The sequence below is a fragment of the Populus nigra genome, chromosome 5 (assembly GCF_951802175.1).
Source record: "Populus nigra chromosome 5, ddPopNigr1.1, whole genome shotgun sequence".
In the NCBI taxonomy this organism is placed as follows: Eukaryota; Viridiplantae; Streptophyta; class Magnoliopsida; order Malpighiales; family Salicaceae; genus Populus; species Populus nigra.
In genome coordinates this window covers 18176352-18248440 of record NC_084856.1, presented here as the reverse complement: position 1 = coordinate 18248440, position 72089 = coordinate 18176352, and the positions used below count along the sequence as shown (strand labels likewise).

General features: G+C 33.7%; 4 protein-coding genes and 1 long non-coding RNA gene across 10 annotated transcripts; 2 read left to right on the top strand and 3 right to left on the bottom strand.

The window, feature by feature from the left end:
• Nucleotides 1-17197: 17197 nt before the first annotated feature.
• On the top strand, nt 17198-23932 carry LOC133695257 (glutathione hydrolase 1). 2 transcript variants are annotated; one of them, XM_062117166.1, is made up of 7 exons: nt 17198-17431; nt 19802-20151; nt 21017-21532; nt 21627-21862; nt 22308-22566; nt 22902-23039; nt 23520-23932. In XM_062117166.1, the coding sequence occupies exons 1-7, from the start codon at nt 17425-17427 to the stop codon at nt 23757-23759; spliced, it is 1746 nt and encodes a 581-aa protein (XP_061973150.1). In that variant the 5' UTR covers nt 17198-17424; the 3' UTR covers nt 23760-23932. The 2 variants fall into 2 exon arrangements, with proteins under 2 accessions (XP_061973150.1, XP_061973151.1); XM_062117167.1 differs by lacking the exon at nt 19802-20151 and having other exon boundaries at nt 17209-17431.
• LOC133695258 (uncharacterized) lies at nt 17607-18530 on the bottom strand. Its single transcript, XR_009842405.1, has 2 exons — nt 18031-18530; nt 17607-17809 (listed from the first exon to the last, which is right to left on the bottom strand). It is a non-coding gene; the product is annotated as an uncharacterized LOC133695258 (long non-coding RNA).
• Nucleotides 23933-26126: 2194 nt separating the features above from the next.
• On the top strand, nt 26127-36799 carry LOC133693514 (lysine-specific demethylase JMJ25-like). 5 transcript variants are annotated; one of them, XM_062114736.1, is made up of 14 exons: nt 26132-28717; nt 28801-28916; nt 29518-29617; nt 29715-29856; nt 30414-30477; nt 30566-31310; nt 32109-32366; nt 33162-33324; nt 33422-33630; nt 34097-34169; nt 34263-34348; nt 34880-34999; nt 35789-35850; nt 36466-36799. In XM_062114736.1, exons 1-14 carry the CDS (start codon nt 26909-26911, stop codon nt 36488-36490), a joined length of 3972 nt encoding a protein of 1323 aa, XP_061970720.1. In that variant the 5' UTR covers nt 26132-26908; the 3' UTR covers nt 36491-36799. The 5 variants fall into 5 exon arrangements, 4 of the variants coding, with proteins under 4 accessions (XP_061970721.1, XP_061970720.1, XP_061970719.1 ...); XM_062114735.1 differs by lacking the exon at nt 36466-36799 and adding an exon at nt 36261-36456 and having other exon boundaries at nt 32037-32366; XM_062114734.1 differs by having other exon boundaries at nt 26133-28717; nt 32037-32366.
• A 4860-nt stretch (nt 36800-41659) lies between these two features.
• On the bottom strand, nt 41660-47801 carry LOC133694491 (probable inactive receptor kinase At5g10020). The gene is made up of 3 exons (XM_062116022.1): nt 46643-47801; nt 44262-45917; nt 41660-42430 (listed from the first exon to the last, which is right to left on the bottom strand). The coding sequence occupies exons 1-3, from the start codon at nt 47568-47570 to the stop codon at nt 41853-41855; spliced, it is 3162 nt and encodes a 1053-aa protein (XP_061972006.1). The 5' UTR covers nt 47571-47801; the 3' UTR covers nt 41660-41852.
• Nucleotides 47802-56791: 8990 nt separating this feature from the next.
• LOC133694610 (2-isopropylmalate synthase 2, chloroplastic-like) lies at nt 56792-62906 on the bottom strand. Its single transcript, XM_062116190.1, has 12 exons — nt 62078-62906; nt 61320-61533; nt 61153-61233; nt 60456-60548; nt 60277-60363; nt 59672-59772; nt 59257-59290; nt 59091-59165; nt 58286-58369; nt 58057-58191; nt 57446-57591; nt 56792-57343 (listed from the first exon to the last, which is right to left on the bottom strand). Exons 1-12 carry the CDS (start codon nt 62767-62769, stop codon nt 57208-57210), a joined length of 1878 nt encoding a protein of 625 aa, XP_061972174.1. The 5' UTR covers nt 62770-62906; the 3' UTR covers nt 56792-57207.
• Nucleotides 62907-72089: the final 9183 nt, after the last annotated feature.

The following is a 72089-nucleotide window of genomic DNA, read 5'->3' as shown; positions in this document are numbered from 1 at the left end:
TCATGTTTGCACGCTTAAACTGATAGTGCTTAGCCTGATATGTCGACTTGAATTTGTTGTCCACAATTTCAGGAAGTCATAAACTGAATCTCCGATAAAGCTGCCAGAGAAGAGAATAAATTGTCCGTTCGAGATCATACATATACGTATACACTCATACCCTACTACTACTACTACTCTCTCCTTTCTTTATAAGTACAAATACTATACCTCAGCTCCGCTTCTCTTGTCCGGCACCGTGTGCTCACTTCAGTTGATCAGTTGCTAGCTTTAACGGACTCTAACTGACTCCTTTCAGGAAAAAAAAAAAAAAGGAATTCTGTTAATTTAGTTAACAAAGATTTTGAAATACCTTTGGACGAAGCACCACCGCCACAGCAACAAAAAAAACCCTAAAAATACATCATAAAAACATTAAATCAATGGAATTTAATTCTAAAAATCATTAAATCAATGGAATTCTGATATAGAAGACAATAACAATACGTAACAGAAGAAAAGGCTAAGGGTTTCTTTGAGATAATTATAATAGTTATTTTTTAAAATATTTTTTGTTGTTAATTTCCTTTAACAATCATGAAATGTTTTTTTTCTTATTTATCTAGGACGACTATGATCTAAATATTACAAACTCACATTTAAATACGTATAATTTCTTGTTATCGCAAGCCTGATAATATCAATAAAACATTTTTATTATTTTTTTGTTTCTTTTCTTTAAAAATCATGATATGTTTTTCTTTTTAAGAGAAGCAATTATTCCAGTAAAAAATCAGTCAGATAATGCCTACGTTTTGAACTTGATGTAAAAAAGGTCAACCCATTTGAAATACAAAATTAATCATGTTTGCACGCTTAAATTGATAGTGCTTAGCCTGATATGTAGGCTTCAATTTGTTTTCCACAATTTAAAGGAAGTCATAAACTGAACCTCCGATAAAGCTGCCAGAGAATAAACTGTCTGTTCGAGATCATACATATACATACTCATATCCTACTACTAATACTATACTATACTCTCATTTTTCTTTATACAAATACTATACCTCAGCTCCGCTTCTCTTATCCGGCACCGTGTGCTCAATTCAGTTGATCAGTAGGTAGCTTTAACGGACTCTAACCGACTCCTCTCAGGAAAAAAAAAGGAATTCTGTTAATTTAGTTAACAAAGATTTTGAAATACCTTTGGACGAAGCCCCACCGCCACAGCAACAAAAAACCCTAAAAATGCATCATAAAAGAGACTGGGGAGATAACATCACCTCACTTATCTCTCAGGGCGGGGTTTCTGAGTCAGCAAGTAACTCTCTCTCTCTGTCTCTTGTCTTCGAGTTTGATCTTCAAGCTGGTTTCTTGTTCATCCGTTCTTTAGTTTCTTCTGTATTCTATAAATAAATCACATAAGAATGGATTTCTCTCTACCACAAACCCTACTCCCTGGTTACCGCTTCTCTCCCACTGATCAAGAACTGGTCCAATTCTATCTCTACCCGAAGCTCACCAACCCTCTCTTCACAACCTCCGGTCCGGTTAGAGATTGTGACATCTACGCCTATCAACCTCTCCAAATCTGGAACGCCTTCCACAGGATCCAAGGAGAAGATATCTTCTTCTTCACTAACCTCAAAAAGAAAAGCCCCACTTCCCATGTCACCCGCAAAATTGCCGGTGGCCCTGCAACATGGCATAGAGAAGACACTGACCGAGCCATCGGTGTCGCTATTGACGAGCATTGCTCTGTCACGGGCATCAGGAAATGCTTCAGTTATCAAAGCACTCAGCCTGGCCAACATGGCTGCGGCTGGACAATGTACGAGTATAGCTTGCCATCCCTTTCTCAAGTCATTGTTTTGTGTCAGTTGAGAAGGAAAGACGACAACAAGAGCCACACACAAACGACGAAAAAGAGGAGAAGGCAAGCTGACGGTGTTGATGATGCAACAAACACCATATCTCAGAAGGCCAGGGTTGGTGAAGGCTACCACCAGCAACAGATCGCGGGTTTCGAGGCGGCGGCCGAAACTGAATCTGAGATCGTGTATATTAATGGGGTGAGATTTGACAATTTGGAGTCGTTTTCTCATCAACTTTTTCAGGACTTTGACAATGATGAGATGGCTCTCAGTTCCGTTGCATCTACTATCAACGTTGCAGCACCAACTGTATCCACTTCAAGCTGTGCAGAGAACTTGCAACCAAATAAGGTTGTGTGCATCAACAATGATCATGAGGAGCCATCTGCAACAGAGGAGGATGATGGTTACCAAAGAGAGCTTCTTCGACTGCTGGATTTAGATGATGGCTCTGACTTGGCAGGTGGGGTTCCGTCCATTCAATCACCACCTGAGGCTGATGAGGTTCATTCTACACCAAAAGGATCGACTCCGGTTGAATCCCTTGCAACTGATACTGATGGTTACCAAAGAGAGCTTCTTCGACTGCTGGATTTAGATGATGGCTCTGACTTGGCAGGTGGGGTTCCGTCCATTCAATCACCACTTGAGGCTGATGAGGTTCATTCTACACCAAAAGGATCGACTCCGGTTGAATCCCTTGCAACTGATGCTGATGGTTACCAACGAGAGCTTCTTCGACTGCTGGATTTAGATGGTGGCTCTGACTTGGCAGGTGGGGTTCCGTCCATTCAAACACCACCTGAGGCTGATGAGGTTCATTCTACACCAAAAGGATCGACTCCCGTTCAATCCCTTGCAACTGATGCTGATCATGGTTATCGTCTTGACGCCCAAGTTTCTGGTTCCAGCCTTAGCAGCGGTCGGAGAGGGTCGCTTTCGCAACAGCTGCCGCAAGCAAATCCAACATGCCTGGTTCAAGAAAATGAAGTTGAGATGATCTACAATCCTTTTCGTATGAAGAGCCCGTAAGAGGCTTCTTTATTGTAGTGGTCTTTTTTCTGTTTATGATTTAGAATCTGTTAAACGTGTAAATAAGTTTTCATACAAGCTACAATGTGTAAAGAACACTTTGCCAATTTATCAATAAAATCATGTTTGTGGCTATCAAATTCCTACCTTTATTCTCAACTGTTGGCGCTGTTCGTTTTATATGATGTCGTCTTGTATTGACTGTGGGTTTATCGTTTATATATGTTTGCTACTCTATTTATATTATTAATTCTGATATATAGTTATCAATTTCTTATATCCAATATTTAGTTGTATAATTTATTAGAGATTAGAGACAAAGTGAAACAGAATAAACTACATGATAGATAGTCAGAGTAATTTTTCTTTCATTAATTCTACTAATAAAATAATTTTTTTTGTTGTTAATTAAATAAAAAAATTGTCTTTTTTTTTAAAAAATGATCGGGTTTTTTTTTTAATGAATTCAAAAAATCATTTCGTCATGGAGTTTTGATATAGAAGACAATGACAATATTTACCCGAAGATAGGACCATCAAAGATAAAATTTTATACAACAAGAAGTAGCAAAAAAGGGTGTTTGGCACAAATTATATTTTGAAATATTTTTTATTTAAAAATATATTAAAATATTTTTTTTATTTTTTAAAATTTATTTTTGATATTAAAACAATCCAAAAACATAAAAAAAATTAATTTAATTAAAAAAATTGTAAATATTTTAAAAACTCCAGTTAAAATACCATCCCAGACAAACATTAAGACTGCTAAAACTTTAGTTGTGTGTCCATGCTAAGATATCATCAAATCCTCTTAGTAAATCATGTCCGAAGTACATAAAATTTCTATCCATTGACTTCAACGAAAAAGATAACATGTGAGGTCTAAGATCAAACAATATATTCCAATTGATCACCTTATCCTAAAAAATAATTTTGTTTCTTCGAGTCCAAATACCTCACAAGATTCCATAGGATAGTAGAGTAAAAGCTCTCTTTTGAAAGCTATGCCATTAACCATTGCACTCTAATGCAAAACTACCTGTTCTACAATTTTAGGCACACACCAGCTGAACCCGATCCATTTCATGAAACACTGCCAAATTTCCAGGAGCTAGGACAGTGAAGAAATAAGTGTGGTGCATGCTCAGTCTCAACATCACAGAATGGACATAAAACTTGGCTTGAATTGATTAATTGCCTTCATAAAAGAAAACCCGCTAGCTGTACAGAGTACTCTATCTTGCATCAGTAACCATAAAAACATTTCGATTTTAGGAAGAGCAAGACTTTTCCATAACAATAGAGTGAAAGAGAAAGTACCAGCTGGGAATTCAATGTCGTCAATAACAGTGCTTTAACCGCACAGTGTTCTTGTCTCTTAGGTTCCCATTGTTTTAAATCAGTATTGCTTGAACTGTTTCTGACCCCATTAATTATCAATGTAAGAAGTTGTAGTTGGGCCTGTTCTGAGGAGCTTAAGGTTTATTTCCAAGTGAAATTCCACTTCCGATACCCCTGTCTGTACTCTATTACATCCAAAGACATTAATTAATTTGTTAAAAGTGCATAAAGCTATTGAAAGAACTCTCTTAATTAGAATTCAACCTTTGGATCACCTATCTGTCCAAAAGTGAGTTTTTTCCCCATTTCTAACTTCGAAGTAGCAACAATTCTTTAAGAAAGAAGATATATATTGTTGAATCATTGTTGATAGTGGAATAGATAGGATTCCATACTGCTGACAGAGTGATTAAACAATGGAAGGCCATTGATATAAGGAGGCCTATATCTATTGTTAATGAGTTCTTGCCACCCTCCTGGAGTAGAATCTTCTAATCTCAAAAGCCACCTGGAAAGCATTGCCTTGTTTTTCCATTGTAAAGACCCCGAACCCAATCCACCTCAATTTTTCTCTTACTACCACATGCCAAGCAACCTTGCAAATCTTATTTTAAACAGATACGCCAGCCCACAAAAAACTTCGCTAAATTAAGGAGATAACTTGAGCTATACCGTTAGGCATTAAAAGGATAGACATATAGTTTAACAGAAGCGAAGAAAGAACAGTTTTAAGAAGACAAACTCTTCCAGACATATAGTTTAACTCTCAGCCTCTCCATTATCCCCTGCTGTGAAATCAAAATCTTCTCTCCATCTGGTACTCTTTTTTTATATATATATATATAATAATCAGAGGAATTTTATTGCGCTGGCCATTTAGAATATGGCCACGAAGAAAAACTTACAAGTTCATGAATGAAAGAAAATTACAAAGAGGGAAAGGCAAAATGAACATCAGAAGAGCATAAAACTACGCTAATACACTAGAAGATATAAAAGCCATGCATCAAGTCCATTCATCATTGGACATGATGTCTCCTCTGCTTGTTTGTCCAACAACGAATGCCTTCAACACTGAGAATCAAATCATTATCTGTATATGTAAATAATCTGTCATTACTTTTAATCCAAGTTGATATATAAACGCATAAGAATAAGAAAGTTGAGAATAATTAGAGACTTCACCTATTGGTTAGCCAACCTTTTATTATACACACACACACACAATAGTAATGGTGGAGGTTATAACACAAGAGTTTGACTATAATATTTTCTATATAGATACATTAATATGCCTTCTCAAGCTGAGGTTGGAGGATCAACCCAAAGCTTGAAACGAAATGTAATAGGAAGTGACTTAGTAAAGACATCTGCAAGTTGATCTTAAGAGGAAATAAACCGAATCTGAATATCCTTCTTCATAACTCTATATCGAACAAAATGACAATCAACCTTAACATGTTTTGTGCGAGTATGAAAAACAGGATTTGCAGACAAATAAGTGGCACCAAGGTTATCACACTAAATGATAGAAGCAAAAACAAATGAAATTTGAAGATCTGAAGCCAAATAACCTCAGCAGTGTCATCAACTAAGTCTTTGTGCTCAGCTTCAGTAGAAGAGTGAGCAACTGTACGTTGCTTACCTGATTTTCATGAAATCAGCGTCCACTACTAGAAAATCGATAAATACAAACGGAAATACCGAAGGAATATTTTTGTTGGTAAATTTTTGAGGGATTTTACTGATGGAAATATTCCGTCGGTATATACCGAGGAAATTACAGTGGGAAAAAATTAATGATTTACCAACGGAATTAAATTCTGTCGGTAAATTCATTGGTAAAACTATGAACACTGTTCATCATGTCAATTACAAAAGGAATCACTGACGAAATTTTCCATCGGTATTTTTCAGAGAGCTCCAGAACTGTTCACTTTCCAATTGCACTGTTAATTGTTGTTCTTTACGGACAAAATCACCAAAGGATTGAAAAGTCGTCAGTGTTATTTGGCAGTTTTCTGAAATAAAATTTTCATTTAAATATTACAGACAGAATCACCGACAGATTGAAAAATTATCGGTAATTGTTGGCGGTTTTTGAAAACTTTTTACAAAATTGAAAATTTAAATTAAATATTACCGATGGAATTACCGACGGAATAATTAAAAAAAATATTAACATTTAATTATCCATCTGTAAATCCGTCGCTAACGCACCCCAATAAAAAGTCGGAATCCCCTTATTTCATAAGAGATAAACTCATTTCTTATTATTCTTCTTCTTCTACTTCTTCTTCTTCTTCTTCACTATATGTAAAAAACATCAATATCTATTTCTTTCTCTTCCTTTCTCTCCTCATCTCCTTCTCTTTCCCTCCATGCTCGGGGTATGTATTCTTCTTCTTTCTTATTTTATCTTCTTAGTTTTTTTTAATTAATATGATTTACGATTTTTTTTCTCTCTTCTTAGCTTCACTTGCAACTACATTAAGGTAAGATTTTTCTTTTTTCTTCTTTTTTCATGATTTTTTTCACTATATTTGTTTTTTATTTTTTTTGTTCTTAATAATTGTATAAATGTTGTTGTGAGAATTTTTTTCATATGAGATCAATTTTTAGTTGATTTATTTATAGGGATTTTTAAATTTTTAGCAATTGCAACTTCAATTTTTTCATATGAATTTTTTTAGTTGAATTTATTTTTTCATTTTATTTATTTGTTGCAAATTTGTTTGAGTTGATTTTCTTATTCTTTTTTCCAAGCATTTTGAGTATATATTATAGAGTGTTGATTTATGTTAATTTAATTATTTTATAATTTTATAAAATATTTTAAAAAAAAATGTTTTTATATAATTACCGATGGAATTACCTACGGAATTTCCATTGAAATTTCGTCGGTATATCCCCCGGTAATTCCGTTGGTAATAAAAAATATTATTACCGACGCGTCTGTTTCGTCAGTAAATCCGTCGGTAATAATATACCAACAGATTTACCGACAGAAAAAACATTACCAACGAACGATTCATTGACGGATTATTTCCGTCTGTGATTTTATTAGTAATATAATTACCGATGGAATATGTGTCTTACACCAACGGAAAAATTCCATCGGTAAAACTATTAAATCTTGTAGTGGTCTGACCAAAGAATATAAGATAACCACCCGTAGATTTTCTATTATCAACACTACCTGCCCAATCTGCATTTGTAAAGCCATATAAGGCAAAGGAAGAACTGCAAGTAATATGGAGGCTATGTGTTGTCCTTAAGATAACGTAAGATGCGTTTAACGGTAACCCAATGAGAATCTGTGATGAGACATAGCAAGATGAGTAGAGGTGGTTGCAACAACAGAGGTGGCTGCGGTAGTAGAGATGAAGGCAGTAGAGAGGCAGTGGTGTCCATGGACTGAAGAGAGTTCTTGCGCAGAAATTCATGGGTGAGAAGATGGCTGTGTAGATCAACATACGACAATGATTTTGTCTTGGTTATAAGACTCGTTACCAAGTCTTTGAACTCGCCATGAAACACAGAGATTGAAGTCTTCAAAGGACATGGGGTGATTGACAACAACCAATTCGTCAAATAATGATTTAGCTTGCTACATGTAGATACTTACCGATGAGTCACCTTGCCGAAAAGGTTGGAAGGAACCATAGAGTTGCATGGTGCGAGAATTAGACGGAGACACAAGGGCTTTCTCAAGAGTACGCCAAACACAATGCGAAGTATGACAATCTACCACGAAATACAACACATCCACACAGAGAGAGGAGAGTAATGCATTCAAAATAAGTTGATCTTGCTGCTTCCAATGAAGAAAAGAAGGGTTGATTATAAAGGAAGGACCATCAAAACTGTCAGAAACATGAGATGAAGGACATGTCATTGAGTCGTCAATGAAGTGAAAAACACCTTGACCAAATAGATAAGGCTTCATCTACATTCATCAATAGAGATAATTTATGCTCGTAAGTTTCAACGAAACAACTTGGAAGTTGTTTGATAAAGCAACGATAGCTGGAGTTTGTGTTCCTATAATGTGCAAAGGAACGACAAAAACTTACGAGGAGGAGTTAGAGACATGCTCTGCAAATGGAGGCTGCTGTTGTGGAGGAAAGACACCACCAGTGATAAGGGAGAAGTTGGCGGCAGCAGTAGAATCCATTTAAGAAAAAGCCAAGAGAAGGCCGGTTGCAGGGGGGAGGGAGAAAAGAGTCATGACGATAGAAGGCCCTGATACCAAGTTGAGAATAATTAGAAGTCTTGACTTATTGGTTAGACAACTTTCTCTATAAATATGTGTAGGGACAATATACAATAATAATGGTGGAGGTTACAACACAAGAGTATACCTACAATATTTCCTATATAATATGCCTACAATATTTCCTATATAGATACATTAATTAAAAAAAAACAAAAGACACTCTAATTTGGTGATGTATTGTTGAAAACTTAATTATTTCTGGCCAACCAATTCTCCATCTGGTATTTCATCTAACATTTCTTCATAAATGAAGCAAATCATTCTCTCCATCCCAGCACGGAGTTCAATACACAAAATGAGAGCCAAATAGACATAAATTTACACGGGAAAATGCTAAAATAAATGCCAATAGATAGACCACTCAATTTTCAGCCAAATCCAAACCATTCAATTGTAATCCAATTGGAAACGGAAACTGAGACCCAATTAAGAATTTCAGAAAAAACTCGTACATATATAGACTATTATACTAACAACTAAAAAAAATAAAAAATAAATCAGGTTTACTGTTTATATTCATATAAACAGTAAAAAAATCAATATATTTTTTTAATTATTTAATTACAAATATATATCATCTCATAGCTCAAGTGTTTAAAGCACACAGGACAATTCAAAGGCCATGAGTTTATATCGTTGGGGGCGCACATCACTTTTTTTAAACAAACACAGAGGACCTGTACTTAAAAAAAACCAAAGCCTAGCCCTTTGCTTTGCCTTGCTTGTTTTCTCTGTTTTTTTTTTACCCCTCTCAAAAAAAAATTTACTTAATTTAGACATGGTCTTTAAATATTATTTTAGTTTTTTTATTTGAATTTTAATAAAACCTTTTGAATCATTATGCATCTGACATGAACATCATAATACTAATAATAAATGGTTCATAAAAATTTAATTCAAATAATATTTTTATTTCAAAAAATTTTAAATACATTTTTAGCATGGCTTTATCATATTGATGCTTTTTTTTTTTAACTTTCATATAAAATATAATGATATTTTTTGTTAATTTGTTTTAACAATCATGATTTTTTTTTCATATGTAGTTTTAATTATATAGAAACGACATCTGAAAACTCTTGTAAATATTTGAGCGTGATCCAACGATCAGATCAAAAGTTATGATTTTTTTGAATCATTATATCTAATTTGACACGACCATAATAATACTAATAATAAATGATTCCTCTTAAGTCTAAACTTGTTGTGTTGATCCATAAATGCTTCTACTAGACCATTCATTTAATTTATCTAGAATAAATCATAATCTAAATATAGCAGACTCACACCTAACCGTTTAAAATCTCTCGATATCACAACCCCAATAATATCAATAAAACATTTTGATTTTTTTTGTTAATTTTCTTTAAAAATCAAGAAATGTTTTTTATTTTTAAGAGAAGCCATTATTCGAGTAAAAAACATTCAGAAATTGTCTCCGTTATGAACTTGATGTAAAAAAGGTCAACCCATTTGAAATACGAAATTAATCATGTTTGCACGCTTAAACTGATAGTGCTTAGCCTGATATGTAGGCTTCAATTTGTTTTCCACAATTTAAAGGAAGTCATAAACTGAACCTCCGATAAAGCTGCCAGAGAATAAACTGTCTGTTCGAGATCATACATATACATACTCATATCCTACTACTAATACTATACTATACTCTCATTTTTCTTTATACAAATACTATACCTCAGCTCCGCTTCTCTTATCCGGCACCGTGTGCTCAATTCAGTTGATCAGTAGGTAGCTTTAACGGACTCTAACCGACTCCTCTCAGGAAAAAAAAAGGAATTCTGTTAATTTAGTTAACAAAGATTTTGAAATACCTTTGGACGAAGCCCCACCGCCACAGCAACAAAAAACCCTAAAAATGCATCATAAAAGAGACTGGGGAGATAACATCACCTCACTTATCTCTCAGGGCGGGGTTTCTGAGTCAGCAAGTAACTCTCTCTCTCTGTCTCTTGTCTTCGAGTTTGATCTTCAAGCTGGTTTCTTGTTCATCCGTTCTTTAGTTTCTTCTGTATTCTATAAATAAATCACATAAGAATGGATTTCTCTCTACCACAAACCCTACTCCCTGGTTACCGCTTCTCTCCCACTGATCAAGAACTGGTCCAATTCTATCTCTACCCGAAGCTCACCAACCCTCTCTTCACAACCTCCGGTCCGGTTAGAGATTGTGACATCTACGCCTATCAACCTCTCCAAATCTGGAACGCCTTCCACAGGATCCAAGGAGAAGATATCTTCTTCTTCACTAACCTCAAAAAGAAAAGCCCCACTTCCCATGTCACCCGCAAAATTGCCGGTGGCCCTGCAACATGGCATAGAGAAGACACTGACCGAGCCATCGGTGTCGCTATTGACGAGCATTGCTCTGTCACGGGCATCAGGAAATGCTTCAGTTATCAAAGCACTCAGCCTGGCCAACCTGGCTGCGGCTGGACAATGTACGAGTATAGCTTGCCATCCCTTTCTCAAGTCATTGTTTTGTGTCAGTTGAGAAGGAAAGACGACAACAAGAGCCACACACAAACGACGAAAAAGAGGAGAAGGCAAGCTGACGGTGTTGATGATGCAACAAACACCATATCTCAGAAGGCCAGGGTTGGTGAAGGCTACCACCAGCAACAGATCGCGGGTTTCGAGGCGGCGGCCGAAACTGAATCTGAGATCGTGTATAATGGGGTGAGATTTGACAATTTGGAGTCGTTTTCTCATCAACTTTTTCAGGATTTTGACAATGATGAGATGGCTCTCAGTTCCGTTTCATCTACTATCAACGTCGCAGCACCAACTGTATCCACTTCAAGCTGTGCAGAGAACTTGCAACCAAATAAGGTTGTGTGCATCGACAATCATCATGAGGAGCCATCTGCAACAGAGGAGGATGATGATTACCATCGAGAGCTTCTTCGACTGCTAGATTTAGATGATGGCTCTGACTTGGCAGGTGGGGTTCCGTCCATTCAATCACCACCTGAGGCTGATGAGGTTCATTCTACACCAAAAGGATCGACTCCGGTTGAATCCCTTGCAACTGATGCTGATGGTTACCAAAGAGAGCTTCTTCGACTGCTGGATTTAGATGATGGCTCTGACTTGGCAGGTGGGGTTCCGTCCATTCAATCACCACTTGAGGCTGATGAGGTTCATTCTACACCAAAAGGATCGACTCTGGTTGAATCCCTTGCAACTGATGCTGATGGTTACCAACGAGAGCTTCTTCGAATGCTGGATTTAGATGGTGGCTCTGACTTGGCAGGTGGGGTTCCGTCCATTCAAACACCACCTGAGGCTGATGAGGTTCATTCTACACCAAAAGGATCGACTCCCGTTCAATCCCTTGCAACTGATGCTGATCATGGTTATCGTCTTGACGCCCAAGTTTCTGGTTCCAGCCTTAGCAGCGGTCGGAGAGGGTCGCTTTCGCAACAGCTGCCGCAAGCAAATCCAACATGCCTGGTTCAAGAAAATGAAGTTGAGATGATCTACAATCCTTTTCGTATGAAGAGCCCGTAAGAGGCTTCTTTATTGTAGTGGTCTTTTTTCTGTTTATGATTTAGAATCTGTTAAACGTGTAAATAAGTTTTCATACAAGCTACAATGTGTAAAGAACACTTTGCCAATTTATCAATAAAATCATGTTTGTGGCTATCAAATTCCTACCTTTATTCTCAACTGTTGGCGCTGTTCGTTTTATATGATGTCGTCTTGTATTGACTGTGGGTTTATCGTTTATATATGTTTGCTACTCTATTTATATTATTAATTCTGATAGTTATGTGCTATTGAAACCACGATTACCAAAGCTATATATGGCCATTTCTATATATATATATATATTCCTCTAATGCGTTTGAGTAGAAGATATTAGATTGTCGTTTTTTCCATGGTTGAGGTCAATATACAGCACCACGGCACGAGGACTTTAATTAGGAATCGTAAAAAGAAAACGCAGTTGAGAAATTCTCAGGTGCAATATATTTTAGATACTTAAACGAAACTGAATATCTCGACGGTTGGCTCAAAGTTTCGCCTGAATAATTTTTCTCAAGGCTTGAAGTCGCTGATGAGCAGCACCAACATCCAATCATGCAGCAAAGTTCTTCACCCAGTTGGTGAATTTGGTTTCTTCTCCACTGGATTAGATGCCCACACGCTTCACTGCGAGTGCCCTGTCCCAATCATTCATCGATTCTAATCCCATAAGCGGTTAAGAATCCATTTGAGAACACAGTACAGCCCGCTTTCTTGCATCAAAAACTTTTTTTTTTTAAAATATGGATTGTATCTCGTTCCTAAACAATCTTTAAGTATGTTAACTTTAACAGAACAAGATTTATAAGCAAAAAAAAAAAACATAACCCTCCTTCATTTAAAAAGCAAATCATCAGCAGTGTAGATAAAATAAAATGAATGCTGCAGACAGACCATTGCATTCCAAAAAGGTTGAGTCCATGCAACAACACATATACAATGTCTGGTGCAATTATTAAGGACGGTTAAATCTAGCTAAAATGGCTAGAGTAGACTTTCTCGAGCCCATCTTCCAATGGCGCCATAGATGACTATAGCTAGAGGTCAACAATTCTTACCCCTCTATATCGCTAGTTACGTCATGGATGCAAGGCTAGCTCAAAATAAGTTGAGTTTTTTTTTTTAGTTTTACAAGTATAATTATTTTAAATATTTTAATTTATCTAATTTCATTTATATGATAACAATATATTAAAATATTTATTAATAATTTGCATGTAAAAACATATAGCTATAGTCATAAGAGAATATGCATACTGGTCGTCCAAAGATTTAAGACGCCTAGATGCTAGATGTGGATCCAGGGGTACCATTCATTTAATTCTGGTTTTGCTTATTGTAATTATAAAATCTCATCAATAATAGGGGTCAGTTTGAAAACAATGTTCAATTCATGTTTTAAAAAAATAAAAAAATTATTTAAAATTAATATTTTTTAATATTTTTAGATTGTTTTGATGCGCTGATATTAAAAATAATTTTTAAAAAATAAAAAATATATCATTTTAATGTATTTCTAAGTGAAAAACACTTTAAACTGTAACTACTATTACAATTCTAAAAAATTCTTAAATCTAATTGCTTTGATTTTATTAATGTGATAGTAGGAAAGTAGACAATGGATGGAAAAAAGGGATGTTGTATCATGGTTACGTGGAATGAATATACCAATAGAAGAAGACATGCAATGACATTTTTTTTTCCATGAAATCCTATGCAAATTTTAATGTTTGTGTTTGGTGATTGTAATGAATTTTTATTTATGTTGTATTTTTTTAGTAAAAATATATGGTATTAATAAAATATTATGATTGCGTGTTTATGAGTAAGAAATTTTATTTTACATTATGTTTTGTATTTGTTTTTAATGAGCCTTTTGCACTAAGTTTTTTAAGGCTGAAATCAACATTACTCTTTTCATAGACTTTTAAAAATCTTTTGCAACCATTTCTCATATATCTTGAGAACGTAGCTAAGTTTTTATATAAATATATTGAATTTCATAAGTGTTCTTTGTCAAACAAGGATATTAAAATGAAAATTTATATCGGTCATGTTAAACAATCAAAACAAGTTTTGATACCATTTGTTTGACAACAATACTACAAACAAAACTAAAAAATAAGAAGAATATTTGAGAGGAAGGAATGTTTCATTAAATAGTTTTTTTCAATATACATTTTCTCTTTATTACACTTATGTTTTATGTTTATGATTACAAGTTTATTTATAAGTCTAAAATCCTAGATAATTAATAAATTAAACTAATAAAAAAAATCTATATTGAACAAGTAAGGTAATTTTTTCAATTTAATCAATCAATCAATTCTCAACCGATAAACTATTCATTTAATTCAACCAGTCAACCGTTCATTTATTTTTCAGACAAACAAGAAATCATGTTTAGTTTTCAACAGTTTCTGCCGTAAGCAACTGTCAAGCTTTATTCAAAACCTTCCCCCTCTTGTCAAGCCTCAACAATGTATACCCATTCTTCCTTTTCTCTTGATAATCCTAGATTACTGTTGAATTAATTGTTCCATTGCATAAATCACAGTGTTTATGCAACACTTGTACCCTTCCCGTTTGTTCGATTCCCATGGGTTCATGAAAGACATGTTTTGTATAAAATGGTTTGCTACAATCCATCCCCTTTGTCGAATTCAAACGAGTAAGAACATGGGTTTTGTAAGGTTTAAGTGCCTTTAATTTCACTTCCTAGCTTCTTCTTCTCCCTAAGGTTGCAGCAAGTATTCATGGCTTGATTTCCAAATTCAGCCCCTTCTCCTTTGCTTAGATCTATGCCATGCATGTCCATCCATCCTTTTTCTTTCTTTTGTATATAATCCTAAGATAGGTTTTCAAGATGTGCCGCCATGCTGTTTCTCTTTAACAGCAATAAACCTTGCACCAATGCATTTGTTTCTCTTTAACGGTAATAAATCTTACACCAATGCATCTGTTTCTCTTTAGACACTAATAAACCTTGTTCACTTTTTGGACCAATGCATTTGTTTAGCTCCCGGGATGAATATATATAGATAGAACTGATTGTTTGCAAAGTCTAGTTCTCAAGCTGATTAATGTAAATGGTTTGGAGACCACGACTCATGACTTGGGTTTCATTGCTCTCAAATCACTATCCCAGCATGGACCAAGCTTTTTAAACCATGATGCAGCTCGGTTTCGTTTTGAAATCAAGTGATCATGATTTTACATGAGAACATGGTTCTTTTTTTTTTTTCTTTTCTTTTCAAATTGAAGAGAAAGAATATATAACGGTAATATTAGGTTTAAATGATTTTGTTTACATCGGAGTCTAAAAATACAAGAATATGCTTGATATAAGGTATATTGGCATGTGTGCTATCCATTAACCCTAATCTATAAACACGTATGCATGGATTGATACGACGAAAAAAAATTTAGCCATTTAGGGATGTTTGTTTCGTATAAAACATTTAAAATATATATTTTATGTGTTTTACTGTGTTTGTTTCTCCCTCAAACAACAAGTAATCAAAGGAAAATATTTTCAGTCAACTGAAATACTGTAATATTGAAAGAAGAAGGAAAGTAAAATATTTTACACTCCTAAACACTGGGAAAACATTTTCCTCTCAATGTAAACAAAAAAAAAGTCTCGTTCTCGCTATAAACTCTCCTCTTTATCTCTGAATCCAGCTACCATTCCTTTATTTCTGTTTTTGCTAATTGTAATTATGAAATCTCATCAATTCTAGATCTAGGGGTGATCATTTTTTATTCGATTCGGTTTTTATTAAAAAAAATAACTAAACTAAAATTTTAAAAAAAATAGAAACCGGCTCAAACCGATCGATTACGGTTTGATTTGGTTTGGTTTTTTAGGATAAAAACTGGTTCAAACCGGTTTGATTCGGTTTTTTTATTTGGTTTGATTTAGCTCAGTTTTTTTTTTGGATTTTTTTTTGTTTGGGTTCAACTTGGTTATTTATGTTGTATTTTTTAAGTAATGATACATGTTATAATTGAAATATTATGATTGCTTGTTTTATGAGTAATTAAGAGACTTTATTTTACTAGTATTTGTTTTTAATGAGAATAATATTAAATAACGTGGGATTTAAAACCGAAGAGGGCTTTTTTGAAAATCTTCCAAATTTAAGGGCCTAACATCAATTCTTTTTAGTAAAAAGCCTTTTCAGATATGAATTTTTTTCTAATTATCAAGTTTATGAGTCTTATATATATATATATATATATATATATATATATATATATATATATATATATATATATATATATATATATATATATATTTAGAGAAGGGCACAACATTTGAGAGAATTTTTAAATAAATAAGTCTCTTATTTTTTAGGATTGATATTGAATTAAAATATAAATATGGATTGTAAATATCATAGAGATTGTAAATAAATTTACAAACATTTATAAAACAATTAAGGAAAAATTTATGAGAAGATATGTAAATGACAAATGTAACCTTTTGTTTGAATGGAGCTGCTAAATGTGACATCAATTTTTTTTTATTTTTAAAGCATAAATAAATCTCTTATCTGAAATTTCTGAGATCGGTACGTACAACCATAGAATTTTTAGTATTCTTTAATATTAGATGGAGACTTTAATTCTCTCCTCTCTTTTTTTTTTTTTTGTGAGATTGTTGTTATTTTAGGTGCAACAACCAGCGAAAATCGGCGATTTTCAATTATTATGCCTTGGGTTATCTTCTTTAGATTTTATTGGGTTATTTTACACTTTGATTATGCTTAATTGTATGGAAACTTCTCCAATATTGCTACCGACCACGTCTTATTCAAGAAAATGCCAAGACCTTGCAAATGGCACCTAGAAAGATAAGAAAACTATATACATTAAAGAAGTCAAAGACGACGACTATTACAGCTGCAGCTTGCAATCAATAACCATTTGATTCTTTTTCTTTTTTTAAATTTAATGTGTGAATGTCTAAGCCAGTTTACATGTATCTTAATTAATTCTATAAACTTTAAAATTAATAACCATATCAACCTATATAAACAACTATGAAGCTAACACATGAGACAAAAAGAAAAAACAATAACAATTTGATTCTCTTTTATACGGCTAAGAACTGGTTCTTTTGTTTTTATTTGTATCATTTCGTGTGGAGATGAAGCCCATGGATAATTATTTTCTGTAGAATTTCATTGCTCGAGCACAGTACCACAGACTAAAGTTTTTTGACCGACAGGTTAGGTGGGGCATCTTCTTTGCAAATTCCTAGTACTCTCTGTTTGACAGGGTATATAAATATGTCAACGATGCGCTGGATCCTCACCTGCAAATACGAAGAAGAAAGACAGGAGGAGGAAGAGAAGAAGGATGTCATGTAAGTAACTTAAGCATTCAACTTCTTTCTTAATTCCCCTTCTTATCTAACTAAGTTGGGTCTGTGCAAGAATTAAAACTGTTCTTTTCCTCCTTAATTACCTCTCTCATATTTCGATTCGTTTCAAGTTTAATTAATCATGTGCTTAGCATCAATGTATGTTTTGTGTGCCTGCACGTATGCTCTCATTTCCCAACTTATATTTTATGCATTTAATTTGTATCTCCTCTCTCTGCTTCTTCTTTTTTATTATTATTATTATTAAAGATTTTCTGCAAATCCACCTCTTACCTTGCATCGTTCCATTCAAATCACTAATATTCCTTCCTTTCTTTCTTTCTTTCTTTCTTGAAGAGTGAGCCTCTCTCCCTTTGATTTCTGTAAGGTATTGCAAAGAAAAAAAACAGTTCTCATCAATTTAATCAAAAGTTAGATTCTTATTAAATTATAATTTAAGCTTTTTAATTGTTTGGTGGAATATTAATTATTAATTATGATTAAGAAAGCATACATAGAGTTGATTAAAAAAAATTCTTGATTGGTCTGATAGATATCAAAAGGAGAACGAGGAAAATATATAGAAGAGATCAGAAACATACACAAATTTTAGTTTTTTCAGTAATCAATACAGCACACAAGAGAGTAACTCTCAAAATCCAGGAACCCAAATTAACACAAAAATCACCTCACGGAAACTATCTTGAAAAATAATAAGAGAAATCAATCAATCAATCTCTCTCTCTCTCTCTCTCTCTCTCTCTTGAGGTTGTATATTTCACAGTTCTAGGCACTCGTATTGATAGTTCTAGGCACTTTCTACGCAAATTGGTGAACGTATGCACGCAATTTGCTAGCCTCTAAAGTGGACTTTTCTTTCCATTTACTCTGTATCTTTCTTACCATCACTGTTAAGTTGACTAGAAAAGTATATCATCGGCCAAAAGTATATTCAGTCCCATGCATTTGCCGCCATTTTTCACTCTAACTGGACTTTGATCCGTTCAAGGTCAATAATACAACAACGCTTATTAAGGGTTTGAAAGGAAAATACGAGAGACAATAAATGGAGAATACGAGGGAAGTGGGCTATCAGAGTCAACAGGGACTCTTCGCAAACTATAAATTTGATATTAGAAATTTTAAAAAACAGGAGTTACAATGGAGCATTGCTATATCCTCAAGGGTTAAATATAGTAACCAAGGTGGTAGTAAATGATAAAAATTTAGGATTAAAAAATTTACTCATTTTATAATTTTAGATTTGAATCTTGTGGTTGCTTATATGATAGTTATTAAAAAATTTGTTAATTTCAGAGCCCGTAAAATTAGTTGAGGTACATAAAAACTAACCCGGACATCCACGGTAAATAAAAAAATAAAAAAAACTATATTTTGGCCTCAAAAATTCATCTTATCTCACAAAAACGACTGCACATCTTTAAAAACACACCACAAGAAATGAACCAATCATTAGACTTTGGACTAAAATTATAGACCACATCTCCACATCCCTTCCATGTGGCAAACACCTCCCTTGACAAGGAAAATAATGGATCATAAGATAGGATAAGACAAATACATCACCATCAGCTTTGTATTTTTATAATTGATTATTTTTTAAAATATTTTTTATTTAAGAACATATTAAAATAATATTTTATTATTATATTTTAAAATTTATTTTTTATATTAATACATTAAAATAATCTGAAAATACAAAAACAATTATTTTAAAACAAATAAAAAATAAAATATTTTTATTTTAAAAAAACACTTTTAAAATATAAAAACAAACTAGATTTATCAATATTAAAACAATATATGAAAACGCGATTGAAATCATGTTTCTCAAAAATTTAAAATTTATTTGTTTTCTACTTAAAATTATGTTTTTATATTTTCATATGTCAAAACTAATTTTTTAAAACAATATATTTTAATAAATTTTTAAATAAAATACACTTTAAAATATAATTATTACTGAATTAACAAACACACAATAAACCACAGCCCTTTCTCACTATCTGCCAAAGAAACGCAGGCCCGAAGGATATCAATCGAAGCTTCAAAATCACCACCATTAATTTCACTCACGTGTTATTTTGCTATTATCAAAGACAATGAGAAATGATCATTTCTTACTTGATTTTTCATTATCAATGAATTTTGGAGGAAGTTTCGCTTTTTATTTAGACAGAAAAACAAAATGAGACTTAAATGTTGAAGCCATTTGACAAATTAAAATTGAGTCTACTGATTTTGGAACTTATTTCTCATGTTGTTAAAATTACTTCTTTTTTAATCTTATAAATTTGAGGCACGGATGCGTTCCATTTCAAGAATCAAAATCAACGCTTTTATTGATTGCAGCTTTGCCGTCGTTATGGGCAATCCTTCTGTTTTTCTTGTTTCTACTGTGCCCTGCTACTTCAAGTCTTCACGGTCGTCAGAGTGGTTCAACCAAATTTAGACACCAAGAAGTAGTGGCACGCCATGGTGCTGTTGCTACTGATGATGGTAGATGTTCCAGAATTGGGATTGATGTTCTTCGTGAAGGAGGACATGCTGTTGATGCAACTGTAGCTGCTTCTCTTTGTTTGGGAGTTGTGAGCCCAGCATCAAGTGGCATCGGTGGAGGAGCCTTTATGCTTATCAGACTTGCCAGCGGGGAGGTACATGCCTATGACATGAGAGAAACTGCGCCAATGCAAGCTTCTGAGGTACTGAGGATTCTGCCAAGTCTTTCCTACAATATATATGATGACCATCTTGAGTACAAAATATCGACACAAATAAAGGGAAAACATGTTACAATTTGGCACATCAACAAATGAATAGTAACAGGTTTTTCCTTCATTTTTTTCATTGCTTTGGCAGTATTTTGGAGTATGGCGACTCCTTCCTCTCTCCATCGTGTTCTTCCCAATAGACCAGTAGTGTCTTCAGAACATTCGGAGTCAATATATATATATATATATATAGTAATTTAGATTACCTCACTTGCATTAGCTGCTGTCCAAGTAATATTGCTGATTGGTAATTGCCACTGTTTTAAGTCTTGTTTTGTTGATAGATGCACATCCACTTTATAGAGAGCTTCCACTGGAGGCAAACGGAATTTTTCATTTGAAAGATCCAGCAAGGGCTGAATGTCGCCATCTGCCATGCTTTTCAGTCCTTTTATTGAAAATTCAACCATTTATTGTCTGGCATTTCTCGATTTATCCCCCAAGAATACAATTTCTCCATACGGTTCAAATCTTCTGCACATGCTTTCACATTCAGGCTATGCATCTTGATATGGTGTGCATCGATTTATCACCAAGGAAATTGGGGGCACGACGCAGCCTATTGTCCATATATTTTTGAATTGCTTCTAATATTGATTCTGCAAATGCAATGTGCCTTGTGCTAGAACCAAGACACTTCTAGAAACTATATCTTATAACTTTTTTGTTGCAAATATACTTTTCTGCTTTCATGTTTTCATTTTGTTTTATTTGTTGGGAAAACTGATAGTTTCTAGATTGATAGGTTTCTGTACTGTGCTATGTTCTAAATAATTTGTTCACCCATTTTTTGCAGAATATGTATGGTGGAAATGATACTCTAAAAGCAAGAGGTGCCCTATCCATAGCTGTCCCAGGGGAACTTGCTGGCCTTTACAAAGCGTGGAAACAGCATGGAAGGCTCCCATGGGAAAGGCTTGTAAGGCCAGCTGAGAAGCTAGCTCGCAGAGGATTCAAGATTTCACGATACCTCCGCATGCAGATGGACAGGACACAATCAGGTATCTTGGCAGATGAAGGGCTTCGCAACGTATTTACATCAAATGGTGATCTCTTGCAACAAGGTGATATCTGTTACAACAAGAAACTAGCAGACACGTTAAGAACAATTTCAAAAGGAGTGGAGGCCTTTTATAATGGACCAATAGGTTTCAATTTGGTAAGAGATATTCAGAAACTTGGGGGGATACTGACAATAGAAGACTTGCGGAGGTATAAAGTCAGAGTTAGAGAACCCATCATCACTAACATCCTAGGCTACAAAATAATTGGAATGCCTCCCCCTTCTTCAGGGGGTGCTTCAATGATGCTTGTAAGTGCACCTCTGTGCCTGTTTATCTTCTGACTTTAGAGAGCAAAAATAAAAAAACACCAATAATCTAGGATCACTGTTCCCTTTGCCACAGATTCTGAACATTCTTGCCCAATACGGAGTGCCGGAAGGCATTTCTGGTCCTCTTGGATTCCATCGACTAGTTGAATCTTTAAAGCATGCGTTCGCTGTGAGGATGAAGCTTGGCGATCCTGACTTTGCTGATGTTGCTCAAGTCGTATCAGATATGATCTCTCCAAAATTTGCAGAAGAGTTGAAGAAAACCATTTATGACAACATGACTTTTGATCCTGGTCATTATGGTGGCAGGTAAACAGAGTAGCAACTGTAGCATAAAATTTGTTTTTGCACACAAATAACTGAATATTTTCTAATATACAGTTCCTTCTATGTTCATGTTCAATTGCAAGAACCTGTAAAATTTTATGTTGATTAGGAGTGGATGATCCTGAAAACCATTGTTAGATGATAGGTAGTTCATTGGTTGATTATGTTATTGAATTTTTCTTCAAAACTTACACGGTGCATTTTCTAATTCTTCACATGATCCATTCGCTGGGTGGTTTGGAAAAAAGAACATGATGGGCAATTCATTGCTTTATAATGTTACTGAGAGAGGCAAAGTAGTTCCTCCAGATTGTCCAAACTCCCAACATTTTCAGTATTGTGGCATGTGCTGAAAGATGCAGTATAAATTATGCTGACAATCTATATTCTGTACCTATCATCTTTACCAAATTCTGCATTCTGACAGGTGGAACCAGATTAATGATCATGGCACGAGTCATATATCCATTGTAGATAGTGAGCGGAATGCTGTCTCCATGACCAGTACTGTGAATTCATACTTTGGGGCACAGATACTATCTCCAAGTACAGGAATAGTTCTGAATAATGAAATGGATGATTTCTCCACGCCTAATACTGGGCATGTTCCGCCACCTGCACCTCTTAATCTCATCAGGCCTGGGAAGAGACCATTATCATCCATGACGCCTACTATTGTGCTGAAGGTCTGCTGCTTTGTGATTTCTTTTGCTCAAGTTATAATTGATCCCATATTTACTCTATTCGGAGGCTCCAGATGGCCAATTATGATTTCCAACATTTTAAAGGCTTAGGGGGCAGGGGTTTCCGGTCTCAAATGAACCATAGCGCCGGCCCACAGTCATGCTCAAACAGATACAGACTGTGATACTCGATTCTAAATTGTATATGAACTACTGTTATGTTTATATATAATTCCATTTAAATTTTGACCCTGATACCATCCTTGTTTATCATTATTTTAAGACCTTATGCACATTTTAACACTGCAATTTTTTTTGTCTTGTGCATCCCTCCACAGGACGAGCAACTGAAAGGTGTGGTAGGCGCAAGTGGGGGATCCATGATCATTGCTGGGACTACGGAGGTTCTCTTAAATCATTTTGCGAAGGGAATGGATCCACTCTCTTCTGTCTTGGCTCCAAGAGTCTATCATCAGGTTTTATGTAATCCCAAGCTGCTAAATTCTCTCTTTTACTGCTTTTGCAAGCACACTAAGTTTAGTAGCTTTGCATTTTTAGCCGTTGTGTGATCTCCTGAGATTGGAGGAACTCCAGAAAGACATTTTCTTGAAAAATTTATGGATGGGATGGGATGGGATCTAGGTTTACATGCAATTCATCCCCTCTGGGAATGGCATGATAGCATTTGGAAATGGCATGCCGATTCCTGGTAAAGCTGATCTAGTCTTAGCTTTTGTAGAATAAGTTATTGTAAAAGTTGCATCAAGACGTTCCACTCTGCCTTCATAAAGAGATGTATCTTTGTTTGTGAAAAAAGATCCCACGATCGAGTATTAGCTGATTTCCAGCCTTGCCTCGAATCTGATAGCTTTTTTTTTTTCTTGATTGTGATTAACTTAGTGGGCTTCGTTTCTAACCTTACCAGAAACCTGATAGAATGTTGCACGTGTATGCAGCTAACTCCCAACGAAGTACAGTTTGAGAATTGGACAACAGTGTATGGCGACCACTTCGAACTCTCTGCGGATGTCAGGGCATTCCTCCGGAAAAGAGGCCATGTCCTGAAAGGCTTTGCTGGTGGAACCATTTGCCAATTTATTGTTCAGGATTTAGAGACTACAGAAGGAAATAAACTCATGGGAAAGCTAGTAGCAGTTAGCGATCCAAGGAAAGGAGGGTTGCCTGCTGGTTATTAAAGTCGTGAGCTGATTTTAGATTAATTAGTTCAGTAATCCACGGCGTTCTCCCTATTTTGCCCCTCTCAACACAAAAATAAAGCCTTGGAATGGGCTATTTTTGTCTTCTTATATGATCACAAATGTCTTTTGAAAAAATCATTCGGGGAATAAATTTTTTTTGTTTTTTTTAATAGTGGAAGTTCTAAAATAACCTTCTAGACCAAAAAAAAAATTATTCACAGACTTGGTCTTTATTTTATTTTAAATGAACATTAAAAGTGGTATCGGGATCAAATTACTTTTTTTTTTGTTATTTTAGCTGAGATGACATTTTTATTTTCTATAATATAAAATATTTTTAAAAAATAAAAATTATTGACGTGTGATGAGCACGCTTCAACAAATGGATATTGTTTGTGTCTTTTGGATGACGTATGCAATAGCATATAACAATCAAATATTATCTTTTGTTGTTTCTTTGGAGATGATATTGGGTTCATTTTATCGTGTGTTGACAAATAATAGGTAGATTGTCACTGATAGTGGTTTTTCTTTCTTTCTTTCTTTTCTTTTCTTCTTCAAAAAGTACATATTGATTCTTTTTTTTTATTTCAGTTTTAGTTTTTATTCTTTTGGTTTTTTTTTTCTTTTCTGTTTTATAAAGCTTTATTGTCTTCAATTTTATTTTTCAATCAAAATTTATGGTATATTATTTTTTTCAATTTAATCTTTATTTTTTTGATTTTTTTTTGTCAAAGTTTTTTTTATTTAACTTTCTAATCGAAGAATTTATGTTGCCCCTCATTTATTTTTTATTTTAATTTTTACCCTTGTTTTTTTAATTACATTTTTTTATTTGATATCATTTTGTGCTTTCGGTCTAATAAGTCAGGTTATGGGTTTGAAATGTTGATGCAGGTCATCATCATTTATTTTCTTATTTTCATTCCGATATCATTGTTTGACATTATTTTTATATATATATAAAAGATTGATTTTATGTTTTTTCTTAATTTTTTTATTAGGTTATCTCGATTTCAAGACCTGGACCACGGGTTTTGCTGGTTAATATGCCCCTTATTACCAAGGTTGCATGTCTATCATGTTAACTCGGGTTTATTTGGGTCAATTTATTTTTTTATCCAATTTTATACTTCCAATGTTTTTTTTTCCAGGTTACTATGCTATTTATTTTTATAAGAATTATATATGTGTTAATATCGTTGCATATTTTTTTAATTATCTAATTAGAATATAATCAACTTATTAAACTCGTTTAAACTTGTAACCAAAAGTTATTTGTTTTTTTTGTATTTTTTATTTCCTTTAAACGTGGTTGTGTCACCTAGAATATTACTAGCATTTTATTTTGTTTATTTAGCATTTTCTGAATTGAAAGTTTTTTAAAATGATTAATATGTATTTAATTTTTGAAGATGTTATTTTGATGCGTATATAATTGTTTTTATGTTTTATATAGATTAATTTTATTTTTTAAAATAATTGTTTTTTACTATGTGCATGCTTGCTTGATATTTTATTCAGTTAGTTTCATGTTTATGTTTATTTTCATTATTATTTGGTTGAATAAAAAAATTATTTTAATAAAGAAATTTAGTAAACATAATCGGGTAAATATTCTATGTTGCAATATCAAATATCTTGATCTATATATCTCTTTTTATTATTTTACTTTTTTTCATCTACTTACACATATATTTAATTTGATTTTGATAAGTTTTTTTTATTTGCACTTAAAAAACAATTATGTATAAAAACACATAAACCAAGCATGTATATCCTTTTTTTAAAATAAAAAATTCAACCAACAGTGCAGCACAAGTTAAAAAGCCAATACAAAACTCTAAACAAATATTATTCATGATCTCACATTTCATTGTGGATTTGTTGTTCAAAATTTTTCTTTCCAAAATTTGGGCATTCAAACTTATATTTTACTATTGTATTCTTTTTGGACCAAATTAAAGGATAATTAAATCAAATTTGCTGACTGAAAAAAATTAAAAGGCGAATAATCAAAGTAGAAAAGACACTACAAATAGATGATGGTTTCAAAGTTCTCATAAAAAATGTAATTGAGGCTTGATAAATTAATAGCATGCTTGTTTTTGTATTTTAAAGATATTTTTGAAAAAAAATGAATTTTTTTTATTTTAAATTAATTTTGTTAGTATTTTCATTTCATTTTGATACCTTGATATCCAAAATAAATTTTTAAAAATAAAAAATTATTTTAATTTATTTTTAAATAAAAAATATTTAAAAAAATAATCATTATCACAATATTAAACAAGCTTTAACTCAATAACTTCTCGCCTTATCAATTTAGAGCACTACAAAACAAGTTAACTCAATAATTGATTGATAAAAGATTTAACTCGCGCCAAGCCGAAGAAAAATCTGATTTTTTTTTTATAAAAATAGTATAGTAGACTAATTTTTGTAAAATCAAGCTGGGTTAGTCATCCCACATCAATCCCATAAAATCTACAAGGATCAACACCCGGATAGGCCTAATTTATACAGTGGAAAACCAACCTTAAGATTAATTAAAAAACAGGCGGGATAACCTTCCGTCCCAAAAATTCGCCCACAGTAATCCTTCCAAGTTCCAAGAGTTACTTTGGCGCCAAAAATTCAAAAAACACTAAATTAATAATTAATTCCTAAACAATTAATTAGCCCATCAATCAAATCAATCGGAAGTCATAATAACCCATGCCCTATTCTCTATCCTTGCCCTACTTTATTCCACGTAAATAAATTAATAAACCCTATTTTTTCCAGCACTTTTTAAAAAGATAGAGTGTTTGAAAAACAAAAAATACACTCTGCCTCTCAGTGTTTAGTATTGGGATGATAATTAATTTTTAAAGTGTTTTTTTTTAATATATTAAGATAATATTTTGTTTTTATTTTTAACATTAATATATTAAAATAATTTAGAAATATAAAAAAATTACTTAAGAAAAAAATTAAAATTCTTGACATTCCCGCGGCAGCCGCTTTGACAAACGGTTTTCTTATAAAAACAACTCCGCGTGCCACTCTCCAGTAAAGCTTCACCCTTTCTAAAACAAGAAACTTAAGTCTCTCCTTTTGTTTCTCTGTTTTTTTTTTCCTGCTAAAAGCTTGAATATTTTTTGATGACAAGAGTCGGGAAGTGGCAGAGGCCGGCGAAATCGACGTCGGGGGTGAAGGAGGAAGCTGCGGAGAATGGTGGGTCTGAGGAGGAAGTGAAGGAAAGTGGGGGTTTAGTTGAAAGTAGTGAAGTTGAAGGGAAAGTGGAGGAAACTTGTCATTTCGATAAGGCAAAGGGTGTCTCAAATAAGGGAAATAGGGAGTGGAAGGTAAAGGAGAGTGAGAGTAGAGTTAGTGAAGAAGAAAGGGAAGGTGATGGTGTGGAGGAAGGGCGAGAATGTGATCTGAAGGAGAATGCGAATAAGGGTAAAAAGAAAAAGAAGGGAAAGAAGAAAGAAAATGATAATGAGAAGGAGAAGGAGAAGGTGAAAGAAGGGAATGATGAAAAGGGGGTCTCATCTGTTGTGAAAGAGAAGAAAAGGGTGAAATTTGCTGAGAAAGAGGTGGCGAGTGTGGAAGAAGGCGAATTTGGTGATAAAAGTGAAGTGGGGTTTGTGAAGCAGGAAGAGAGAGGGTTTGCTTGGAAGGAAAAACAGGAGGCCGGTACTGAGGAAGAAGAAGAGATAGCCGTAGATAATGGAAAAGAAGGTAAATTAGATGGGAAAAGGGAAGAGAAAGGGAGAAGGAAGAGGGAGAAGAAGGGAGGTAAATTCAGGAATCAGGAGGTGGATGATGAGGAAGGGAAAGAGATTGGAGAGCTGGGAGTTGAAGGGAAGGAAAAAGTGAAATTTGTTGAGAATGAAGGGGAGAACAGTGAAAAGGGTGAGAAGAAGGGAGCTGAATTAGGTAATGAGGAGGAGACTGTTGTCGGCGTGGAAGAGAATGGAGGTCCATTAAAGAAGAGGCCGAGGAAAAATGAGAAAAAAGTGAATTATGCTGAGATTGATAGTGCATTAGATGAGGTAGTGTTTGGGGAGAAACATAGGAAGAGCCAGAAGGAGGATGGAGTCTCGGAGAGTAGAAAGAAGAAAGCACTTTTGGAGAATGATGGACTGGAACGTGAGAAAAAGAGTGAAAATGGTGATGTAAACAACGAGGAGAAGGGAACTGCATTGGGTAATGAGGAGGTGGAGAGTGAGGAGGGGAAGGAGACTGTTGTTGGTGTGGAAGAGAATGGAGGTCCCTTAAAGAAGAGGCTGAGGAAAACTGAGAAAAAGGTGAATTATGCTGAGATTGATAGTGCATTAGACGAGGTACTGTTTGGGGAGAAACATAGGAAGAGCCAGAAGGAGGATGGAGTCTCGGAGAGTAGAAAGAAGAAAGCACTCTTGGAGAATGATGGACTGGAACGTGAGAAAAAGAGTGAAAATGGTGATGTAAACAACGAGGAGAAGGGAACTGCATTGGGTAATGAGGAGGTGGAGAGTGAGGAGGGGAAGGAGACTGTTGTTGATGTGGAAGAGAATGGAGGTCCCTTAAAGAAGAGGCTGAGGAAAACTGAGAAAAAGGTGAATTATGCTGACATTGATAATGCATTAGACGAGGTAGTGTTTGGGGAGAAGCATAGGAAGAGCAGGAAGAAGGTGGGAGTCTCGGAGAGCAGACAGAAGAAAGGGGTCTCGGAGAGTGATGGATTGGAAAGTGAGAAAAAGAGGGAAAACGGTGATGTGAATAGTGGGAAAAAGAGAGCGAGTCAAAAAGGGAAGAAGAAGCAGGAGGCGCAGGAGAAAATTAAAGGAGAAGAAGAAATGGAAGAAAGTGGTGAAGGCAAAGGTGAAGGAGATCCTTTGGTGATTTGCACTGGGACAGGTCATGGGCCCAGGAGTCAGAAAGAGCAAGCTGGGCAGAACAGCAAATCCTGGCGCACTAGTCAGGTAACTAATCTATTTGGTTTATTGTTGATATTGTCTGTTTGATTAATTAATGGCTGTTTACGTCCCGGAATTTGGATTTGCAGTTCACTGAGGAAGCGTGTTTAATGTGCCACCAATGCCAGAGAAGCGATAAAGGCCGTGTCATTCGATGCCTGAAATGTAAAAGGAAGCGCTATTGTATCCCCTGCTTAACAAAATGGTATAGTTTACGATTATTTGCATTATCTCTTGTAATCTTTTGTTCTCTCATTGTGCGTGTATACAAATATATTTGTTAAGGGTGGTGTTTTTTAATCTAAATTAACTCTCAATTATCCATTTAATGTAAGATATGATTTGTAGTTCATGCTATTGTTTGCTGTGAATTTCATGAATTTGTATGTTATTAGTTAGCTTGTGCTATCCTTTTCTCATGCATGCTTATGCTTGTGAAATGTTATAATGGGGCAAACTTATCGTGCTTTGGTTCTTTTCTTCTATCCGAGATTTATTTTGTTTTTCAATGAAAATTTATGGAGGAAATAGTTAACTGTTAGAACACGTGATATCGTGCATGATCTGTGTGTACTGAAAGATCTAATCCAATTTTAATCCAACTCATTCGTAACATTACATTCTGGATACAAGTAATTAGCATATGATGTACTGTTTTGAAATTTTAGCACCTGCTTGGACAATCAACAAGAAAATGACATAGCTTAGACATGTTTTAGTGAGGTTCAATCATCTTGAAAATGTCTATGGTTCAATCCCTCTAACATTGATTTTGTTGCTTAAGGAACTCTTGGTTTATGTTGTAGGTATCCTAAGATGACAGAGGATGATATTGCAAGTGCTTGTCCAGTTTGTCTTGGAAATTGCAACTGTAAATCTTGTTTGCGTCTAGATGCGCCAGTAAAAGTATGTTCTCTAATTTTGCAGATCAATCTTCTTTATGTATTTGTTAATGGTTTTAATTGTAAGTGTGAGATGTAACAACTTTACCTCTTGTCTGCAGGACCTGAAAAATTTAAACCTGGAAGTAAGCGAAGAAGAAGAAGTGCAGCACTCTAAGTTTTTACTTTGTTCACTTCTTCCATTTCTGAAGCGCTTAGATGCAGAGCAAATGACGGAGAGAGAAATTGAGGCTGGGATAAGGGGTATTCTTTTGTTTCAAATATTTGGAATTAATTTCGTAAGCAATAAATATCTTTCAATGATTCTGTTTAAATTTCAAAATGGTCTTCGTTAAGTATGCCTGAAATTGATAAAAATGAAATTTTGTATAAAAAAGTGTTGCTCTTATGGGATGAAATGATTGTCTGTTGTTTTGATGGTCAAATTCCCAAGTCTTGTGATTATTTTTTCTTTATTTGTCATGATTTATGTTTTAAGAATAAATCTTTTCATTATATATTATGTTCTGTGTTTTTCTTCTTGATTGGATGTAGAAGACCTTTCTTTAGTTGTACTTGCAGTTACTCCAAACTAAAAGTTGCATTAACAAAAGATTGGTTATTGATTTTTAAGAAATTAATCATGAGCATGCACTCTATGCATGTGCTTGTGCTGCTTGTTGGTGCAGAGATGTCTGTTTATCTATGTTTTATGACGAGCATGCTTTATGAATGAGTGGGTAGCTGAAGGGTGCTTGTGCTTCTATGTGTAGAGAGTTGGCCTTCTTGCTTGTCAAATCACTAATAGTTTATTTCTGCAGATGTACCGCCTGCAGACTTACAGATAGAAAATGCTAGCTGCCCTGCAGATGAACGCATGTTCTGGTAAGTTCTTTTTTAGATATCAGCGTTTCACCATTTCTTTTTCTAGGTAAGATTTGATACTAACCCACCTTTTGTGTTTTTTTTTCAGTGATAATTGCCGAACTTCTATTTTTGATTATCACAGAAGTTGCTCAAATTGCTCTTCTGATCTTTGTCTTCTCTGTTGCCGTGAGATCCGTGCTGGATGCTTGCAAGGTGGTGGGCCAGATGTGGTTATGGAGTATATTGATAGGGGATTTAAGTATATGCATGGTGAACATGAGGAAATAAAAGATGAATTGCTGGCTGGTTCGCCTAAAAAGACTGTCTCAGAGGATTTTATAGGGCCAAAGTCTGGATGCAAAGCAAATGAAGATGGAAGCATTCATTGTGCTTGTGGTAGTGGCAATTTACAACTGAAATGTTTGTTCCCAAACACAGAAGTTAATTTTTCAGTTTCAGTTTCAGAGTTGGTAAAGAAAGTTGAAGATGTGTTAAAAAACTGTGAAATTGACTCTGCTAATGCTCCCGTTGAACTATGCATGTGTTTTAATTCGAATGGCAATCGTGATATCTGTAATGGTAACGAGTTGTTAAAAGCAGCATGTCGAGAAGATTCTGATGATAACTATTTGTTCAATCCAAAAGCCAAAGATATCATGGAGGATGACTTGAAACATTTTCAGTTCCATTGGAAGAGAGCTGAGCCTGTGATTGTTAGCAATGTGCTTGAGTCTGCTTCTGGGTTAAGTTGGGAGCCGATGGTAATGTGGCGTGCCTTCCGCCAGATCAAACATGAAAAACATGGTACACTTTTGGATGTTAAGGCAATTGAGTGCCTGAGTTGCTGTGAGGTCAGTGTATTTACCTTTTCTTTTTTGTGTTTCAGCGGTGCATTGAAGACAAAATTTTGCCACCTTTTATTGCTTGATTTTTATGTTATTTTCTGATAATCATGGGAGGGTCTAAATCCACGATCATATAATTCAAATCCACAACAAAAGACTTTCTTTTTACCGAAACTGATTACATAATACAAAGAGCTCGCATAACATTGTATTATAGCATTTCATCCCCATGGTGTCTCTCACCAAGCTCGAACCACAGTAGACCTTCCTCATCCTTTCTTCTCCATAACAGTCGCTTTGTGAAGCCTAAAACCCCTTGCTAGTTGCTACATTACCTTTCAACCAAGAACCCATTTCTCATAAAACCTAGCTTTGCCATGGCCGTGCCACTACCATCTGAGCCATCACCAAACAATCGCTGCTCCTAATGCATCTGAGCTATTTCAACCAGCAACAACCCAAAATATTATCACCGCCATAATAACAACTCAGCTGCAACATTGCTAATTGAAATTGGACTAGTTTTTCTAATAGTTCTGGCAAATTTTTGGTAGACTTCATTATCTCAATTGATCTCTTTCCTGTTGAGCACAAATATTTTGATGCTATTTTCTGATAACTATGGCTGTGAATCATTCTCCATTTATCTTGATCACTATGCGTGCAATCTGTATTGAAATGTCATCACTTGTTATGATCTTTAGTATGAAGCTCAATTCTTGATGAACGCAGGTAGAAATTAATGTCCATAAATTCTTTACTGGTTACACGGAGGGAAGGTTTGATGGTAAAAATTGGCCTCAGATACTGAAGCTGAAAGACTGGCCCCCATATAAAACATTTGGTGAAAGTTTGCCACGACATGATGTTGAATTCACCTGTTGTTTGCCCTTCAAGGAGTATACTGACCGCCGCAGTGGACCTTTAAACCTTGCTATCAGGTTGCCTCAGAATTCTTTGAAGCCAGACATGGGGCCGAAGACATATATCGCTTATGGATTTCCTATAGAGCTTGGGCGTGGAGATTCTGTTACCAAGCTTCACTGTGACATGTCTGATGCGGTATGTTTGTTTCCTTTATTCTTGTTCAGATAAAAGAAGATATAGTAGTGACAGAAAGAGAATGAAAGGTTAGAAATCAATAAGAATGACACATCCTTCTGAAAAAGGCTGAAAGGTGAATTCCATAACAAAAGTTATGACAACTTAAAATTTCCTTTCTTAGTGTGCCATGTTCAGTTTTTCTTGGAGGCAACATTTAAATTGTTGACTTACAAAGCCATGCTTTGATTGCTTTTATTCTGTAGATATCACAGGCTTATATTTGGGAGCTTTGAAAACTATAGTCAGGGATCAGCATCGTGTCTTGTTCCAAATATTGCATAAAAAATCAAGAAAGTGACTTTAAGCAGCATTGGGTATTTTCAGTAGTGATACTCAACTAACTGTTGTATGATACTCTTTGTATGAGTTGTGTTTGAATTTTTTTTCCAACCTGTTTAGAGAAAAGGTAATATTTTTTGGTCTGCAAACATGAGGTTGCAAACTTGATGCTTGACAGCAAGCCCTCAGTGAGAAAACGGTCAAGAACTGTCAGATTTCTCTCACTAGGATTCTGCTGGGATGGGGCAATGACTAATGGTCTTTTTGTTAATGACAGATTTTCATATGTTCTGACAGAAAAACTTAAGACTTGAAATGTGGAATTTTTCCTTTTTCCCGCCAGCAGTGAATCTTGATATTATAGTATCTACATGTGCTGGGGCTGTCAAGACTGGGATCTGAAATAATTATTTAACCTCATGATTGGTCTTTTATTCATGATTATTTTGTGCACAATAAATTTGGCTGCTTTAGGTGAATGTTTTAACGCACACTGCTGAGGTATCCTATAGCGATGGACAACTTGCTGAGATTCAAAATTTGAAGCTTCTTCACTTCAAACAAGACCAGAGAGAACTTTTTGGATATGATCAGAATGTGGATAAATTTGATGTTAACAAGAATGGTGATGTTTCTGGTAGGTCACTTAATGATTATGTGTTTATTATCTGGCGAAGTTGATGACCTGACTTAAAATTTTCTGTTTAATGGTTCTGCCTTTTCAAATAAATTAGGGAAATCTACTGAGAAGGAAGAAGTGGTTCAAGGCAAAATCTATGAGAGTGGACCTTTAAATTGCGCAAATGAGTTGGAATGGCCTGACGCTTTAGATGGAGGTGCTGTTTGGGATATTTTCCGGAGAGAAGATGTTCCTAAATTGCAGGAATATCTTGATAAGCACTTCAAAGAATTTAGGCATATCCATTGTTGCCCTTTACAAAAGGTAATCGTGTATTGGCTGTCTTGTTTACCTTTGGCCCATGGTCGTGTTATAACTTTCAGATTTGCTTAATTCAAGGGTTTGGTAGAAACAGTATATATTCCATGCTAAAAAACACTCTGTTGTGTATCCTAATTCGTGGTCAAGAAAATGAATTTTGTGGTAAAACTTTAGGTAACAAGAACACCAGTTATGCACTAATGCTTTAGAAAAAAAATCTTGAATTTGTTAAATGGTACATGTTAAAGAAATATTCTAGGGTGGGCGTGGAAAGGCACCATGAATGTTATGAATTGGTTGGGGAAAGTTGGGATGAGCATGGTAGCTGATTGAAAAGAGAGACTGTTTCGTCAAAACTGAATTAAATGGGCCAGCTAAATTGGATTACTGCTGGTTGTCTGAATTTGTAGCAGAAATTGCTTGCATCCTTGAAGTAACTACATGAACTACTGTTCTTTTGGTGTTGTAGGTTGTTCACTCCATACATGACCAGACATTTTATTTGACTCTAGAGCACAAGAGGAAACTAAAAGAGGAATATGGTTAGTCCCGTAATGTATATGATAGGTTCAGTCAGTTTCTTTTTTCCTCTTGATTTTGAGGTTTATAATTATGTTACTGACACTGATGTGCAGGCATTGAACCGTGGACATTTGTCCAGAAACTTGGAGATGCTGTCTTTATTCCTGCAGGCTGTCCTCATCAAGTTAGAAACTTGAAGGTAAAATTTGTTCTGTTTTATATTTACCTGGAAATTTTGTGTGGCAATTCCTGCTGGTCATTTTTTGAGCAATGAAATTGATGGCAATGCTTTGATCTTGATCATGGAATGAGGCAACGTAGGAGGTTCAGAAATTAACAATGTCATATTCATGGTCTCCACAACTTTGTTGCTATTTTTCTTTTGGTGTGCGCTTCATGGTCTAATGGTGTTCCTGGTGTGCTATGGTCCAGTTCCTAAAATTTTAGGATGAGGTGGTTCCACTGAATTATTCAGCAGTGTAGATTTCCTTACATCTGATGTGGATGTAGTCCTTTGATGACTTGGTGGAAGTATAATTCTCAAGGTTTCTACTGTAATGTTTTTATGTTTTTTAGGTCTTGTTTTAAAAAATTGAACATTAAATCTGGGAGTTTAATTGCCATTAAGTAGTGAGCTTCCTTGTTCATGTGTTGGTTTATACCAGTGGCACATGCACGCAATCAGAAATGCAGACTGATTTTCCATGAAAACTAATTTATACATTTACAGTCTTGCATTAAGGTAGCACTGGACTTTGTCTCGCCCGAAAATGTTGGTGAGTGCATACGTTTGACAGAGGAATTCCGTCTGCTCCCCCCAAATCATCAGGCCAAGGAAGACAAGCTGGAGGTATTTGTAATCTTCCTTTTATGTCTATATAATAATGACAAGTGCTGAAACCCATTTTTCAATCTGAAGGGAATGAGTCTTTGGTCATTGAGATGCTTTCCTTGAAAGTGTTGTGAGTTAGAGAATGGAGTCTTTCATGTACAAGTTGGCCAATTGTATCTTTCAATTTCTTCATTTAATCATTCTATAACACATTTAATGTAGGACCTCTGAAATTTATAATTTAGAGTTATGCTATGATGATATTCTGGTTAATGCTGAAAAGTTATAGGATCATGTAGTAAGACAAATTGCATTGGAGTGAAAAGAGTTGATCTGGGGATGAAGTGGGGGCACTATGGGTTTTTTGAGTAGTCCTGTCGTATGTATGCCATGGAGAGTTTCATTTCTCCCTGGTCACCACATGTTTCACAATAGAATAATCTATGGGGTGCTAGTAAAATCTTGCGATATGATAAACACAAGAAGAAAGAAGACCAAGGACTTTCATTGCAAAATAATGAAATACTATTGAATAGCCAAGCCTGTCTGTCCAAATCATCATTCGAACTGTAAGTGCTGCATCATTGCACTCAGTATTGCCGTCTCTGGTCACAACTGTGATATTCAACTGCTCTTGATTATTTTTATCATAACTGACACGATCTTTACCTTACGGCACCATAAAAACCCACAACCAATGCCCATACATTCTTTTTTTTTTTTTTGGTTGCACTGCATTTTACTCTTGGTCACTTGTTGATCATGCACTGACTAAATCTAACTAACCTGGCCGGGTTTTTGATGCAGATAAAGAAAATGTTACTTCATGCTGCGAGACGCGCTGTAGATTTTCTGATGAAGGATGGGAAGTGAGTCACTAACCATTCATGCTTGATTTTTAAATTAGTACTCGGCATATTTGCATTTCAGTTCTTTCTTTCCCTTTTTTATTAAATCATTGCCAAAAGGTTTTTTTAAAAATATGCTCACGTCATTAGTTTGGAATGACGCAGCCATGTATTTATGTAGCATTTTGATCTGTCTATGACAGGGCATGGTGTTTAATAAGTGAAAAAATGTATTCATTCTGTCCATAAAAGAATTGGTCATTATATGCAAGTGATTCCACTGAAGGAAAACAGTGAAATGAAATGTTTGAGTATACTAATTGCTCAGTGGAACACTCGATGAAATTAAATTGAGGAGCAAAAAGGAAAAAGATTAAAATTTTTGTTGTTGTTGAACGTTATTAAGGTATGCTATAATCTCTTTTTGTTAGATTACCATGCTGCTGCTGTCGGTAAAGCAACCTTAAACTTTGCAGGCTCTAGGTGCAAATGTGAAATGCAGATGTTTTTCTTTCTGGTCACGTGTCAAGGAGAACTGTTCACTTGGATTCTTGGTTCTGAACAATCATTTGCCATGCATTTCATTGTTATTATCTTTTGTTAAAGCAACCGAGTGTTTGAATTGTTTTATTTCAGAGTGGAGAAAACCGAGAAGGTTTGAGAAAGAGAAGGCTGGGAGGAAGAAGGGGTGACTTGCAGTGTCATCATCCTTAGGCAGGATTTCTTTTTGTTTCAGGTGCTAGTTTTATGTTCTAGGTTCATAAAATAGTCACCGTAAAAAATCTCCTCTGTTCTCATCGTCGTCAGTCGAGTAGATTCTCTTCTGGGATTGTTATTACCTACTACAGGTTGAACATAGAATTTTTGTTGAACGAGATAGAAACAGAGGAAGATGATTTCTGTACAAGGTTTGATTAATGCTGGATGTTTCTAACTAATACTCCGTAAATGCTTCCTTTATATTTACTTATCCCAGGTCATGAGTTTTATTACCCAAAAATTTCAAACTCACTTTACTAATTCTTGTGTTTGAATCTGGATGCAAGCGTCTGAGTAGCCTGCTATTTTTAATATCAATATAAATACAAAAATATATTAATTTTACATAAAAAATTAATTTTTTTTAAAACAAGATTTTAATTGTGTTTCTAAAGGTAAATCAGCTATATAGCAATATAAATTAAATCAGTCATTTTCTGAAAATGACTGCCCAATCACCACAGTTGGAATCAGTAATAAAGCATTGGTCTGGACCAGGTCCGATTGGTGTGGCTGGAACACCTTCAGCCTCGGAATGTATTCTTGAATTGCGGGAACCTCCTCTTCGGCCTCGGCAAGGCAAATATTGAAATCTATCAACCCAATATAGAACTCGTTGGATAGGAGCCGCGCTATGACGCAATCAAATTTTTTTAAATATAAAAAAAATGCTAAAGTGATGCAAGTATTATTAAAAAATAAAAAAAATAAAAATTTAAGTTATTGGCTTGGTTGAATATAATTGGCTTGTTTAATTTAAATAATATAAGTAAAAAAATATAATAAAAATAATAAAAAAATTGACAACATAAAAATAACTATGAAAACTTGTTAAAGGTAAACTAAATAAAATTATAAAGTTTAATTATCAAGTAATTCAATTTTAAAAGATAAATCTAAAAAAAAATTAATTAAAAAAAAAACAAAAAAACTCAAATTTAATTCGTGTCAACTAGCCTTGCAATCTCGGACATATCATTAAGATAAACTCATGGAAAAAAAGTAAAAAAAAAACACAAAAACTAATTTCTAATAAATCAAATGTTAAAGGAAAAATTGAAAATAATAATAATAATGGATCTAAAAAACAAAAAAAAAAGAATATAGCTAAATTTGATATAAAAATAATCTCGGATGAAATTGAAAATAAAATTCAATTAGAATCAAGCAATAATAAAAAAAATAAGAACTAAATTTAATATAAAAAATAAATAAGACTAAATAATAAGGGATGGAATTGAAGAAAAAATCAATAAAAAAAAATAAAAAAACAAAAAAATAACAATAAAAAAAGAACCAAATTGGATAAAAAAATAAATGAAAAGACACATTTATGTTTTGAAAATGAGAAGATAGTAAAAAAAGAGAATAGAAAAAAAATCTACCCAGAACCCACAATCACTACTTTGTTGTGTATACATGTAGCAACAACAAAATAATCATGGCGAGATACTTTCAATACCACTTTGAAAGATTATGTTTTGACATGGAATGACTCTGCACATGTCACTTAAAGAGTACGAGCATCACCTATGCCAATAATTAAAAAAAATTATAATTTTTCACTCTATTCAACTTTTTAATCACTAAAAAACCAGTTTTAATATATATATATATATATATATATATATATATATATATATATGAAGTAACCATTACCTTCTAAGTTTCTTTTAATTAATCTTAGTTATCATATAATTTTATTGTGTTATTTTGTTTATCTATTTTCCATGTGTTTTTATAATTTAATATGTCAAATTCATGATGTAGATAATAAAAATAAATGCTGATATAATGATAATAGGTTATATTAGACTGAAAATACGAATACACAACTGCTTCATTTCTGAATTTGGACAAAAAAACTGCTAGATATCCAACACTGGGGCCAGGTCTGTCCTGATTCTCGGTACATATTGTGCTTGTAATTCTGCATTGTTCATAACCTTTACGGGATTCATCGTTCAATCGAATAATAATATCAAATATAATCTGGTTGGTGCCTACTGCCAACCCTGAAATTCTCAAACCATATTCATTAGCATATTCGAAAAATTTAATCTACTGGTTAGGCAGAATATTATACTTGGGGGAGGGAGCATACTAATTGACAGTTCCGACAGACACTACCAAGAATTCTGAAGGGAACTTCATAAGTTGTGGCTTGACTTGTATAATTTGGCTATTAGCACTAAGCCTTTTCTGCATCGCATGCTTCGCAAGGGAGAACATTTACAGGCAGCTTCATCGTCGAATTTCCCAGTAGCATTTTCTCCACCCTGTTCTCTACATCACAGAAAATGAACAGCACTGATTGAAGTGAGCTGTTCTGCTTTCGCCCATCATGAGCTTGTTTCCTGCATCCAAAAATGTACTTAGTTTAGAAAAACATCCCATACAAAAACGAGTTCTAAGCGAAGATGGCTTATGCTCAATCAATTTACCTTCACAGTAATGGAAAATTGAGTTATTTTTGCCTCTATAAATCTGGCCATCCATTGCCAATTCGTATTAAAATCTGTCAGCAAATGTTTTGTCCAATCCATCTTCTTTACTCACCAACCAACCTTTTCTTTCCATGACAGCTGAACTCCGAATTATGTAATCTGCTACTACTCTCTTTATTTATAGAATGAATTATGCAACAATAATACAATCAGCTACTACTATTCTCCTTGTCACCACTGCCGCCGCAGCCACCCCAACTTTTTTTCTAATCCTACAAATAAGATAAATATTTATATTGTTATAAATTTATGTTTTGTTTAGTTAAAATGAAATAATTGTTTAGGTTAGATTTAGAGTTTATGGTGGATTTAAGATTTGTTAAATTAATGTGAAACTAGTTAAAAATATCATTATTTAGAGTTGATTTGATATAGTTTAACATAAAAATAAGTTAAATTAATTATGAAATAATATTTTTAAATAGTTATGTGTTGTGTTTAATTGATGTTAAGTTGTCCAATTAGATATTTTATATGTATCGATAGAATAAGCTAATAATATAATTAACTATGCTTAATGATTTAATGTAAGAGAGCATGAATACCCTATTTGTGTGATAAATTACATATTCCATTGAATTGTTTATAAGTTCACGATTTAATTTTTATTTTTAATTATATTAATTTGCTAATGAGGAGGTCACAAAAGGTATAAAATCAATTAAAAATCTAATGTGTTGATTATTTGTTAAGTTTGCGTGAATTATTCGATAATTTTAATATTTTATGAAAGCATGCTATAACATATATATACTTCATATATTTGGTAGTGTATTATTCACTGACCTAACTAGAAGAATTATACCCTTAATTTATTTGACTCCCTTGGATGATTTTGATGTTATCTCCATATATAGCTGGGGATCTATGTTTTGCATACATAGAGGGGGTCAAACAAGTTGGGAGATGTTTGTTACTTTTATAGATATGAAGTGAGAAATACTATTGTTACTTTAAATTTTTGTTGTCTCGTTGATTTTTTTAGATGGTTAAGCTACATTTTAGTTACGAACAACACATTTCAGTCGACAATGACACGAGTGATGCATTACATGTCATAACTCGTCAGGATAAAAATAATGATTATGACTGGTTAAGTTGACATGAAGCATATGCTTCATGATGGGATGCATGAAGGAATTAGATATTCACAGAGATGCATCATGTGATTACAGATAAAGAGTATATGAAAGTACATGAGTATCACATGTCGGGTCATTACTCCGGATCCCATTCAGGCTTCTTCACCTAGATACATGCAGTACAAGCAACATGCCTAGCGGATTCAAAATCTTGTAAGTAATCAAATCTTTTCATAATTATGAAATGCTAAACATTGAGTTTTATATATTGATCTTTTAATTTAATATTATTGTTTCATTAATATTATGTTGGTTTCATGTTATGGGAGGGGCGAGAGGCCGCACTTTATCTTCGTAATACTAACAAAGAAAGCGAAGTTCACAACATTAAATCCTGATGGTTAAATATTTGTTGCACATGACTCGATATCTTTGGAGAGAGGTTAAGTCTTGATGATGTCGTTGCAGAAAATGAGGCCACTTAAGCAGGTGCATGAGCTAGATCCAATCGTGCTACTGATGAGTCCGGATTATCCAGTAGACAATGTAGACATATTTAGATGAGTTATGTTTATATATTTTAGAATTACTTCAACATTGTATTATTGAATTATTTAAAATGTATATATGTTTTTTTTTCATTCCTAGAGCTGTTTTATAATTATGAAATGTGAAAATTTATTGAATTTAGTTATAATTTGTTGATAGTGGTTTTTTGTAGTTTTTTCAAGCGTGATAAAATTTTAGATATAGTTACTAAATAAGGGAAATTTTATCCAAATTTTATTAAAATTATAAAAATTTTAACTCTAAGAATCATAAAGTTGATTAAATTTTAGAAAAACAAAAACTATGATTTCATGAACTTTTTCGGTCTTAAAACACTAAATTTTTTCAAAATTAGATGGTAGCAAAAACAGTTCGATCATTTTGGCTATTGTCATACCATTTTTTGAAATGTATAGTTGTTTCTTAAAATGATCTGTTAATTAATATCGTGGTTCAAAATCACAACATTTGATTAAATATTATGATTTAGAACCGCGATAAAATTATAATTTATGTCACAGTTTACTATCGTGATATTTAGTCAAATGTCGTATTTTGAATCATAATATCCTCAAACTGTATTATTTTACCAAAACCTTTTCATCTTGTGTTTTTTTTTTTGTACTAATTACTTAATTTATCCAACTGAAACCCTGTTTACTTATATTGTTTAAAATTGTGATTCATGATTAAAATATTTTTTACTTGAAAATATATTAAAATAATATATATATATCATCATCATTCCTCATCAGAACTACCAGACCACATCCCACATTATGAAAAACAGCTTCTGCAGAATCCTCATTAGCACTCTTGTTATAATTGGTAACGTGACATAAAAGAGGATAACGATAAGCTTTACTGCTACAACAAAGCTTGATTTCCATTCAATGAGAACACAAGAATTGAAATTGTTTTCAATTGAAGATCAAACTCAAAACACTGTCAAATAATCAATAGATTGGCTGTTCCTTTACAAGAGAATTTCCAGACAACAAAAAAAGTGATGATTAGCCCCAAAATCAGAAGGCTTAAAACCAATTAATGAAAAAAAAATGGGGGAAATGGACAATTGGGGGTCGAGGAATGACAAAAATTAATTCCAGGACACATGTACAAAATTTCAAACAGATATAGAACATAGATCATCAAAGACTTGTCTGATGTTAGGCCTCTCATTTACAGGAAGAATACACTTAAGCGATATGGCAAGCAAATCATCCATTGCCTTCGTTGGTTCTTCCCCACCTGCAATATCCCTGTCAATGCAGTCCACTCGTCTTCCTTCTTGATCGCACAACTGAACCCAATCTGTAAGGTCAACAGCTCCTGATTGACCTGATATTATGTCACCAGCACTTCTTCTGGTTAACAATTCCATCAGGATCACTCCAAATGCATACACGTCAGCCTTGAATGAAGGCGCAGGTTTAGATGCATTATCAAGCTCTGGAGCTCGATATCCTAGTGCTCCAAGATTTAGTATCTGCTCTGCAATGCCAGCAGGTGTCATCAAACGGTGTAGTCCATAATCAGTAAGGCGAGAATTGTAATCAGGACCTTCCAGAAGTATATTTGCTGGCTTTAGATTTCCATGGAGCATGCCTCTATCATGAAGATACAATAGACACCGAGCAACATCAACAGCAACTTTTAGTCTTTGGCTGAATGACAACAGGGAGTACCTCCGAGGTGTTGTTTCTGTGCAACGTGTGTTCCAGAAAAAAATAAGAAAGAATAGCGGCAGCAGCAAAAAAATATACAGACATCCAAATGAAAATGCAAAACACTCTTGTATAAAACCCAAAATGCATGTTTCTGTTACTCAGAGTTGAAGCAAGCTTAAAGTTAAGGACAACTGACATTGTTGCCTCCATGTTATGCGCACTACAATCAGTTTATCTGTTAGCCTAGACACTGGTAGAGACATGGTATACACATCTGAAGACTATAGAACTAAAATCAAAGCTCACACCTCTCAGATGAGAAGACAAGGGAACTAACAAGGAACCCTTCAGTTTTAGAAACAAGCTTTGGTGTGGGCTGTGGTCATCATTGTACAATTGCAGTTGCCAACCGGCTACACAAACTCTAGAACATTACCTGCCATATCTCTGGTTTTGATTCTAAATTCCCATGCTTGTGCAAACACCATACCAACTAAATTCCTAAAACACATGTGCACGCCATATTAATAGGTGATAGAATGTGAAACAGAGAGTGGACTAATACCTTGCCTTGCACACAAACACAAACACACCTCACCATATCCAATCCAGTAGTTTCGTATTCCACCAAACCATATCATCATTCAAATTACCAAAATCGTTCACTTAAATCAAATACACACACAAACACAAGATTTCATCACCATTTACACACTCAATCTGCAATATTCATAATTCTATTGTATTCACCCACTGGAAACATAGGTAATCTATTACACCAGAGAAAAGCAACATAAATAGACAATCAGTGTCTAAAGTCAGGAAAAGATTCATCATGCAAATAAATGTTTACATCTATAAAGTACTTGTTTCATGGACATGGCTATATTATAATGCTAGTTTCTGCATAAAAAAATTCATAGATCCAGTAAAATTCTTGTCGATAGCATCACTAACGATTTAGAACAGATGTATGGACAGAATAGCATCTACAGAAATATGTTACAGGTACATAGTCCTATCATATTTTATTTAACCGGCACAAAATGGGTACCATTAAATTTTTGGACATACAAAGACCACAGAAACAACTGGATTGTTGAAACATCTCTCAATCTTTGACGTTCAGGGAAAAAAGAAAACAGGGGTGGGGAGAGCACACCATTCCATTTAAGTATAATCCATAGCTCCTCAGTCTACCAGGTTAACTACCTACATAATAAACTGAACGAGAACAAATTCCCTAATATATCAGGACATGGAGACAAGAAAGCAGTAATATCCCGGATAATCATATTCCAGATTAAATTCTTTTTTTTCCAATGACAAACCAGGCCTAATGCAGGACAACTGGTACAACACAGATCCAATTTGATAGCACCCCACTGTCTACCTGAGGTTCATTGAATTCAAGAACCTTATTCTTGCAATATTTGATGGTTCCCTTGTCTACTTGATGTTCATTGTAGTAAAGAACCTTATTTTTCCAAACCTCAATGATGGGGCCATGGGCTGTGTTTTATCCTTTTTTTTATTTTTATTGTGCCCGTTGTCTACCTCTACAAAGTGAGGCTATGTATCACCATATTCAAGGCAACTGAAGGAAATATTCCTATTGTTTGTAGCAGAATATTTTTGAACATTATGTATCATGTTTGAAAATAACATTTAAGTTCAGAAACCAGGATCTGCACCAGTCTTGACACGAGTATTAAAATTCCCTATATTGACTAGGTTGAAATCAAAGAATCAACATGCAGCAGTAATGTAGCATGTTTTTCAAAAAACTATCAAAGTTGGACGATATACAGCAAAATAAAAACATGATGAGAAATACACAAAATTAGACATAATAAAATGCTTACCATATAGATGTAGGGCCAAGCTATCACCCTGGATATAGTCAGCTAAAAGAAGTCTTTCTTGCTCTCTAGGCCCCCAATAATATGCCCGCAGTGGAACAATATTTGGGTGTCGTATAGAGCCAATCTTTTTAACTTCCTTAGCAAATTCTTTCTTATGTTTGACTAGTCCAACCCGCAACCACTTCACAGTCAGCATATGTCCACTGTCTAGAGTAGCCTTATATAAAGTTCCATGGCTGCTTCTGCCAAGAACTTCAGCTGGAGCTCGAGATAACTCTTCTGCTGTAAATGCAAGTGAACTATCAAGGAAGGACAGTTCCCCAGCCAACCTGTCTGGTGAATAGACATCCAATTTTGCAGGTTCAACAAAACGAGGTGAGGAAGATAATGGGGAACCTGGGGAGGACTTCCTTCCTGATGTTGTGGGATGGTCATCTAGCAAATTAGGAATTGATGAACTCGCCATCATTCCTTCATACAAACTATGCTCAACAATTTCAGTTGCAGATTCTGTCTGCCCTGATAATGACCTTGAATTTGCAGTAAGCAAGTGATTGTTCGAAAAACTCAATGAAGTTGGAGGGCGGTGAGCATTCAATTGGAATTTGAAAAGGGAAGTTCGGGAAGATCTTCCTAGCTTAGCATCCTCCATTGCTGTTTGACCACTAAAATCACTTCTCCCATGAAATTCTTTCCGCTGTGCCCGCTGATAGGCCAATAAAACAAAAGCAACCATTGCAGCAGCCCCGACTGTAGCAACAATTATTGCAATTGTAATATTACGCTTTGACCCGTGTTTCCCTCCTCCAGAAATGTGATTTGGCACAGAATTTGTTGATGGTCCACCGGCCTTTGAGGTGATTAATGAGGGATTCCCAGGAAGAAATGAAGTAATATCAAATTTATTTCTCAAATTTTGTGGAATATTTCCAGAGAGATCATTATAGGACATGTTCAATCCAATCAGACTGGATGGAAGCTTGTCAGGGATTTTACCCTGAAAATTGTTGGCAGATAAATCAAGGTACTGCAAGTAGGTTAGCTTGCTCAGTTCAATTGGCAGCTGTCCTGTTAAGTTATTATGTGAAAGATTCAGTGATTTGAGATTGGCAAAGTTGCCTATGCCAGAAGGCAATGGACCAGATAATGAATTTTGAGAGACATCAAGAGACTCCATCAATGGATAAGAAGGTAGAACTAATAATTCGCCTGCACCTGACCCTTGAACTGGAATTGGCCCTGAAAACTGATTTCCTGAAAGATTCAGGTTCGTCAAGGTCAGTGAAGTAAAGAAACTACCCGGAATAGGCCCATTGAGTTGATTTAAGCTGAGGTCAACTGAAGACAATGTGGAAATGTCCCACAACTGAGGAGGCAAGTTGCCTTTTAGGGAATTATTCCTAAGATTAAGTTTAGTTAACCTCACAAACTGAGGAGTCAAGTTTGGCAAGCTTCTGGATAACTGGTTTGAACTCAAATCAAGAACCTCCAAAGTGGCTCCCCACTTTTGCATGACAGACATGTCACCAGTGATCATATTTCCACTCAAATCCAGAACTGAACATCTTTGAAGAAAAGTGGGCAAGTGACCTTTTAAGCCATTTGAAGAAACATTCAAAACATTCAAAGTTGTGGAGTGAATTCCATTAATATAACCTGCAGATATATAAAATGAGAAATTCAGACACGGAGAACTCAGTGTTGAGTGGTTATGGAAGCAGAAAACAATGGTATACAGCCATCTATCTTAAAACAAAATGTAAAACCAAACTTCTAGAAATCTTTTATTTTCAATTGTTTTATGTGCATTCACTGTTCAACTCTCTCAACAGAAACATCTAAAATACAAGTCAAAATATTCAGTTTGCATATGAAATGCGAATGGCCATCATAAGGGCACATATACTTGTTCCTGCTCATTTTCCTGCTACTCATCTACATGACCAGACCCAAACATTTCCAGTGTCAACTCCAATTCGACAGGTTGCACTTCATTTAACAAGAAACAACATTTTAGCTATGCTTCTAGAGTCCAAATCAAGAAAGCCACGTTTTGACTATACCTCTAGCGCCCAAATCTGAGAATTCACCACTGGCACCTTGGAATACGATCCCTGTATGTGGGTTTACTATTTGTAGAAACCCATATTTAGAAAATTCGGGTAAACAATCACAAATATATGTGACTTCCACAAAATAAAGTCAAAATCCAGGTTTTAAGTACTCCAATTGGATAAAATTCACCAGAAACATCACTTCATTTGACTATACAGTACACCCCAATCAAAATTCTAACAGAAAGTAGAAAAATATAAAAACACATCAAATAAAAATTAAAAAGAAATAATAATCGCAAAAAGAAAAGTCAAGAATCACTAAACCTGTAAATCCATTGCCACTAAGATCCAGTTCTTCAATCGGTATCGACCCGTTCAACAATTCCTCGGGTATACCTCCAAAAAGCTGATTATTCCCCAACCTCAAAACCTTCAAATTCGTCAAAGACCCAAATGAAGGCAATTCTCCATTAATCTCATTATTCCCCAAATCCAGAACCTCCAAATTCCTAAACAGCCCAATTACGTCTGCTTTCAAAAACCCACCATTCAATTTATTCTTTCTCAAATTCAAAAGATGCAATGTATTGGCCAAACCTGACACATTCTCTCCACTTATGTCACCAAACCCGCCAGAAAACTCATTATCACTCAAATCCACTTTTTCTAAATTAATCAATTCACTTAAGACCGCACTAATATCACCCCAAAACCTATTAGAACTCAAATCCAAAACCCTCAATTGCTGCAAATTCCTAAACCCAACTGGTAAACCGACGGGAAACCCGCCTTCGAAACCATTCGTTGACAAGTTCAAATACTTCAAATTCCATAACTCCGCGATCCGACCAGGGATCGGACCTGAAAAGTTGTTATTAGACAGATCCAAGTACTGTAACGAGCTCATTGATCCCAATGCGGGTACAAGGCGGCCCGTAAACTGATTACCCGAAAGTGAAATATTCTGCAGGGAGTTGAGGCTTAGTAAGGTGGAGAACTTCAAGTCACCGGCGAGACCAAGGCGGTCTAGGGTAATAGAAATGACGGAATCGGAATTGCGGTCGCAGGAGATACCGGGCCAGGAATGGGGGCAAGAATTAGGGTCGGGTAAAGCAGAGGGGTCCCACTGAGAGATGATATGGCGCGGGTCGGATTGGATACCTTTTTTGAATTCGAGTAAGGATCGGAGGTCGGAGCCGGAAGTGAAGAAAAAGAGTAGAGAGAGAGTGAAAAGGAAAGTGAAAAGAGTCATTTGAAGAGTTTAGGAAAGAGAACGACTCTGTGCTAGTGGTTCGTTAGAGAGAACATTTGATTTTATTTTACTAGAGAGGTTGAAACCCTAGCTGGAATGTGAAAAGGTATCTTGAGACAGACAGAGAGAGAGAGCAGAGGGTTAGGGTTTTTTTTTAAAAAAAAAAAGGTTAAAGAGGGAGAAGAAGAGAGAGTGTTGTGTTTTTTTAAAATGGCGGTTTTAGGAGAAGGGGGATGAGGTGGAGAGTGTTGGTTGGTTGGGGTGGGGGGGAGAGAGAGAGTAACTACAGACTGTAAAGGACAAGCCTTTGTTCTCTTTCTTTGCTGTCCCTCTGCACTGCACCTGCACTGCTTGCTACATGCATGTATGTATAGTGTATGTATGTATGTATGTATCTACTTCTTCTTTTTTCGTGTAATCTAATTATTAAAAGAGGCCGTCCAAAAAATTATTTCCGAATCTGTTCAAATCTGGATGGTTCGTAATAATATTATTAGGGTGATTATTTTGGTTTGGTTTTTATTAAAAAATAATTAAATAGAATTTTTTTTTAAAAAAATTAAAATTAGTTCAAACCGACCGGTTTCAGTTCGGTTTTTTAGAATAAAAACCGGTTCAAACTGGTTTGGCTTAATTTTTCTAGTTTGGCTCGGTTTTTTCGGTTTGGCTTGGTTTTGACTCGGTTTTTTTATTTGGGTTTGGTTCGGTTTTTTAATTTCCGGCTTATAAAACTGAAATGAACCGGTCGGTTTGGGTTTGGTTCAATCTTTTCAATTATTTTTTTATTTTCTCAATTTAATAAATTTTTTAGTTTTTTAGCTCCCTAGTTCATATGTAAAAATCGACTCCAGATATATCATTAATATCTGAAAATAATTATAAGTATATATGCATTTTTTTATCTGATAATAAATAGCACTCTTCAGTCATTTTACATATCAATTTAAATTAAATATTTTATCAAGATAATTCTTGATGTATGACTTCCACATTAATTTAAAGTTTTTGAATATTGATTCTATTGTATAAATTTAAAGAATCAAGAGAGCTGTCTCATTAACCATCAACTCTTCGAGAAGAAAAGTTCTTGGATATTGACATTTGATTTTAATTAATGCCAACATCTTGATTATTTATGTTTATGCATATGCATTAAAAAAAACTCTCAACCTCAACTGAATTTGATTTTTGAAATTACGAAGACAAGAGGGTATTATCAAATCAGTTTTTATACATTAAAACCAAGTAATTCAGTAATTAAATTTAAATAAACCAAGTATATTTGGATTTGCATATCATCTTGTTTCAGAAGATATTTAAAATAGTGTTTCAACCGGGGTTTTGATTCTTGAATTGTTTTGATATAATAATAAATTTTAAAAAACAAATAAATTATTTTAACTTAATTTTAAATTAAAAAAATAGTTAAAAAGAAAAAAAAACAAAGCTAGAAGTATCTATCACCCCCCCCCCCCTAATTTAATTTAATTTAATTTAATTTAATGTAATTTGACTACGTGTGTTTACATTGTGCATCACGCAAATAAACGAGAGAGGACCCTACTCACATGCTCTCAAAGGTTTTTTTTTGTTTTGACGTGTTAATTGGTTTTTGGCGTTTTGGGTCGGACACATGGTGTGTGTAATTGGAGGAGAGATTGAAGGGGCATTTGCCATTAGTCATCACTCAAGAAAATTCGTCAACTTCTTCCTCCTCTTTCACTCAAATATTTTTTTTAATTTTAATAATTATAACCCAACTAGTCATATTCTAAATTTATTTTCTAAAAATAACTAGTTCGAGTTCCATAAATCTCGAAACTACTAAAAACTTCTATGACCGTTAACTCCAGGACTCATAGAATTAATCGAGATACGTACAAGCTAACCCGAAAATCTATTAATCTAAAATATATATATATATATATATATATATATATATATATATATATATATATATATATATATTAAAAAAAAGAACTGGTCTTGGAAAGGAAAGTCAGCTGTAGTGGGTGTCTAGAAGCAAGAAGATCTTTTATGAGCCGGCAAATAAAAGATTTGTTGTAAAATGGAAATGAGGAACGTAGTACAAATTGCTTCACCAATGCGATCGGATGAGATGTCGGGTCTCTTTCAAATTAATATGTGCGTTTGTCTCGTCTTTCATCTGGAAAGTAATTGATGCGATGAGGGCATCCGCTGGGAACCATCCCCTTGTCTGCTTAAGATTTTACCATCCATCGTGATTGTTTGAAAACAAAAATAAAAACAAAGGCATTGCCGTATATAAAAATAAATATTCACTGAAACAGTATATTTAATGTTTTGCTTTTCACAAGAGAATTCAATGGACTTCGTATTGGGAATAATTCGGTGTTTTTATATGGTTAGTAAGCCATTATGAAATTAATAAGAGGCAACTTGGTCTTTTCACTTTTTTTCACACGGGTCAAACATGTCACGCCAAATAAGTTAGTCATAAGTTAAACATTAATGACTTGAAATTTTATTTTTAATCAAAACACCATTTAGATGGGGTGATTAGTTTGCTATTTGCTTTTTAGGTAAAAAATGACACATCAATTTTTTTCTCCATTTATTAACGCATATGATAATTAATTAGTTTGATTTAATACATTGATCAAATTTATATTCATCATTTCAAATATTTTATAACATCTATAAAAGAATAGCGAGAATCACTTTTTTTTAATGCAATGATTGTCTTTTGATTTGGCCACCAACTACGCGTAGACCTTATGCCTAGTCTTACATATGTAGCTATGATTTTAGAGTTTAGAGTATATCTTTTAGATAGATTTTCTTTTTAGTGTTTTCAATAACATTAACTAACATACATTAAAAGGTCCTTGCATTTCACTATAACAATGAATACTGAGATGTCAAGGTCTTTATCACTTTGATCCTCAAGTTTTTTTAGGATTTTTAAACTTTCAAACTTAGTTTTTTTTTTTAATTTTATCATTCAATATTTGATTTACCAGGTATTGAAAATTATGTCATTTTTCAATTAATGTTTTTCTCAATTACATCCTTCAATATTAGGTTCATTGAGAATCGAACTTCATAATTGTTTTTTGATTTTCTTTATATAGGGTTATCATAGTTTTATGACTCGGGTCGCGAGTTACCAAGTTAACTCGGTTTTTTTGTTATTTTTTTAATTTTTTTTTTCAATTTCATCTTTTAATTTCAAGTTGATTTGGAATTGAACTTTATAATTTTTTTGTGCTTTTTATAGAGTTATTATGGTCTTATGACCCAAGATTGGCAGGTTAACCTATTGGTTGGGAAAAGTTCATGATTTTTTTTCTATGAGGTTATTATTGTCTTATAACCCAGGTTGCAGGTCAGGCTAGTTGACTCGGGTTTTTTGTTATTTTAGCTGATTTGTTTTCAATTTCATCCTTCAATAATGAGTTGATTGGAAATTAGGCTTCATAATTTATTTCAGTTTGTGTTCTACAAGGTTATCTCAGTCTCATAACTCGGGTTAACTCAAGTGGTTGCTGTGTGTTCCTTTTTTAATTAATTTTTTTTTAATTTTATCCTTCAACATTGGTTTGATTGAGAATTGAGTTTCATAATTTATTTTGATTTATTTTCTATGAGGTTATTCCAATCTCATGACTTAGATTTGATAGGTTAGTCTGGATTGATTCGGTTTATTTTCCTAGTTCAGATTTGTTTTCAATTTCATCCTTAAACATATATATATATATATATATATATATATATATATATATATATATATATATATATAGGGTTATTAACTACCCGAGTTGATTCGAGTCGATCTAATATATTGTTATTTTAATATTTTAAAAAAGATATTGTCTTGGCTTTTGCAGTGAAACTATATTTTTATCGGTCATTCAAGGTTATCTTTGGACCTTCCAAGTTGACCAGGTTACATTAGATCAATTTCTATACGGTTTAAATATTTTTTTCTACTAAAAAAACACATTAACAACACTTGAATATATTTTTTAGGTAAAAATAAATTGATCTGACCTCCAACATAGTGCAAACAATTATCTAATTTGTTGCTATCCATTTTTGGGCCCCCACATAAACAAAAAATCAGAAAAAAAAGGAAAAAAAGAGAAAATACAAAAAATCAAAAAAATATTCGAAGAAAATAAAAAAATATATCAGTGAGAAGAATATACCAGAACACCCAGGAAATTACCAAAAACTGGTTGAGGAAGATCAAAATATACAAAATTAGAAAATTTGATAGCGTATTTTCAACTGATAAAGGTCCTATTGGTGAAGAAAACTCAATTTGAGGAGAAAAAAATCCAAAATTAGATGTTTAAGAACTCAATTAGAATTCTTTAAGGTTTAATTGAATTTATCAAGGGCTTAATTGTAAGAAAAATTAATTTTTAAAGTTAATTTAGGCTTTAATTAGAAGAAATTAAAGTTTGGGGTTGAATTGTAATTTTTAAGAGTTAATTTGGTCAAATAAGGGGCTTAATTGCATAAATATTGAAGTTTGATGGGCAATAAAGACTTGTTTGAAGGAATTCAAAACTAAGGACCAAACTGGAAAAAGATGCGTGAATGTAAGGGTTAGAATTGACCTAATTAGGGGTCAAATTAAACCAATCAAAAGTTTGTTGGTCAATTGAGGGTCAAAATGCATGAATCCAGAACCAATTACTAGAATGAAAAACACGATCAATTTTGAGGCAGATAATTGAGTTTGGCAAGGGTGAAATTGCATGAAATTAAAAATTTGGATGCAATTATGGGTGTAATTAAAAGAAATTGAAAGAACAAAGACTTAATTGACATTTTTCAATCCCAAATTAAAAACCCTAAATGACGTATCTTTCATATTTAATAAAGAGAAGGTGAATGACATGTCATTCATCACCTGAGCATCCCTGTTTTGATAGTTTTGGTTGTTAACAACTTCAAACGAATGAATTTAAAGCTACAGACCTTCAAATTAAATAAGGTTGGATTCAAATAAAATTATGCATCCTTTCTATCATCTTCTGGTGGTATAAGGTGACAATGACATCATAGTTGCTCCAATAAAGTTTTGAAAATTGACAACTTAGTCATCCTTGATAGTGAAACCACCATGCAAAAATCGATTTGCTTTTTGTGTGTTAACACATAAAAGTTTCTCAATAAGTTATTATCAAGGGTTTACAACACTTCTTTTAAGATCAAGAGGTCAAAAATGGATTCATGACCTCCCAAAACCCTAGAAGAACTCTATAAATAATGTTGCATTCACCTCTTTGTTGCTGTGATTTTTATTTAATAAAGTTATTTTGAAGTGTTTTTATGTTTTTGATATATTTAAGATGATGTTTAAGTTTGTTTTTTTATATATTATGTATGTTAAACTAAGGGTGTTTATCCTGGACTTATTAGGCTTGTTTATGCATAAAATAGGTTCAGAAAACTAATTTTGAATCCATGTTGCATGAACATGTAGGCTGTTTTAGGTTGATAGTTTTTAGATTTGGTACCTCATGCTTGATTTTGATGTTTTTTGTTAGTTTTGTTAGGTTTAAACATGTTAACGTATGATATTGTGACTTGTTGGGATAAAAAACCGTGTTTTAGAAGCCAAAAACTCCCATTTCTGGGGTTTGGTAGTGGTTGGGCATGGCTGGGTTTTTTTTTTGGTTTATAAGTAATGTTCTTTGTGTTCTTGGAAAGAGTATTGCCTTGGAGCCTTGATTTGGATCAATTTTGGTCCATTTCTTTGCACAGAACCCTTCCTTATGCATGATTAACCAATAATCTAGTGCTTATTCGCATTAATAACATGTTTTTTAATCATATTGTTTCGGTTTGGAACCAAAAACTATTTTGACAAATCATGATATTTAAGTGATAATCGAAGTGAATGGATATTGGATTATTGATCCTCGCATGATTTTCAACATGTAAGTATCTTCGTTTCAACCAAATCTGGTCTATTTTGGGTTCCTCGTTGTTGGGTTCGAGTTTAAATGTCTTTTATGTTCTGTATTTTTTTGGTATTTGGTTTGTTTTGTTTAGGTTATTATTTTTGAGTTTTTTTAGTATTTAATATGTTTTTTTTGTTGTTTTCGGATTAAATCAAGATTTTTTGTTTGGTTTATGGTCGAACTATAAATTTCAGGTCAGCCCAGTCGCATTAACCCAATCAGATCATTTTGGGTCAAAGACTTAAGACACTGTTTGGTTTTTCATATTTTTGTTAAGGCTTTTTTTTTTTGTTTATTGGATAGTTTTATTTCAAGAAAAAACGGGTTTTTGCTAAACAAAACCTAAAAAATAAAAGAATATATTTTTTTCTTGCATATGGACAAAAATCCTAAAATTATTAGAGCTTCTTTTTCAAAAAAAAAAAAAAATATTATACTTTGGCATGTTTTAAAAAATATTGCACGGATTTTATAACAAGTTTGTAAAATTCCAAAGGTTTTAAATTTTTTTTGACAAGAAAACATTATTCACTTTTAATATAAGGATAAAAAACCTAAAATGAATTAATATCCAAAATATTATTAAGTATAACAATTATACTATTAATTTTTAATATAAGGATACAAAACCTAAAACAAGTTAATATCCAGAATATTATTATAGATAATAATTTTATTACTCACTTTAATACAAGGATAAAAAAATTTGAATGAGGTTAATATCTAAAATATTATTATGAATAATAAAACTCATTCACTTCTAATATAAGAATAAAATCCGCAAGGAATTTTATCTAAAATATTATTTGGAATGTCAAAAATTCTAGTTTTACCCTGAAAGAAGTCTCAATATAATGGAGGATATTTCACTTTTCTAAACCGAGTTCTTAACTTAGAAAATCAAGATTTCTTCATTGTAACAAATCTATCATAGTAAATTGGTAGATATAAATAAGATCAGACCATAGCAAACAATAAAAAAATAATGTAGTTTATCTCATATAAGGTGTACTGGAGATATTAATATTTTTTCTTTATGCAGCTAGTTTCTTATATAGAATATTTAAAAAAATTAATTAAAATTTCTAGTAATTATAATATTAAATAACAACTCTTCAATTAATTAAAAAAAATCTTCTAGATCTCGTTCACGAAGGGTTACTGTGAAGTCACGCTATTGCGATGAAGGTACGACATAATTAATAGTATGTAAGTTTACTCTCTCTTTTCTTTTTTCCCACTGTGCTACGAATAAGAATAGTAATAATTGATACCACAGGTTGTATAAAAATATAAATTAGACTCCTTGCCTGTGTATTATTATTTGTAAGCTTTTGCCAGTAAAAAAAAAAAAAATGGTTTTGGACGGCTCAGATTGGCTGTCACAGAGAAGTCAAACATTAGAGATTAAGTCAAATAGTGGGTGTCCACGAAGTGTCCTGGTACTGATGACGTGGGGTCTATACTTTTATTGGATGTGGCGATGGCACACCTTTTCAATCTTTTTCTTTTTCAGAATAAACGATCGAACGCACCTTTTTTTCAGATTAAAGTCAAATATTTTTTTTATAAATATTCTATCTTATTAAGTCTAAAAGCTTAGAATGTTTTGAAATATAATAATGATTACTTTTCAAATAATTTTTTATATCAAAATATATATTAATAATATTTTTTTATTTTTAAAAAATTATTTTTGACATCAGCACATCAAAACGATCCAAAACATAAAAATCATATTAAATTTTAGTAAAAAAAAATTTAAAATTTTTTACGTTCCCAGTCGATTTCTAACAGCAGTATAATAATATAATAGTTGTTTTTTTATTTATGTCTCATTTAAATTTAAATGAAAGTTAAGAATAATTTATCTATTAGATAGAAAATTTAAAATTATTTTACAGAAACTCTTTAATAATATTTTTTGAACTAAACCGCCATTACTTTGCATGTAATTCTTAAATCAAGAGCAAGAGGGAATGACAAATTCGAACCATAGCCACTTGATGAAAGTAGCTTTGATATTATATTAAATAATTATTACTTAATCTAAAACTCAAGTTAGCATAACTCTCAAGAACGGTTTTATGTTAACTTTTATAACACGAGTATTAAAGACTAATTGTGTTTAATTAACCTTTAATTTAAAGAGTAGGTGATCATCATGTAGGATTTGTGGAATAAGTTTCATCGTCTTTGGAAGTCTTATACGTACACGCTCTCTCTCACACATGAGACGAGAATGTGCCGAAATGGGAGACATCACGAGCAAAGAAGAGAAACAACAACGAATACGTTAATCTGCCAGGAGGGGAGTCCATACATATGAGAAGATTCACATTTTAGAAAATGCAGCGAGCTAGCTTCCATTATTATTATTATTATTATTATTATTATTATTATTATTATTATTATTATTCCAGATACCATCATTTCTAAAAGCTTGACTCGGAAGGCTTGAGAGTAAATGAACTATAAATCCATTTCTAAAATCGGAAGCGACAAGAGTGGGATGCCTTTGTCCCACTGAGAGGGGGAATCAATGGGATGTGGATCGCCTTGGCCAGCAGCATAAGCAGATTCAGCTTGTACAAGCAATTGTGCCTCAAAAGCAAGATTAAAACAAATAAAGTTTCCCATCTTTTGAAAAAAGATATTCTAATGGCTGTTAACCTACAAGTCAGCTATGAATATCCACCATTTTCGCTACGATAAAGCTTTAATAATTACAACTTGCAAGGGCCTTTGAATTCCAAATTATCGCGTACATGCTGGATGCAACATTTTCTAAAAGTTCTATCGAGTGAGTCCCAAACAGTCGATAAACTCCTTCACTGTATCCCTTTATCGATGTCTGCTGATATATTCCCACTTAATCTGCTTTGATTTTGCCACATTAAAATTGTTGTTTAGCCTACGGCTACAAGACAACAAATTATTGTGGAATCAAAACAGAAAATTTTGTGTTATTTTTCCTTCTATGTTTAATTTACGATGTCAAAGAGCTAGAAAGGGAGATTCATTTCTTTGTTCCTTGCTTTGTCATTATATATTATGAAATCAGATCAGAAAATTATGCCCTCTTTGGAGGCACCTTTACATCCATACAAGTTTTGAAGGACTCATTTTGTAGGCAAGAATGCCGGCACCAAGCATAGATTGTCTTTGTCTGCCTCTTGGAAGATGGGAAGAGGTAATGGACAGAGACACTTTGGCAGCTGGGGCCTGAGTAATTAACAGGGAGGAAAAGAAAAGGGAAACAAAGAACTGTTTGAGTCTGAGTGTTTACCTCTTCCTATTACAAGTTTCAACAACACAAAAAGATCAAGTACGTAATCTGAAGCATTGAAATAAAACATACCGCTAACACCAACAGGGTTTTCAGGCATGAAGACAATCCTACTACCTTCAAACCTTTTACATGCTATTCATCCCCCCCCTTGCAGCGGTTTGACATCATGAACAACACAGGAATGAAGAGTTCTCAAACCTCTTCAAAACAAGTTCTTTCACAAAACTACGACCAAAATCCATTGACAGGTTTTCGGTCTTATAGACAATTTTATCTTCAAACATTTTACATTCTAAAATATACTCTCGCTCGCTTTTGAAAGTAAAATGAAGGAGTTTGGTTTGATATATACCACGCAGGAGAGATGAGTTCAAATGCTTCTTCAAGCAGACACAGGAGTTCTTTCTGTAGAAACCCTTTTCATGGATGGCTGCTGCTTAAAAGCTAACATCTTATTTAATGCACCAACATAAGCCCTGACACTAGAAACAACAATATCCATTCCCGCCCCAGATCCACTGCATAAAAGAAAACAAATAAAGATTTTTTCATTAGTCAATAAAGTCACAAAACAGACACATCAACTCAAAATAATGCAACACTAAGATGTGCTACTGTACCTAAATGTCCGTTGAAAGGGTTCATCTGTTAAAGCATGAGTCGGTGCATGTTGGTTCTCCCCACGAATTACAACACGGGTAGTGGCTATCGCATCAATGCCTTCTGTAACAGCATTCATGGAGTACTCAAGAAGTGTTACTGGTTCCTGCATATATAGAAAATTGGACACGAGGGTGCCAGTTTTAGTAAATAATCACACCTCAGCAAAAGCAAATATATGCATTTGGAATGGGAAGGTTGTCAGACAACACAAAGTCCATGACCTTCATTTAAAAAAAAAGAAAGAATCCACAGCCCCTAAGAATATCAAGCACATAAAAAACTCAGGCAACAGTCTAAAGCATACCATAAAGTCTTTACAACATATTAACACTAAAAAAATTCCAATAACAATCAACTGTAAATAATTCCACTGTGACATTACCCCTTACCAAACAAAAAGGCAACTGGGGTAGGAGACTGGTAGGCAAACAGAAAAAAATCAAGTAAATGCAAACTTAAAGATGAATCAAGTTTAGAACCCTGTTCTAAAATTTGATGGAAGGCATAATTTTTCAAAATGAAATGGAAATTCTGGCAATGTAGAGAAGTAATTTTGTGCATATCCAACCTTCACAATGAGGTTAACAGCCTTGTAAGCTGAATCTACAGGCCCAGTTCCAAGAGAACATGCAACATATTCTTCCCCATCAGCACTTAGGAGTTTAACAGTTGCAGTTGAAAGACCAAGGGTTCCACAAGTAACCTGTGTGTCAAGTTCATTCAGATTGGTTAGAATGCAGTTGAAGCATCACATGAAATGAAAAGATGAACCAGCTGAAATTAAATTTCAAACTCACCTGCAAATCATGCAGCTTCCAAACATTTTCTGGCTGAAATACTTCGTCTGACACCAATGCTATCAGATCAGCATCCGTAACTCTCTAGAGCATCAGCAATTTAAATTAAGCCAACAAATAAAGAATACATTCCCACAGAAAGCCTCCCATGGGTGGTTTACTTCCTTTTCAAGAAAGCAGGATTAAAAGACCTCACTTTAATAAATGTTTCTAACACCAACATCCATTAAACAAGACAGCCATGCCAGATTGTCAAGGCAATCTGCTGAGTATAAGGCGAGGAATCTTCAAATTCTCTACTTTAATGCCACTATCTTTCATCATAAAGTACTCATCAATCTAACCATCATTGTTTTACCTAAGCCTTTTAACAACAAAAAGCTTGGGATGTGTTTGCTTCAGGGGGTGGGGAAAATTTGAAGACAAATGAAAAAAGGAAAATTGTTAGAATATCATGGTTTTCTATGAGTCTCACTCCCACCAGGAGTGTCTTATGATCAAACATAAATGCAACTCATGCTATTATATATTTTTCACAAACAGGGTATACCTAGCTCCAAAAGTTTTCTCCTGATTTATTGTCTCAAGTCTCAACATTTTGAGCACAGAAAGCTATAACCAGCACAAGATCTTCCACTTTTGCAAGATCATAGTGATAATCTAAAAGGCAGTTTAAGACAGGAAAATATGACAAGACATCACTAGAAAAGCAATCCTCGACTTTTATTTAAAGATGCACTTTGTGAAAGTAATATATAAACTTGATGGCATCACAAAAGGATGCTAAAAATCATCACTAGTTCACCTTTTTCGTTTCAGCTACAGCCTTGAAACGCCAAAATATATTGCCAAGTTGTGCATCATCCAACTCATAACCAAGCTGATAGAAGCAAAAATAAAAAACTGTTATTGCACAACTCAGAGAATCAGGAAATCCAATGAACTCTTAACATCTGCAAATCTTTGCATACCTCATTTAGTCGATCTTTCAAAGCATGCCGCCCACTTCAGCATTAAAAGGACAAAGAAAATGCCATGATTTGATAAAGAACATATGAATAAAGCAAAAGCAAATAACGAATCTATTATAGAGTCCATCTTAACTAAACCACATAAATATAAGAACAGCGAAATATCAAGAAGGATGCCTATCTCTACTATTAAGTGGTGGACAAACATGGATTATTGGTTTGCTCATTTACATGGGCAACAAATTAGAATCAATTAAGCCCAATCAAAATTACGTATATGAAATTTTCAAGCATTGTGGAAATAATGAAACTACAAAGAAAAACTAGTTTTCCATTCAAAGGTAATAATGCATCAATGGCAATATAGGAAGACTAACTATTGACAGTAGAATTAGAAGATTTTGAAGAATGGTACCTAAGTTTTCCAAGGACAATTCCAGCATCATTGGAACGTTCGAGCCCGATATCTTCAGGTGAGATAATCTCATATGTACTTTTGTGTTTCAGCATCCCATCCTTGAAAACACAAATTATATTTAGAATATATCACAGTAAACCAAATAAATTTCCAAAAAGCATCACTCTAATATTCCATGATTAATGAGTATTCAAGGAAACACATATAATCTAAACAAACAGATCAAGACACCCAGGGCCAGTACCGTGCAGCTTCAAAGAAAATAACTATAAATCAATAGATAATTGAGAAGACATGTAAAAAACTCCGAACAGAGTGTTTTAATGAGAAGCTAAAAAAATGTGAGAGAATCAATGAAAAGTTTAAGCCTCTTATTTAGACACTTCCAAAATTTGATAACTTGCACATTGATTTGCATGTATCTTAATTAATCCATATTGAGAAGAAAATTCTACAGTAGATCCAATTGTAACTACACTCAGATTGCATAAGTGAACAAGCACCTAAATAACATGTATTGGCAACTTAATACAGGTAAGGTAAGTTAAAAGTGAATTGATAAACACAGCATCCATGCTCATTGAAAGTGCAATAATACCAACCTGATGTATGCCACTTTCATGAGCAAAAGCATTAGCTCCAACAATAGCCTTGTGTGGCTGCACATGCAACCCTGTGTACTCTTCTACCTAAAGAATAATGTCAAGCATCATGAAAATCATATTTTATAAACAACAGAATGCATAGCAGGAAAATGCAAAGCAGAGCACAGAAAGAATACCATCTTGCTCGCCATAGTGATGTGTCGAGTATTGATCCCAGTATAAAGACCACCTAAAACATGCTCTCCACGACATTTAATTACCATTACAACCTACATATTTGCAACTAGCATAAGTATACGAAAGAAAAATGAAGGGAAAGAAATATATCCATAGGTGAGAAGCAAGGGTAGGAGAACAGAATTTAAAAGCAAATGCTTCAATAATTAATACAAAAGCAGAATCTCTTAAATTTCAATGCTGCTTCAGAAAGTCACTTAAAAAAGAAAAGAAAAGAAAATCTAGTTATACAACAATCAAATGATAACGTAAAGACCATTCATATAAAACCAAGACCAAGGAAAAAAGTGAAAGGAAGATGGTACAAATTGAGCCACAACAAATGGCTTTATCTGTCTCTATAGACGATATGTATTCTTTAAAACATTAAGATGGAACATGTCATATAAACAGTCCAAATAAAAAAAATCTAAGAAAGCATTCCCTCATGTTGATCATCCCTAGGTCTGTTCTCATGCTATCCATGAGAAAACATTAAAGGTGACAACTTTATTCTCACACAGGCAATTTGAAAATTCCTTTCTCAAGAATTGGGAAAACTGTTTTCAGGGAAAGTAGTGCGATTTTCATCAGCTAAATCAGTGACGAAAGCCTTTTTAATCATGCAAAAAAAGGACATACAAGAAAAGCTTTTACCTCCTCCAATGAAGCATTTCCAGCTCTTTCACCAATGCCATTGATTGTCACTTCCACTTGTCTTGCGCCTGCGCATGCCCCCTGGATTTATTAAAAGTTACGGTGTGAGTGTGATTCAATTTTAAATCAACAGGGATTAAATAGAATAGAAAATGACATTGGCATACCGATAAAGTGTTGGCAGTAGAAAGCCCAAGATCATTTTGACAATGCGTTGAAATGATAACATTTTCAATGCCAGGAGTGTTTGCTTTTATATCGGCAATCAATTGTCCAAACTCACTAGGAGTAGTTATTCCGACTGTATCAGGTATATTCAAAGTTGTTGCCCCAGCTTTGATAACCTCACCCAATATATGATATAAAAACTCTCTCTCTGATCTGGTTTAGGATCAAAATTACAAAATACTTGAAGATTAAATGCGGTCATGTAAACATAAAATTCAACTCAAAACAATAAAAATACCAGCATTCAATTCAAACAGTCATACAAGAAATTAGGAAACCACCTCTATAACAAAATATAGATTCATTGAAATTTCTAACACGAGCAGGTACTCTAATAATCGCATTCTCACTTTCACATCCATTTTCTAACAGCAGGATCTCAAATCTAACAATAATAATAAAAACAAAAACACACACACACAGAATTCGACCCTGAATTCGTAGCCATTAGATCATCCAATGACCAAAAAACAAGTCTGCATGCAACAAAATGCTGTTCACAAAAATAAAACCCCAAAACCATTCACAGCCTTCGAAATAAGATAAAAAAAACAGTGGCTATGCTTCATTTACACTCATCAATAACATAAATGTTCTGTAGCTTCTCTGTACCCATAAACCCCAAAGAATTATATCAGAAACTGAGCAAACAAAATTGAAAACAGAAACAAAAAACTCAAAACCCAAAAGTTCAAACCTGCCAGCGTCTTCAGGGCTAAACTCAACATCATCACAACCCAAACTCCTAGCAAATCTAACCATACTTGATGCAATTTCCACAACCTCTTCTTTACTCTTCCTCAACTTATACTCCATATGAATCCCACTGGTGGCAATAAAAGTATGAATCCTCGGTCTTTTTGCATTCTTAACAGCCTCCCAGGCAGCCCTAATATCATTCTCGTTACACCTAGACAACCCACAAATAACAGGAACATAGCCTTCACTGTCAACTTGATTCCCCACTTCATTAGCAATCATTTTAACAGCTTCAAAATCATCTTTTGAAGCAGCAGGGAATCCAGCCTCGATTATATCAACCCCGAGTTTAGCCAACTGGCGAGCAATGTCAAGCTTTTCTTTGGAAGTGAGTGTTGCGCCAGGGGATTGTTCTCCATCACGAAGAGTGGTATCGAAAATGCGGACGTAATTGGGGTCTGGGATTTTGTTGGGGACGTAGACAGGGCGGGTGAGAGAGGGGGAGGGGGAGGGAGAGGAAGAGGGGGGTAGTGAGGAGGTGATTGTTTTGGTTTTGAGGAGGGAAGTGGAAGTGGAAGGGAAGGAAATGGAAGGAGGAAAAGAGAGTTTTGTGGTGTTCGGAGAGAAAAGAAATCTGTTGAGGGAGATTTGAGAGACGGAGAATTTCGGGGTGGTGGAAATGGAAGCCATGGGAGGAGGAGTAAAGTAAAACCCTAAACTGAGAAATGCAAGAGAGGGGGAGAAGGAGGAGAAGGAGGGTGTGGTTTTTCAAAGGAGGCCGGCGCAGTCAAAGCGGTAAAAAGGATTTTGTGTGGTCCACAGTTGAGATGACTCCATGCATATTCATTGCACTTATTTATTTAATATGAAGATGCTTCCGCCTTCGTCCTTCTTTCTTAAACTCGTTTATTTTGTGCAAAATAATTTTTTTTAAAAAAGTAAATTTTAAAAAAGTAAATTATTTTTTGATATTTGATAGTATAAAAAAAAATAAATTGAAAAATACTTTTTAATATTTAGTTATGTCATAGAAAATAAGCTAGAAAATAACTTATTAATATTTTATTCTTTTCAAGTTTATTAAAATAATAAGGAACAAATCTTACAAATTAAAAAGTTGAATGAGAATGAAATTGAAAAAAAATATAATTTCATAAATTATCTCAAATAAAATAAATAATAATCAAAATAATAGAGATCAAATCTAAAAAATAAAAAAAATAAAAGATCAAGAAATTAAAATAATAATAGTTAACACTTCATAAATTATTTCAAATAAAATAAGTAACAATCAAAAGAATGAGGACCAAATTTGATATATAAAAAATTTCAATAAAAAATGATAAGGGAAAAGCAAATAACAATTATAAAAATGAGGATCAAAGTTAATATAAAAATTAAATTTTAAGAGATGAAATTGAAAAATAAATATTCAAAACAAAATATATATATATATATATATATATATATATATATATATCAATCAAAAGTTTGAGGACCAAATTTGATATAATCAGCAAATAATATGATATTTCTAAATTTTTCATAACTTTCGGAAAGTGTTTTCAGCCCAAATTTTTCAGGAAAACACTTTCCTAGAAACCAAGTCAAATTTTTCTTTGACTGGAAAGTGTTTTTCGTTGACCAACTTTTCTAATAGCAAACAAACACAGGAAAGTTTGGAAAGTGATTTCCTGGAAAGTGAATTCTGGAAAACAAACATAGCCTTGGATGAGCCAAGGCAACATACAACTTGTGCTACTTAAGTTGGCGCCCGCCACACTGGGATAATTTTTATTTTGACATAAAAAAATATTAAAAAAATAAAAATATTTTAAAAAATTAAAAATATAATATTAAAGTAATTAGCAGAGTATGATGGGGAACACTAGGATAATGAAGAGTTGCAGCCAAATCAAGAACTACAGGAAGATGGAGAGCTACAACCAACCATCATTAATGAAGATTTCAGAGACTTTGAATCCGATCTTTAAAGCCTGCTGAATTTAATAAAGTTAATGTGGTCATAGACCGAATCTAGACATTTTTCTTTATTCATGAATTTTAATGTTATCTGGAGTTTCATTGGCTTGTTGCTATATTTAGTTGGTTGTAATCACAAAGGAGGACACATTGATTTTACAAAAGTTATTCAGTTCAAAATTATTGTTAAATTTTGAAGCTACTTTTTGTCTTGTTGAACGATATCAACAATCTTCGTCTTCATGAACAAGATCATGATCCAGCAGCATCTTGTTCTACGTCAGTTTAATAAACTCTTAATTTAATAGTATCATTAGAAAATAAGATATCAATAATAAATAAAGCAAAAAAAAAAATGACTCAATGCAAAAGATGAATACTTGTTAATATCATGATCCAGCAGCATCTTGTTTTGCGTCAGGTGGTATCAGAGCCAAGTCTTGTGATGGTTGGGCAAGATAATGATACTGGAGAACGTCTTACAAGGATAGAGCAAAGTGTAGAAGGAATGGTTAGGAATATTGAAATGCTGAATGAACTTGTTAGAGGCTTGCAAATCAATGCCCCACCCCCATAAGTCTAGAGAGCAGCCCTTATAATTGCAAGGGAAAGCAGAGGAACATGTTGTCCCTTTACATATTGAATCTGAAGATGAAAATGAAGAGGGCTTTGGAGGTGACTTCAGACCACGTGCTAGAAATAGGAACCAGCAAGGTGAATCCTATAAAATGAGGGTTGATCTACCTTTTTTCAGTGGTGTAGTAGACATTGAGCAGTTTCTTGATTGGATATATGAAGTGGAGCGTTTCTTTAATATTATGAGGATTGAAGCTGAACGTAAGGTGGATTTTGTAGCTTATAAGTTACGTGGAGGTGCTGGTGCATGGTGACAGCGTCACAGGATTTGTTGAGGACTAGAGGACAACCTCCTATTCAGAATTGGACTCATATGAAAACACTCTTAAAGGGTCGTTTTCTTCCATTAGATTATGAACAAGTCCTTTTTCAATGATTTCAAAACTGTTATCAGAGTACACGTTCAGTGTCTGCCTACACTGAGGAGTTTTTACGTTTGCAAGCTAGATGCAATTTGAATGAAAATGAAGACCAACAAGTTGTGCATCAAGTGAATAGATTGAATTATAGTGTTCAAGGCTATTTGGCCATACAAGGTATATGGTCGGTTGACCAGGCTTATAATTTGGCATTGAGGGCAGAGCACATCATATAATCAAAGAAGACATTAAAGGTTCCTATGAACCCACGGTTTGATCCCAGTACTAAAGCTTCATCAAGTAGAATTGAGAACAAGCCCGCAAATTCATAGGGTAAAAGAGGTGAAACTAAGAAGCTAGAGCCAAAGGAGAGGCAAGGAGCAATGCAAAGAATTCAATGTTTCAAATACAATGAATTAGGCCACAAATCTAGCGACTGTCCCAGACACAAATTTATCAATATCACTCAGCAAGAACTTGAAGGAGATTATAAAGAGCATAACACAACTGAAGAGGATTGCAACTATAAAGTGGCTGAGGAAGATGGTGAGGAAGTGGTATGTGTTGTAAGGAGACTATTATACACTCCAGCACAAGCAGATGAATCACAATGCAAACAGATTTTTGAAGGCAAGTGTTCTGTAACCAACATAGTGTGTAAGCTGGTGATTGACAGTTGCAGTTGTGAAAATCTAGTTTCACAAAGCCTTGTTGAGCACCTTAAGCTTAAGACACAGCCACATCCAGCCCCTTATAACACTGGGTGGATAAAGAAAGGGCCTAACATGAAGATTACTCAACAATGTTATTTACCATTATCTTTGGGAAAGACTTACAGATTTGACATTCTATATAATGTTGTGGAGATGGATGCTTGTCATGTATTACTAGTCAGGTCGTGGCAGTTTGATGTTGATGCAATCTATAAAGAAAGAGACAACATGTATGTTTTTTCTTGGAATAACAAGCAGATAGTTGTGGTTCGCAGTCATCCCAACAGCACCTTACTAAAGGTGGAAGAGAAGACTCTACTGTCTATAGCTCTTAACGAGAATGAGTTTGTGGAAGATATAAAAAAAGCTAAATCTTGTGTTTGTTTAATAGTAAAAGGAATGGAACAAGACATACCAACCCCACCTGAAAAGGTTCACGGTTTATTGGCAGAGTTTGAAGATATATTAATAGAGCCAACACACTTGCCTCCAATGCGAGATATCCAACATCGCATTGATTTTATTCCAGGAGCTAGCTTACCGAATCTTCCCCACTATCATATGAGCCCTCAGGAGCATGACATCTTAAAGGAAAAGGTAGAGGAGCTGTTACAAAAAGGGCACATCAGAGAGAGCATTAGTCCTTGTGCAGTGCCTGCTCTACTCACTCCAAAAAAGGATGGAAGTTGGCGGATGTGTGTGGATAGTTGTGCCATAAATAAAATAACTGTAAGGTATCGGTTTCTCATCTCTCGAATTGATGACTTGTTCGATCAGCGGTGCTAAATTATTCTCAAAGATAGACCCGCGAAGTGGTTATCATCAAGTTAGGATCCGTTTCGGAGATGAATGGAAGACAACTTTTAAGACAAAGGATGAATTATATGGATGACTAGTCATGCCATTTGAGTTATCCAATGCGCCAAGTATTTTTATGCGCCTTATGACTCAAGTACTCAAACCATTCATGTCATACTGTGTCGTTGTTTATTTTGAGAATATTTAAATATATAGTAAAAATATCGATGAACATCTTGATCATATTAGGCAAGTTCTGGTTGTGTTGAGGCAGAATGAGCTATTTGTAAACTTAAAGAAATGTAATTTTCTTACAAGTAGATTAGTATTTTTAGGATTTATCATAAGTAGTGAAGGGGTCCATGTGGATGAAGAAAAGGTGAAAGCTATTAGGGATTGGCCAAAATCAGAAACTATAACTGATGTAAGAAGCTTTCATGGTCTAACAACTTTTTATCGCAGGTTTATCAGGAATTTTAGCAACATTGTAGCACCCATCACCGATTGTCTGAAGAAAAAAAAATTCTAGTGGGGAGAATCTGTTGATCATAGTTTCAGATTGATCAAAGAAAAGTTGACGATAACCCATGTTTTAACTCTGCCTGATTTTGCCAAGACCTTTGAGATTGAATGTGACACAAGTGAAATTGGCATAAGAGCTGTTCTGTCTCAGGAGTGAAAGCCAATTGCATTTTTTAGCGAAAAGTTAAGTGAAGCTTGACAGAAATGGTCAACATATCAACAAGAGCTCTATGCGGTGTTCCGTGCTCTAAAGACATAGGAAACATATCTCTTACCTAAGGAGTTCATTGTCCACTCTGACCATCAATCTTTTAAACATTTTCGAGGTTAGAAATATGTTGATCGTATACTATCTAGGTAGGCAACCTATCTTGAAAGTTCAATTATGTTATTGTTCATAAATCTAGAATTACTAACCGAGTTGTAGATGCACTAAGTCATCATGCCACTCTTCTTGTTACTTTTCTAATGAAGTTTCAGGTTTTGAACAACTCAAAGAGTTGTATGAACATGATGTAGATGTTGGTGGTGTTTGGAATAAATACATTTTGAAGCAACCCCTGGATGACTACTTGTTCTAAAATGGGTATCTATTCAAAAGAAGCAGATTGTGCATTCCCAGGAGCTTTCTACATGACAAATTGCTAAGGGAATTGCATTCTAGTGATTTAAGTGGGCATGTAGGGAGAGATAAAACCATAGCTAGTTTGGAAGAACGTTGTTACTGGCCTCAACTTAAAAGAGATGCTGGAAAGTTTGTGCAGAGGTGTCCAGTATGTCAAAAGTTCAAAGGGCAATCACAAAATTCAGGTTTATATATGCCTTTGACGATTCCTAATGCCCACTGAGATAACATTTCGATGGATTTTGTGTTTAGTTTACCAAGAACTCAGAGAGGCAGTGATGCAATATTAGTGGTGGTTGATCGATTTTCCAAGATGTCGTACTTCATTCCTTGTCGGAAGACAACAAATGCTCATCACATTGCTAAATTGTTCTTCACAAAAATTGTTTATTTGCATGGTGTTCCCCTCTCCATCACTTCTAACAGAGATAACAATTTTTTTGCATCTTTTTAGTTAACTTTGTGGAAGAGGTTTGGAACAACTTTAAAGTTTTCCAGCACAACACATCCCCAGACTGACGGCCAAACAGAAATGGTAAATCGATCCTTGGGAAATTTAATTAGATGCATATGTGGAAACAAAAAGGGCCAATAGGATTATGTTTTAGCTCAAGCTGAATTTGCTTATAACAATTCAGTTAATCGTTCTACCAGGAGAAGTCTGTTCTTTATTGTTTTTACTAAAAGCCCAAAGCATGTGGTGGACTTAGTTAAACTTTCTTCTTCTACAAGCTCTGGTACAGCTGCATTTGATCTCGCAGATTTCTATTTACAGACGTTTCAAGAAGTGCAGCAGACTTTGGAGCAGAGCAATCTTAAAAACAAAGCAGCTGTAGACAAACACAAGAAGCATCAACTGTTTAAGGTTGGAGATCAGGTGATGATTTATCTACGAAAAGAAAGGTTGCCAGCGCGATATCACAACAAGTTAACGCAGAAGCGTTATGAACCTTTTAAAATTTTAAAAAGAATCAATACCAACGCTTATTTGATAGATTTACCCGATAATATGAACATATCCAAGACCTTTAATGTAGCAGATATCTTTGCTTATCATCTCGAAGGCAATTTGTATGATCACTCAGGGGCGAGTTTTCTTCAAGTGGAGGAGAATGTTGGGGAACCGCAGGATAATAAAGAGTTGTAGCCAAATCAAGAACTGCAGGAAGATGGAGAGCTGCAACCAACCATCATTAATGGAGATTTCAGAGACTTTGAATATGATCTTTAAAACCTGCTGAATTTAATAAAGTTAATCTGGTCATAGACCGAATCTAGACATTTTTCTTTATTCATGAATTTTAATGTTATCTGGAGTTTCATTGGCTTGTTGCTATATTTAGTTGGTTGTAATCACAAAGGAGGACACATTGATTTTACAAAAGTTATTCAGTTCAAAATTATTGTTAAATTTTGAAGCTACTTTTTGTCTTGTTGAACGATATCAACAATCTTCGTCTTCATGAACAAGATCATGATCCAGCAGCATCTTGTTCTACGTCAGTTTAATAAACTCTTAATTTAATAGTATCATTAGAAAATAAGATATCAATAATAAATAAAGCAAAAAAAAAATGACTCAATGCAAAAGATGAATACTTGTTAATATTATGAAAATATATTTTCACAATATTCTCAAAACATCTCAATAATCTTATCTATTAACAAAATAAAAATTAAATGAGAATAAGATAATAGAAAAAAAATAAAAATATAAAAAAATAAGATAAAAAAATCAATTAGTGTTAACTTTTTAAATCATAACCCGGGTTATAAGATCGAAAGCATTATATATGAAAAAATTGTGAGGGTTAAAATTAAAAAAAAAAACAACACAAAAAAATCCAAAATAAAAACAATACAATAAAAATAATGAGTGTTAAAATTGAAATAAAAAATAAATCAAAAGGAAACAATAAATTTTAAGTTTGAGAGTTAAATTGAAAAGAATAAAAACATTAATAAAAAGACAAAAATCAAAAGAACAAATGCAAAAAAAAAATATACAGTATAAACTTGGATTGAAAGGTGAAACTAAAAACAATTAAATTTTCATAAAAGATTCGAGGGAAAATATAAAAGATCATAAAAATAAGTATCAAATCTTAAACATCAAAATATAATAAAAAAAATTATTATAGAAAAACACTTATAGATGTAAATAAAAAAAATTGTGCACTTGTCTAATTAAACAACAATAAAATTGAGAAAAGTAATGAAAAAAATCATCAAAAATTAAAAATTGAGAAAACTAAGTGAAAAATAAAGATCAAAATATCTAACATCACAATACAAGTAATTTACTTGGTTATATTTAATGAATTCTTCTATCAAAATAAAATTGTAATAGAAAAACACATAAAACTTCTAATAAAAACTGACACACATATAAAATTTATTGAACAATAATTTTAAAAAAATAATGCAAGGTTGCACATATAAAAAATCTTATAAAAAATTAATATTTAAAAAAAATTAATTGTATAAAATTTAAAAAAAATCACAAATGAATCATATTTACCTCTCTAAAAATTAAACACACCCAATATCATTTAAAAATAATCACAATATAATTAAAACATAAACCCAAAACTTATTTAAAAAATATAAGCAAATAATGCATTATTTTTAAAAAAACTAAAAATAATAATAAAAAAAGAATTAGGCTAGGTGTTGTCGAGCTTGGTAAACCAGACCTAGTAGCGCCTGACCCAATAAAGCGCGCGAGCTTTTATTTTTAAAATAAATTTAATGGGGCGGATGACATATTTAAAAAAAAAAAACGTGTCGCCTGCGAAACCTAGAATCTGGCCACTGTGGTGATCGGAAAAAACGAGGTCCTTTGTTTCTTCACCTAAAATCTCATTTTCAACCTATTTTTTACCCAAAACATCTAGAAAACATCATAGAGACCTTGTTAAACCAATCTATGGCCACCAAAAAGCCAATAAACCACCCCAAAACCTGAAATCCACTCGAAACAAAAATTCTTCTTAAGCTCAGATTTGTTATTTTAGGTGTTTTCAAGGTAAACAAACACCCAATTGTAACCCCCTTTATCATATGGAACCTTTTGATACAAAAATCTACTGTTTTGATGGTTGAAATCTTCCTCAGTAACCACTTTCTCTCTCTAAGATGGAATTTGGTGACTCCCTCTCTCTCCTCTCAATAAAAAAAGACTAAAACAAAAGAAAAATAAAGTTAGGTATCAAAATGTATTATCTTCAAATTCAAGGGACTTGTTACTTAATATCTAAAAAACATAGGAGATTAAAATGAATGTTTTAATGAAACTTTCAACCCGCCCCCCATGTTACCTCAGATTTTTACTTCAACCCCTTAGTTTTCAATTCAACCCTCCCTCCTAAAAAAAATATGCAATTGGAGGGTAATTTGGGCTCAAAGGGTCCAAATTGCACAAAATAAAAGCTTGAGGATTAAAGTAAAAATTACAAAAAAAAATGCATTGCTTCAATCCACAATGTATTGTGAAAGAGTGCGCATAGCGATTCTGGCATGGTGAAATGCTGATGCCTTTTAGTTATAGTTAATGAAATTGCAGTATGATTCATTTTCAAAGACTATGTTTATTTTTATGTTTTAAAAATATTTTTGAAAAAAATAATTATTTTTATTTGAAATTATTGTTTTAGTATTTTTATATTATTTTGATGTGTTGATGTTAAAAATAAATTTTAAAAAATAAAAAATATATTATTTCGATGTATTTCTAAGTAAAAAACATTTTAAAAAACAACCGCTATCACAATATCAAACGAGCTTAAAGTGGTTTTTGCTAGGAAATTTATTTGGTCTTTGTATTTTATAAAAAAATATAATTTATTTATTATGATGAAAGATTTTTTTTATAATTAAGTTTCTATATTATTTTTTTATTAGGGCTCACAGATTTTATATATATATATATATATAATTAGAAACTTAATTATAAAAAATCTAATTATATTACATAATCATTACATTAAACCAAACTCGTAACTCTTTTGTATGCAAATACTTGTAATACAATGAATCATAATATATTATAGAAGAGTTATAAAAAAAATCATATAATAGTTTCATCACACAAGTCTTCTGTAAATAATTATAACAAAAGCTAAATAGTATGGAGAAATCACTATAGATCAAAAGATATTTCATTGTGGATTGTAATAGTAGTTTCACTTTTAAATTCTCATATTTTTTTGAGATGTTTCTTTGGCTTTCTTTTTTTTTTCTCAGCAAGTTAGTGGCGCCTGCGCCATTAAGAAGGCACGTGTAACGATTTTTGGTGACCAAATATGGTCTTTCGCCGTCTCACTGGATATGCAGTCGTGTTCTTTTTCACATGATGTGACACGTGTAAACAGA

What these genes read in the sequence shown, in the direction of transcription:
- LOC133695257 (XM_062117166.1), top strand. An exon ending in CGCCAATGCAAGCTTCTGAG is followed by an intron (nt 20,152 to 21,016) that starts GTACTGAGGATT and finishes CATTTTTTGCAG; the next exon opens with AATATGTATGGTGGAAATGA. An exon ending in GGGGTGCTTCAATGATGCTT is followed by an intron (nt 21,533 to 21,626) that starts GTAAGTGCACCT and finishes CCTTTGCCACAG; the next exon opens with ATTCTGAACATTCTTGCCCA.
- LOC133693514 (XM_062114734.1), top strand. Translation starts at nt 26,909, where the DNA reads ATGACAAGAGTCGGGAAGTGGCAGAGGCCGGCGAAATCGACGTCGGGG. An exon ending in ATCCCCTGCTTAACAAAATG is followed by an intron (nt 28,917 to 29,517) that starts GTATAGTTTACG and finishes TTTATGTTGTAG; the next exon opens with GTATCCTAAGATGACAGAGG. An exon ending in AATTGAGGCTGGGATAAGGG is followed by an intron (nt 29,857 to 30,413) that starts GTATTCTTTTGT and finishes TTATTTCTGCAG; the next exon opens with ATGTACCGCCTGCAGACTTA.
- LOC133694610 (XM_062116190.1), bottom strand. Translation starts at nt 62,769, where the DNA reads ATGGCTTCCATTTCCACCACCCCGAAATTCTCCGTCTCTCAAATCTCC. An exon ending in AGCCCTGAAGACGCTGGCAG is followed by an intron (nt 61,534 to 62,077) that starts GTTTGAACTTTT and finishes ATCCTAAACCAG; the next exon opens with ATCAGAGAGAGAGTTTTTAT. An exon ending in GAAATGCTTCATTGGAGGAG is followed by an intron (nt 60,549 to 61,152) that starts GTAAAAGCTTTT and finishes GCAAATATGTAG; the next exon opens with GTTGTAATGGTAATTAAATG.
- LOC133694491 (XM_062116022.1), bottom strand. Translation starts at nt 47,570, where the DNA reads ATGACTCTTTTCACTTTCCTTTTCACTCTCTCTCTACTCTTTTTCTTC. An exon ending in TAGTGGCAATGGATTTACAG is followed by an intron (nt 45,918 to 46,642) that starts GTTTAGTGATTC and finishes ATATATCTGCAG; the next exon opens with GTTATATTAATGGAATTCAC. An exon ending in CTTGGCCCTACATCTATATG is followed by an intron (nt 42,431 to 44,261) that starts GTAAGCATTTTA and finishes CACGTTGCACAG; the next exon opens with AAACAACACCTCGGAGGTAC.